The sequence below is a fragment of the Glycine max genome, chromosome 9 (assembly GCF_000004515.6).
Source record: "Glycine max cultivar Williams 82 chromosome 9, Glycine_max_v4.0, whole genome shotgun sequence".
NCBI classification, from domain to species: domain Eukaryota; kingdom Viridiplantae; phylum Streptophyta; class Magnoliopsida; order Fabales; family Fabaceae; genus Glycine; species Glycine max.
Genome location: NC_038245.2, coordinates 39,895,389 through 39,966,695, shown reverse-complemented (window position 1 = coordinate 39,966,695; position 71,307 = coordinate 39,895,389). Strand labels below are relative to the sequence as shown.

The 71,307-nt window shown below is 30.5% G+C and overlaps 8 protein-coding genes across 14 annotated transcripts in view; 6 read left to right on the top strand and 2 right to left on the bottom strand.

Annotated features, from left to right (window-relative positions):
• The first annotated feature begins 7,861 nt into the window (after positions 1–7,861).
• On the top strand, positions 7,862–13,773 carry LOC100804278 (uncharacterized protein At4g15970). The gene is made up of 5 exons (XM_006587369.4): positions 7,862–8,226; positions 11,028–11,396; positions 11,534–12,015; positions 12,662–12,755; positions 13,418–13,773. Exons 1-4 carry the CDS (start codon positions 8,008–8,010, stop codon positions 12,738–12,740), a joined length of 1,149 nt encoding a protein of 382 aa, XP_006587432.1. The 5' UTR covers positions 7,862–8,007; the 3' UTR covers positions 12,741–12,755; positions 13,418–13,773.
• Positions 13,774–15,150: 1,377 nt separating this feature from the next.
• LOC100305910 (uncharacterized) lies at positions 15,151–18,251 on the top strand. 2 transcript variants are annotated; one of them, XM_006586554.3, is made up of 5 exons: positions 15,151–15,290; positions 15,742–15,978; positions 17,003–17,108; positions 17,785–17,933; positions 18,021–18,251. In XM_006586554.3, exons 2-5 carry the CDS (start codon positions 15,838–15,840, stop codon positions 18,114–18,116), a joined length of 492 nt encoding a protein of 163 aa, XP_006586617.1. In that variant the 5' UTR covers positions 15,151–15,290; positions 15,742–15,837; the 3' UTR covers positions 18,117–18,251. The 2 variants fall into 2 exon arrangements, with proteins under 2 accessions (XP_006586617.1, NP_001238601.1); NM_001251672.2 differs by having other exon boundaries at positions 15,173–15,290; positions 15,780–15,978; positions 18,021–18,231.
• A 10,731-nt stretch (positions 18,252–28,982) lies between these two features.
• On the top strand, positions 28,983–33,049 carry LOC100786967 (organic cation/carnitine transporter 1). Of its 2 annotated transcripts, XM_041004973.1 has the most exons (4): positions 29,010–29,116; positions 29,214–29,268; positions 29,993–30,415; positions 31,702–33,049. In XM_041004973.1, exons 3-4 carry the CDS (start codon positions 30,004–30,006, stop codon positions 32,919–32,921), a joined length of 1,632 nt encoding a protein of 543 aa, XP_040860907.1. In that variant the 5' UTR covers positions 29,010–29,116; positions 29,214–29,268; positions 29,993–30,003; the 3' UTR covers positions 32,922–33,049. The 2 variants fall into 2 exon arrangements, with proteins under 2 accessions (XP_003534097.1, XP_040860907.1); XM_003534049.4 differs by lacking the exon at positions 29,214–29,268 and having other exon boundaries at positions 28,983–29,116.
• An 8,299-nt stretch (positions 33,050–41,348) lies between these two features.
• On the bottom strand, positions 41,349–48,225 carry LOC100803747 (serine/threonine-protein phosphatase 7 long form homolog). The gene is made up of 6 exons (XM_041005492.1): positions 47,938–48,225; positions 45,857–46,706; positions 45,688–45,772; positions 45,198–45,602; positions 44,883–45,116; positions 41,349–41,411 (listed from the first exon to the last, which is right to left on the bottom strand). The coding sequence occupies exons 2-6, from the start codon at positions 46,699–46,701 to the stop codon at positions 41,349–41,351; spliced, it is 1,632 nt and encodes a 543-aa protein (XP_040861426.1). The 5' UTR covers positions 46,702–46,706; positions 47,938–48,225.
• A 442-nt stretch (positions 48,226–48,667) lies between these two features.
• On the top strand, positions 48,668–53,359 carry LOC100785378 (kinase-interacting family protein-like). Of its 3 annotated transcripts, none has more exons than NM_001414716.1 (3): positions 48,668–48,887; positions 49,761–49,921; positions 52,045–53,202. In NM_001414716.1, exons 2-3 carry the CDS (start codon positions 49,786–49,788, stop codon positions 52,998–53,000), a joined length of 1,092 nt encoding a protein of 363 aa, NP_001401645.1. In that variant the 5' UTR covers positions 48,668–48,887; positions 49,761–49,785; the 3' UTR covers positions 53,001–53,202. The 3 variants fall into 3 exon arrangements, with proteins under 3 accessions (NP_001401645.1, XP_014617696.1, NP_001304617.2); XM_014762210.2 differs by lacking the exon at positions 48,668–48,887 and adding an exon at positions 49,064–49,081 and having other exon boundaries at positions 52,045–53,359; NM_001317688.2 differs by lacking the exons at positions 48,668–48,887; positions 49,761–49,921 and adding an exon at positions 51,673–51,733.
• A 960-nt stretch (positions 53,360–54,319) lies between these two features.
• On the top strand, positions 54,320–56,938 carry LOC100803212 (mavicyanin). Its single transcript, XM_003533245.4, has 2 exons — positions 54,320–54,605; positions 56,398–56,938. The coding sequence occupies exons 1-2, from the start codon at positions 54,422–54,424 to the stop codon at positions 56,598–56,600; spliced, it is 387 nt and encodes a 128-aa protein (XP_003533293.1). The 5' UTR covers positions 54,320–54,421; the 3' UTR covers positions 56,601–56,938.
• Positions 56,939–57,325: 387 nt separating this feature from the next.
• Positions 57,326–65,192, bottom strand: LOC100782533 (dehydrogenase/reductase SDR family member FEY). The gene is made up of 8 exons (XM_003534040.5): positions 64,806–65,192; positions 63,563–63,683; positions 63,163–63,280; positions 62,787–62,923; positions 61,079–61,180; positions 59,770–59,862; positions 58,335–58,407; positions 57,326–57,953 (listed from the first exon to the last, which is right to left on the bottom strand). The coding sequence occupies exons 1-8, from the start codon at positions 65,036–65,038 to the stop codon at positions 57,694–57,696; spliced, it is 1,137 nt and encodes a 378-aa protein (XP_003534088.1). The 5' UTR covers positions 65,039–65,192; the 3' UTR covers positions 57,326–57,693.
• Positions 65,193–70,644: 5,452 nt separating this feature from the next.
• Positions 70,645–71,307, top strand: part of LOC100785916 (eukaryotic peptide chain release factor subunit 1-3) — a 4,190-nt gene continuing 3,527 nt past the window's right edge. For 2 of the 3 annotated variants that reach the window (XM_006587367.3, XM_014762209.2), the window contains exon 1: positions 70,652–70,806. The gene's annotated coding sequence lies outside the window, so the exon portion shown is untranslated. Of the gene's footprint in view, positions 70,807–71,307 lie in introns of all 3 variants that reach the window. The other variant, XM_014762208.2, reaches the window with a different exon arrangement.

Here is a 71,307-nt window from a genome sequence, read left to right as displayed (position 1 = left end):
AAAGTTTTTTTCTAAGGTAACTAGTAACTTATAAAAATAACGTATGAAAAGCTTATGAAAAAAAAAATCCTCTGATTCATATTAGAACCAATCATATGAAGTGTTTTTTTTCTCCCAAATTCATTGTAACTCTCATATACTTATAACAACAATTAATGAAATGACAAGTGCAATACTTTCAAAATATATTACCTGTTTTTTTTTATATAATTATTGGTTGTTATAGTATTTTTTTTCAATAACTTCTATATAAAAAATAGTTATCCATTACTGATAATTTTTTTATGTTTCCTTTTTCACCAAAAAAATATAATTTAATTAAACAAACCTGTATACATTTATATGTTGCTAGTACTTTTTTTTTAGATATGTGCCTTTGTCATTTTATTAGTATTTTTCAAAACTATTAATATAGTAACTTTTTAATATATTATAACTTTTCGTTTTTCATTTTTATAGAACGTTATGCCACTATTAACTTTCGAATATACTTATAAATCTGTATGAAACATAATTTTTTATTAGAGCTTCTTATTTTAAGCAGTTTTAATATTATTACAATCTGTTTATAATGCTATTCTATTTTTTTTTTATAATATTAATATGTGATTGACGATACAGGATTGACATACGGCGTGTTTTACACTTATTAAATGTACTGTTAAAAAATAAATCATATTAAATATTAAAAGTTGACTAGAAAATTTTATTGCGTGGAATTTTTCATACATAAGAGTATAAATATTGCAAGACGTACGAGATAATAACTTCTTCTGCCTAATCTTTTACATGCATTATTACTTGGAAGTCAAATGAGCCATTGTCTACACACCCTATGATTTAGCTAGCTTGTGTTAAGAGTGGTTTGCTAATATTTCAACTTTTTTGCTTATTCACTATACTTAACTTTGGTTGCACCCAACACCATCCAAAAGACGATTTTATGTCCATCACAATTCACAAGCCTCACGAACTCGCAATATTAATGCAATTTAAGATAATTTCATTTAGCTCTATCAACTCCTTTACAGTAGAAGTGAAAATAGATCCGATTGCTTAATATGGGTTTATGATCTAGCCTATATTAGATCTAGGCCAAACCTTTTCCAAAAATAAGTCAGATTAAGAATTTTAAAAAAACCTATTTAGTTAAACATATCAAATCAGACTATAAGTCATTCAAAAAATCTTTTAAGCCTAATAGATTAATATATTTAATTTTTTTATAAATAATTATTCTTGTTATTATTATTATATTAAATTTTTTATAATTTATTAAAATATTATATCTATTTGTCTTTTTAAATATTAATCTACAAGTCAAGTTAGAATTTATAATTAAGTTTATTTAAAAATAAATTCATGTCATATTTAAATGTTTTATTTCAAAATATATTTTTAAATAAGATCATAAATATTATGTTAAACCTTAAAAATATGTTTATATTATATGAATAAATTAAATTTGATTTTTATAAAATCTCAAATACATATTTTTACTTTTATCTTAATGCTAAATTATTACAAACTAACTACTTAAAACAAACTTGTAAAGTAAGTCAGATTTTTATATAAGTCAGACTCTTAAAAAGATTTAATAAGTAAATAGATGAGACTCAAACCATATGCTTTTAATCCAAACCAAGCTTACATCTAACAAGTTTTTAACTTCCCAAACAACTTGCAAATTCCCACGTCCAGGATGTCGTCCTTAATTGCATCAAACAAATTAAGACTTAGATTTTTTTTCTTCGTAACTCATCTTCTTTTTTTAAAAGCAATCTTGATTGAGATACTGTGAATATTTCAAATATAGACATGCACTCAACCACACAAGACAACATGAGATCATGTTTGATTAATTTGAGGATGAGAATAAAATTGTAAAATTTTTAAAATAAGAACCAAATTGTCTGTTCTGAAATATATAGGAAAGCAAAATTACGAATTTAATAAAATAGGATAATCAAAATTATGTTTAAGTCTCGATTAGTATTTATAGAAAAAAAATAAAGAAAAAAAAATTACATAAGTTTCTCTTATAAGTTAAAAAATTAACTTACACAAGTTAAAATCAGTTTATTGTACAAGTTAAATGATTTTATATACCTTGTTGCTTTTAATTTTTTTTACCCAAACAAGGCTTTGGATTAAAAGTTGAAAACTCAAATTTAAGGGGTTTTTTGTTTTTTTTTTTTTCCTTTGCAGGATACTGATATAATGTGGCTTAGACTCAAATTTAAGCTTCAAACAATTTTACAAAGATGCAGATTTCCAAATAGATAGTGATTCTTTCAATGGTAATTCTTCAGACTTAAACTACTTTCCAAATGGAGGGTTTAAATATGTGCAATCAAATAACCGAACTATTTGGTTCTATAAGTTCTGGTTCAACTCTGGCAAAGCCTACCCGGGGTGGAATGAGCAGGATGTGTTCAACAACATCAAAATGCATCCATTAATTTCCAATATGAAGCTGAATATTAGGTTTCTTAGCACTAATAGTTATTTTGGAGGGTTTTGTGAGCGTGCGTAGGACTTCAACAAGGTCTCAACAATGCATGCCAATTGTTGTGTTGGTATAGAAAACAAATTCAATTATCTTAAAATTTTGCTTGAGGATTGGAAGAAGTACATGGCATTGTCTGAAAATGAGAAAAAACAGTCACATCCTTCTTGGAGTGTACCACAACTTTGCAGGTAATGTAAATGACTTTACAATAATTATTGTTTCATTTATTCAATAAATTCAACAATTTTATAGAGCCAAAATTATATAAATATTTTAAAATATATTATGATTAAGTAATATTTTCTTCTGAGTTGACTTTTATATATGGATCATGAATTTGAATTTGATCTATGAATCTATAAGTGGCAATTCTCGTACAAAAGTATATATAATGTCATGAATTATTCTTTATATCTGTTTTTATAATGTTCCACATTGTTGACATCATTCTGGACTTCCTTTGAACGTGCCAAACAAAGGAATCAGAATAATTAAAGGGAGGTTGACGGGCTTTAATTTGGTTGTAACTGTTTGATGCATGTATAAAGAGGTATGTTAAATTGCCTGCAATTATATGATTCTTTTGAAAAGCATTGAACATAAGCATTTTTTTTATTATTAGAAAATGTTGTGTTTTATTTTATTTTTAATTTTACTAATAATTATTAAAGTATCACTTTATTTTTACTTTATCTCTTGTTTTGTAAAATTGCATACAGAAAATGGTATAAACAATAATTGCTAGTACAAATAAACAATACTCTTTAGGTAACAAATTAAAAAGATGACATTTAATAAATTAGCACATACCATATACGTTTTTACTGTGTAAGATAGTGCTTCATAGTTATAGCACCTGGAAGGTTTGTTTTGCTCATGTCTGTACTCCTTGTACAGATCCTATATATATATATATATATATATATATATTTTCCTTCCAAAAAAAAATTATATTGTTTTCTCAAAACAGTCTTAGTTTTTACGTTCTTGTTGAATTGTTTGTTATAGGTAGCATAGTCTTCTTTGCTTTTTTTTTTTTTTTGTATTGTCTAAATTTGTATTTGATTTTACTATGAAAAGACGTGATAGCTTCATCTGTTAATTTACATTATATGTTTTTATCATGTTTTTTAAATTTTGCTAAAGGGGTATATTTTATGTTGATTTGATAGCGTTTTTCAATTGATTTTGAAGGTTGGAGTATGATTCACTCAAATTTCAGATGACAAAAAAATTACGTTGCCAAACTAATTCTTTGCAACATAAAAGAAATATGTAGAATAGAAGCGACACACACATTGAAATGCAGGGGACGGAGAAAAGTTTGTTCAAGTTCTCAGAACTCGGGATTTGAAGCTACTTTATCTCATTAGGATTTTAAGATTTTACCTTATTTTATCTTAGGATTTTATTAAGATTTGTTTAAAAGTTTACTAGGATTTCATTAAGATATTTTATTAGGATTTGCTCTCCGATCCATTACACGTATATATAAATAAGGAGTCATGTAATGGAGATAGCTAGACACACCCTTTGAGAATATAAATTTCTCTATTCATTCTTCAAGTTTCCTCTCCCTGTAAGTGTTCTTCTTTAATCCTTCTTCAATGTCGATGTCCATGGAGGGCTAAAGGCTTTAATCAATGTGATTAAGGTTTGACCTAAATTTTAAATTTTGTATGCATATTTCCTCTCTTCTTCATTTGTGAATTCATTTTTCATGGTTGTGGGTTGTTTTTTTATGATTGAAGTGAAATTAGATTAGAGTTGGTTAATATGAATCTATTTGAGATAGGTAATCGGTTGATAACATTGCTTAGGGATTACGATTGTGATTCTGTTTTATTAATTGTATGTTAGATGGTCATCTAAATTCGTATGGACACATATGCATGCAAGTTCTATGCTTTTTTTTTTAATCTAACATAATATCAAAGATTTATATCAAAGATTACCATATGAATTGGATTGGTGTTTTGCTTAATTGTAAATTTTACCATTAAATTTTTCTTATTTTACAGATTTTGTTATTCAAGTTTTATTTTTGTGAATTTTACCATCAACATTCATAAATTTGTAGAATTTATCACTTAAGTTTTTTTCTAGGAATTTTATCATTTAACTTTTAACATTTTGTAAATTTTATTATCCAATTTTTTTATTTTTGTATATTTTATCATCACCTTCATAACATAATAATATAAAAAGTCACTTTTTGATATTTTTGTACATCAATTGTGAGTATAACTAATATAAAAAGTCATTTTTTTATATTGGATATAACTACAATCAATATCAAAAGTTAAAATTATCTATTTTTATTAAATAGTTTTCAAAACTACTTAGTTTGATACATAGTTTTACAAAATTACCTAATTTGGTAAAAAAATTCGTCATGATGATAAAATACATAAAAATTAAAAATTTAGGTGATAAAATTTGTAAAAATAAAATTTAAATGATAAAATTTATAAAATAATAAAAGTTGAGTGATAAAATTTATCATTAAACCTCGATGTTTTTATTAATCTGAATTTCCTTTATTACTTTCTATTTTGCTTTCAATACATATATCCTTTTTTATTTTCTTAATAAGATTATAAGTGATTTCTGTCTTCAAGAAGTATGACCTAATTTATTCCTTATATAAGTTTAAGGAAAATATAATGTTTTGGTAGTGACTAACACAGCTATCACATAACCTTATAGTACTTGAAATTCAAATAAGCCGTTGTCAAAACCTTATTATTTAGCTTGTGTTAAGAGTGGTTTGCTAATAGTTACAAGTAGATAAGACCATGATAAGTTAATGGCTAACAACTTTTATCAAGATTTAAGCAAGGGAACCTCTAGGAGATTCTTTTTGTCGAGAAATTAAAAAAAAAACATTTAGTATGCATGACTCATATGTTATGGGCACGCAGATACTAAAGCATATAGTGAAGTAGAGCACAACAGAATGAAGGTTACGATGACGACATGGGTTGGGAGTGCAGGGTGCCCTTTCGATCTGATACAATGATGATTTGTTAATACTGTATCTTAGGTTTATGGTTTATTATTATATAATTAAACATATGTAATCCTTTTTTTTATCAGCAAACAGATGTAATCTTATTATTGATTAATAAGAAAAGAAAAATCATTTTACACATTTGTTTAATCTCATTATTGTTTGTGTGTGAGAGAATTATTTCTTTAGAGTTTTGGTTGACATTGCTAACAAAAGTGCATCACAGTGACGTGTATAATTGTATTAAAGAGCACATGCTTTATATTTTTTAAAAGAGTGCATGACCTACTCCCATGCCAGTGATTTTAATATATAGTAAATAGGTTATACTTATATATAGGTTGCACATCAAAAGTATGCAATCGCGGCCTAGTGATTGGCAAAATTCTTTGACGTGCTTCTTGCTTGAATAAACTTCACGTGGGAAAAAATATATTAATTTTATCTCTTTTTCTTCTGCAATAATCCACTGAACTTTGGTTGCACGAAACCCTCTCCAAAGGATGATCTCATGTCCATCACAAAACTCATAAAAAGGCATTCATGTAATTTAAAGAGAAATCGATCATTCAGCTCTGCCAGACCCTTGAGCTTTTTCTCTACTAGAGTCATTTTTAATTTTGTTTTTAACTTTTTTTAATATGTTTTTTTATGAGCATTTCCTTTTGTTAGTAATGAAAAAAATGTCATTCAAATTTGACATTTTGACACTCAAGATTTAATTCCTGAACATATACTTAAGGGTTGCAAATGACATTTTGACCAATCACTTGTTGATTATTAAGTTGTGATTGCCTATCCAGGATTAACATATATACGGTGTGTTTTACATTTTATATTTATTTATTATTATAAGATCAATTATTAAAAAAAATATTTTATCCATTACTATATATAACATAGAATTGCCTAATTCATAAGATTAAGAAAAATATTTAATTTAATTCATAGCAATAAATTTATCTTAAATTTATATATTTTTTAAAACCATTCTTGTAATTAATAGTTCTTTCTTTTTTATTGTTTGTTAATATATTTTTTCTTCTTTAAATTATAAGTATTTCTAATATAAAAATAATCAATACAAGAAATATTATAGATTAAATTTTATAAAAATAAATAAACATAATTTTAACTTTGATTCTTATAAATAAGAATGAAGGGAGTAAATCATACATCATATGTGAGATGTTAAAAGTTGACCGGAATTTTTTTTGCGTGAATTGTTCGTAAGTATAAATGCAAGACAAAGTAATAACTTTTTCCTGCCTAACCGTATGATTTAGTATCTTGTGTTAATTAAGAGTGGTTAGCTAATAACTATTTGTGGTTGGATATAACTGCTTTTATGAGGATTTAAACAAGGTAAACTTTGAGAGATTTTTTATGATCAGTGTCATTATTTAAGAATTTTTTTAAAAAAATATTTTTATATTGGAATAAAAAAAATACATTTTTATATGATTTTGACTAAAATATTTTATTTTTCAATTCTTTAACCAAAGACCCTTTATGATATTAGACACTTTGAGAGCAATGACGGATTTAGAAATTTTTTTCAGTACAAATAAAAAAATAATTTATTATAAACTTTCACAAATTACATGATCTCATAGTAAAATTTTCTTTTTATCTCATCCTTAAATTTTCTACATCCATTTAAAACATGTCTTATGGGGACACTTTTTTTAATTGAGATGTTCTTGTTTTCTACAAGCATTAAATTTTCTACTAGAGTCATCCCAATGCAAACAATGTTATTGTTGCCCTTTTTTTTTGGCGGAAAAAAATCAAGTATTCAACTTCACCAAGAACAGGCAAATTCTCACGTCCAGGATGTCCTTGCATTTAAACCAAACTCGAGTATTCGTTTTTTTAAGGCAATCTTAATTGAGATTCACATCTTACGTTAAATTCATACAAGAGTAATGTTATAAACACACTCTCAATTACACTCTAATAAAATTGAACTATGCTGTTAAAAAAATTAGAATAACTAAAAAAAATGTCTATAAAGTGTTTCTAACTTGGATGGAAAAAATAAGTGTGTTCAAATTTCCTTCTTTTATTGTATAGAAGATTAAACAAACAACCGACTTATTTTTTTGTTGTCGTAAATAACCGACTTATTTAATATAAAACGAGTAGCTCATTAATCACAAAGAAAGTTTTATATATGTCGAAGATTTCTTTTATTATTATGCAAGACACAACAATTAATGGTATGTGTGAAATAATATAAATTGTATTAGTTTACCTTCATAAAAAGGTTGATTTATAATATATACTTGAAAGATATATAAAAAGTAATAAATGATGAAGAGTTGGTTATTGTGAATGTAGTCAAACAATAACGTATCTTAAAAAGTAGTACTACTATAGTTGCTGTTTTGTTGAAGAAGAAAACAAAGTAGAAGCAACGTTCTTTAAGAATAGTCAAAGAGAGACCATTTTTTGCATCCCCAATTGAGCTCTTGAAACAATGAAGAAGAACACCTATACGGTGGAGAATTCCGGTGGCAGCGGCGACGGTGGCATCAAGGCATGGAGTTTCGGTAACCACCAGCTTTTGGTGAGAAGGGTGATGCAAGTAACCATGTCCATTGCAGGGCTTGCTGTGTTGTGGATGTTTCTCTCTAACTCTGCCTCTTCCATTGAATTTCATACCTTCTCACATTACTTCAGTGCTCAGTCAATAAAGGTGAGTCTCTCTCTCTCTCTCTCTCTCTCTCTCTCTCTCTCTATATATATATATATATATATATATATATATATATATATATATATATATATATATATATATATATATATATATTCATTCGTGAGTGTGTGCCAAGTTGCCTTTTGCAATTGGAATTATTGGTGGTGTAGATAGAGGAGAATGAAAGGAATGAATTTTGGAGTTTTGGCCTTAATTTGATGCTTATTTTTCTTGCAAACTAACTAAAAAGTTGAATTTTTTAATTTTGTGTTTTGATGTTTTTTGTTATGCTCTTGCTGTTAAAGCTTGCCTACTGGTTTGGGTTGATCAAGCTTTTTGGTTTTGTGGGTCAATTTGGATTATTCTCCATGCCATATACTTGAACTAAAGAACCATGCTTTTTTAATGCTTATGCAGTTACGTTGTTATGCTATTTTTTTTCCTATATATTTATTTAGGTAATTTTGTTTAAGAGACAGTTAAACGGATACTAAATGTAAGTCTCGTTTAACATGATTCATAATTTCATATATTGATTGTGAATATTAATTAGTCTCTTTAGCTATATATACTTAATCTTCTCGCACGTAATTGATTTATAATATTTGTTTGGTGAGTGGATCGCTCGCTGTTTCATTCTTTTTGTTTTTTCTTTTCACTTGTTATCGGTATTTTTTAAGTCACCTTGGTATATTATGATATTTCTTATTTTAGTCACGTTTTTTATTTCATCCATAGTATTTGAACCTACAATCTTTCTTAAAAGATTCTAGTCTAATTCCAAATACTATAGGATTATACTCGTTGCGCAAAGCAAGTTTATTTTTCTTAAATATTGATAATAGATTATCGAATTTTAACGTGTGCTTAATCTTTGTCATTTAATGATACACTTTTTTTAATTGTTATAAAACATTATATTGTTTTTATGAATTTAACCTAGTTTATTTTTCAAAAAATCTTTAAAATAAAAATGGATAAAAAGATATATTTTTATATATTTAATATGATTTCGGTTTATAGAAAACTGGAACGCATAAAAAACAATCTTTCTTTTGAAAGAATAGTTTTTTTTTTTTTTAAAGTAAGCAACCAAATAAAAAATGAAATGACATTTTTATAATTTTCAATAAAATACCTTTTGTCTTATTTATAAGAACAAAATTCCTTCATGAGAATTGTGAATTCTCATCCCCTTTCAAAGGAAATTTTTTAGTGGAAAACTTGTTTAAAAAGTCAAATCTTTATGATCAAGCCTTTGAGTTATCTTGTTTTGGTTTTGGAAAGCAGGTCACAATCAGATAATTAAGATAGTTTTAAAAGATTCTACGAATTAAGTAAACTCTCGTAGTCCGTAGTTAGTTGAAAAGACAGTTAAGCAAGTCCTATTACAGTCCTAAGGAAGTCATAAGCAAACTCTCGTGGTGAGTTAGTTGAAAAGTCAAGAATGAAATTGTTTATTTTTATCATATATATTATTTTTAGTGATAACAATTCTACCTAAATTTTCTGAGTACCCACAAGAAAATACTCACAATGGATAGGATAATATAAATACCCGTGTAACTGAAACGAGCCCAGAGCAAGTATTAGAGCAAATAGTATAGTATTATACTCGTTGCCATTGCTAATTCCCTATCCTTTGCCATTCTTAATACTATGCCTTAGCTTCCACCTTCCTTTACCACCAAATAATTTTTCAACTGTACATATAATATTAGAACAAGTTAATCTGGACGCCACCAAAAAAGAAAAGTTAGTCTGTACATGTGCAGAGTTATCGTGAACAATATCCACACCGTGGATAGCACTGTATACTGAAACAATACTATACACCAAAATATTGACTATATTGACCAAGTGGGCTCTAATACCATTATTGGGTATTTGAGTATCAACATGGAAAACCCTCAAAGAGAGGAAAACCGCATATTATTATAAGAATAAAAGAGATTTTCACTAACTGAAAGAGATTACAAGACCTCTCTTTAAAATACAATGAGAATATATATATATATATATATATATATATATATATATATATATATATATATATATATATATATATATATATATATTAACAATCTGATAACAAACACTAAAAAGACCTCATAGGAAAAACTATATTTTTTTCTTTGAATTTTTCTCTAGGAAAACGATGAAGCTATATAAGATAAATGGGATAGATCTTAAAGCCTTACTTGAGTTTTCTTATATAAGCTTTCAAGATACTCAAGAAAGAAATTCATCTCACGTGGGACTGCTAATCAATTCGGAATAACACATTGAAGAAAATCATTTATTAATTAACAAACATTCACAAACTTCAACCTTTGACATTGACCTTCTGGTTTCGTGATTTAAGATAGCGACAACAAATTTGTCTACTTGATCGATTATAAGTATATGTTTGATTCTCCATTGCATTTAAGCTTTTTGAATTATTAGCATTTATGTGAGAATAAATGTATCTTAGGTTTTTCTTATAGTGGAAAATGTACCTTAGTTAATTATGTTATTTAATTGGCTAAATCAAAATTTTACTTCCCTTTAATTTCTGATATTATTGATGCATAAGTGGGAAAGGAATAAAGGGATGCAGTTTCCCTTTGGAGATATTATTCTTTTGTGAATGCCATGATCAATAATGAAGGGATTGGATTATTTTATCTTTTTGGCAAGCATGTTAGACTAGTTGTTGAGCTTATCTTTTCACTTGTCTTATGAAAATTTGTTCTGTGAAATGTGAACTTAATTGGGTTACCAAGTGTTTGATGTAGTCTTGGCTTTATGCATCTCAGGCTGGTTATGAATCAAAGCTAGAGAGTGTTCTTAGAACCGCGTCTATGAAGGATAATAAGACAGTGATAATCACAACTTTAAACGATGCATGGGCAAAGCCAGGTTCCATATTTGACCTCTTTACCCTACGGGGACCGGTAGGGAATGAGACACAATGGCTTTTGAATCACTTGGTGGTAATAACTTGGGACCAAAAGACAAATGCTTATTGCCTTGCTATGCACAAGCATTGTTACCAAGTTGAAACTAAAGGTTCCAATTTCACCGGTGAAGTATTTTTCATGTCCCCAACATACCTACGCATGATGTGGAGAAGAACTGAATTCCTTACTTCTGTCCTTGAGATGGGATATAACTTTGTGTTCACGGTATACATGTAAAATTATACATGTATTTGTTTTGCAAACAAAAAAAAAAAAAACTTTTTAAGATCTTTACAATGCACACACTCAACCACACAATACAACGAGTTAAAGGGTTTTTTTTGTTTTGTTTTCCTTTGTAGGATACTGATATAATGTGGCTTAGAGATCCCTTCAAACAATTTTACGAAGATGCAGATTTCCAAATAGCTTGTGATGCTTTCAATGGCAATTCCTCTGACATAAACAACTATCCAAATGGAGGGTTTAAATATATTAAATCGAATAACAGAACTATTTGGCTTAACAAGTTCTGGTTCAACTCTAGCAAAGAGTACCCAGGGTTTGGTGAGCAGGCTGTGTTCAACAAGATTAAATTGAACCCTTTAATTTCCCAAATGAAGCTGAAGATTAGGTTCCTTAGCACTAGCTATTTTGGAGGGTTTTGTGAGCCTAGCAAGGACCTCAACAAGGTCTCAACAATGCATGCCAATTGTTGTGTTGGCATAGACAACAAAGTCAATGATCTTAAAATTTTGCTTGAGGATTGGAAGAAGTATATGGCATTGCCTGAAATTGAGAAGAAACAATCAAATCTTACTTGGAGCGTACCACAAAGTTGCAGGTAATATTCTTTAATTTACAGAACTGGAACTAGAAGATATTTTTTTCTGATTTTTTCAAGAACTTTCCTTACTTTGTAAAGGTTGAAATAGTGGTGAAATTTCGGATTTGGAATTTAGATATTCTTTTGTAATATAATATTTATAATATAATAATAGGTTATCTTATTTTTTTGGTTAAGATAAAATAGGTTATATAAATAGATAAATTAAAATTATTATTAAATGAAGATAAAAAATCATTTTTTTAATATTTTATATTTATAGGATTTTGAAATACTCATACAATAAGAGTCAATATTTGGAGTTTACTAATTGAATATTTGACTTTCTTGAAATCGTAATACAGGTTTTGATGCATGCACAAGGAAAGTTATGTGCAATAAAAAATGGAAGCACCATTTGGGGAGGGATTTTTACGTAAATGACTTTTGTTATTATTGATCCATTTATTCAATTAATACTATGATTACTTATAGATTAAAAATTATTTTCATATTTTAAAATATATTGTAATTATGTAATATTTTCTTCTGCGTAGTGTATAAATAATTTTCTTGCACATTATAAATATCATTTGATGGAGGAGTCAATTTATGTTGCTATCATTAATGGACATCGTTGTCTGTCTCTGTTAACACCATGCAGTACGTCCTTTGAACGAGCCAACGAAGAAAGGAAGAAGAACAAAGGGAGGTTGCAACGGGCTTTGGTTGAAACTGTTTGATGCATTTATAAAGAGGTATTTTCATGTGTGAGTGTGACAAAATTTTTGGATAATTTCTTTCACTCAAGTCTTAAAGTTTAAACAGAACATAAGAGTAAATTATTATGAAAGCGATACATTTGATGAGTTGCAATACTGTTAAACCGTCATCGTGAATCTCCCACTCTTTTCATGCAATAATTATTTTCATATATTTAATTAAAATGAGATGATGGAGCACTACAAATTTAAGTTTAGTATGTGAAAAAAATGACTAAAACTTGATTCATATATATAACTGAGCTATCCACTAGACGTTAGCTATTATCATCAAGCTTAGAGAGCTTGAGTTTAATTTATTTTAAATAATCGAGGTTAATATTAAATTTGAATTTGCTTATTTAATTAAATAAAAAAATTTGATCCAACATTTAACAAATTAAGCTCAAATAATTCATGAATAGTTTTGCTCATTTAGATTATATGGACAAATATAGTAACATGGTTGTTTTTTTATTAATTACTTTAAAATTTATAATTAAGATGATTTTTTATTAGTTGATAGTGTAAAAATCTCTACATTAACCATGTATGAAAATAAAACTCCATTTTTGTTTAAATACACATTTTTACAGTTTTTCTCTTGTAATTTTTCTTGAGTATTTAATAATGTTGATTTGGTTATATACGTTTATCAGCTGGTTTTGAAGGTGGGAGAATGATTGACTCAAATTTCGGATCAAAGCAAAAGATTTTCGTTGCAAGCCAATTCTTTTGCAATGGAATATGTGGAAGTGGTACACACATTGAAAATGTAGGAAACTGAAAAAACGTTTGTTCAAGTTTTTTTATGAGATGTAATATATATAGTATGTACAATTATTTATATAACAGTTTTTTTTAACAAAATTTGTATTATAACAGTTTGGATAACATTGATTTTTGTGTTTATATCTCTATTATTATAAAATGTAATAAATAAGGTGTAATAGAGAAATAAACACACAAAAATATTGTTACAAATTATTATATAAATAATTTTTTTATAGCCAAGTTAGTTTTGTGATCGAAACTTGTTTAAAAAAAAAAACTTGAACAACAGTTCATCGTTCATTTAAATTTACAAGCTAATTGGTGTTACATAATAATAACGTTTTTGTTGATTTGACTCTTAAAAGAAGTCATAGTGGCTTTCACATGTTACACTGACGTATCCCTATTAAATTGAGATAAAATGTTGATTTTATTTAACTCTGCCTTTTTTCAACTTACTGTAAAACAAAATACAATTATATGAGAAAGATAATAGGCATATTAACACGATCTAGTATAATTAGTAGATAGTTGAATTCATGTTAATAAAAATTTGATTTCCTACCGTTAGTCTTAACTTTTATGACGTCTAGTTCTTGAAATACCTTACTTTTAATAGAAAAAATATATAATATTTATGTATATATATATATATATATATATATATATATATATATATATTATTTTATGACTTCTAATTATTTTTATGAATGAGATTTTTAATTTATGATATGAAAATATTTATATATATATATATATATATATATATATATATATATATAATGTTATTGATGTACTATTTATATAATTAGTAAAAGATACCTTACTTCTAATAATAAAAACAAAAATAATAGGTATATAAATAAGATTGTTTTTATGAAGAAAATTTTAATTTATGATATAAAAGTATTTAATGTATGTACATAATTAGTAAATAATTTTATTTGTTGTATTTATTGAATACTATCATATAATTTATAAAATATAATATATATTTTAAAATACATGACTTTTCATATGAAATTATATATATATATATATATATATATATATATATATATATATATATATATATATATTACAGATTTATTATATTTTTAAATATAACATCGAATAAACATAGTATAATTAATAAATATAATATTTGTGAAATACAATGTATTTATTATATTTTATAAATTTAATAATATAATTACACCTATTGAACATGTGAATTGTGAACTTTCATATGCATCCATATTATTAAATAAAAATTAATTATGACGAAATTTATGTAAGATATAAATATATATAAAAATATACATACTAAAATATTCATTAAAATATTATCGAAAAAATATTCATCAAAAATAGTTTATGAAATATATTTTAAAATGAAAATAATTCAAATAGTAAGACTATATATTCTAATGTATTTCTTACAAACTATATCTATAATGCGAACAATTAATTTTTATGCGATATTTTTTAATTTTATTTTTACTTTATTCTCATTGTTATGTTTTGGCTAAATTTGTTCAGGTTCACATAGAATATAAATATATGAATTTATTTTATTTTAGATACTGAATAAAAAACGACGTCGTAGGGGCCCCAAAGGGTACATTTTTAGTGTTTTACTCGCACTTAACTGAGACCTTGCGCGTTTCACTTCTTTCTGGGTTCTTCACATTTCCTTTCATCCTTGTTCGTTAATTCAATTCACAACAGAAGCGCGAGCCCTAGACCTGAATCTCGCCGGTAACAACACACAATTTGGTACTGATCTTTTTTCCTGCTTGAATTTGACCACAAGCAGATGTTATGCTTTGTTCTTCTCTGTATTTTAATTTAAGGGGAGGATTTTTGTTACTGACTTATATCTTGTTTTCTTACGAATTGGCTTCGGCTTATCCTCTATAGTACTCATAATTGAAATGCTTCTTCTTGAATTTCGTAATTAGCTGGATCCATTTTATTTTATTTTTCTCTCAATGAAAGTTGTAATTTTGATTGTTCATGTTTGCAGTTAGTATGTTGTTAATTCTTCCATTTCTTTGATTGTTAATGTTTGGAATTTAGAAGTTAAGTTAGTAGTTATGGACTTGTGTTGTTATGAACTTTATTTGTTATTTCAAATTATGTTAGCTGTATAATTTTTTTTAATATATAATGGGTCAATCGGTTCAACTATTGATCCTTTGGTTCGACCACTGACCCATTGACTCAGTGCCTTGACTGGGTCGGTTTTCATAACATTGCCCGCAGGTAGTTGAATCTAGTACATTTTGTTACACGAAAATTTCTGTGGGGTTTCTCTGTTACAATGGAGGAGCTGAAATCTGCTATGGAGGAGCACATGGACCTTATGGCTGATCTTGTTCAGAAGCTCTCTTCGGATCTTCGTGCTGGCTTCCGCCCTGCTTACGATAACTTTATTGGTTTTTTCTATGCCATTGACTGGAAGGTAGCCCTCCAATTTTGATTATCTTTATCTCTGTTCTTTGTGGACTTGTTTTCAATTCAAGTTCTATGTTGCTGTTCTTTGTTGATGGGCTGTGAATTGTGGATTTGTGGGCTTTTAATTTATGATTGACAACATGATTATCATAATGCATTGAATCATAAGCACTTATAAACTCGTGTATGCTGGTTTAGTTACTACATCTGTTTATTATATTCTGCATTTTAAGAGGTTGTAGGGACCTTCACTGCAATATTGGGGTGTGAGTTTCCTTTTACAACTAGGAGGATTATCTTGTAGGTTCTGGTCTACCCAAGTCCAGAGCTAGACGGTTCCTTCCATCAAGCAGCGAGTCACCATTTATTAACACTTCCCATCAACCTATGTATGTGTTGGATTTGCAATCCATTGTTGGTGTTACACTAGATTCTTTATGTGAGAGTGCCATCAATTTTGTTATTTTTCAATTTGTCTGTGCACGTTAGATTGAATCAAACCAATTCATTTATTCATTGTTTATTTCCTACCAAAATCTGAATTAAAAGAAAGATCTACTGGATGGATGGAAGTCTTTTGAAAGCATGATAGGAAGATCCAAGGATTTTTCATATGAACACGAATTTCAAATCAAAAAGTGATTTCTCTGCTTTATTATGGTTGTTGTCATGCTCTCATGCTGGTATCACTGTCTAATTTACTAATTTTACATGATGGTAGTGTTTGAATAATTTGAATAATGCTATCAAAGCTTATAAACAATATGATGACTTGTTAATTTAATGGAAAAGGATCAATGGAAGAATATTCATGTTTGTTCTTGGCAGCAATATCATGAGATTTCCAATCTATACACTACTATTTAGTGTACGATGCATATAAGATGTGGATAGAAAATACTGTTTTTGAAACATGACATTCAGTGTTTTCTGTTCTCAGACTGTTCAGTCTTTATCATTTTTCTTTTCCTGAACTTTCTTACGATTGACACTGTTTTGATTTACTAATTTTTCTTTTCACTCTGTTTCAGGAACCTTGGCTAATGGCATTACTAGGATTCCATGTTGTGTTGCTGCTTGTAACTATCATCTCTAGGAAGAAGACTAACTTTCAAATGTTCTTGTTCCTTTTGACATGTATGTGGCATTCCATATTTATTTTATTGAATGAATTTTTTAATCGACTATATAGGCTTATTTAAAACTGCTCTATTGCTTTTGATGCTGCTAGCTTTATTCCTGTTTTGAATTTGTTACATTTTTTCAATCCTTCATGATAATAAAGTTAGTGCCTTGCCTTGGTTTTCTGGCCTGGGGTGAAATGCCAAGCAAAAATTTTGTGAAATTGAGAGGAATGCTATTCTATATTCTGTTTAGCTTTGGGCTTCATCTTTATAAAATGTTTTTCTTGTCATGTATTTATAATCGCAAACAATACCTAAAATTGTCAAAATCCAGTCATATTAGCACCTTGGAAGCACATATACTTTAGTGAAGAGCTCACATGATTGCAAATTTATCCATTTCATTAATGTCAAGGTTTCTTTTTTAATGAGAAATTTGATGATGGATCGTCTTAGCCACTGATTTGGTGGTGATATGAAGTACCTTTTTAATCCATTAAATTGAATATTCAAGCTCAATACATTCAAGGTCAATGTGCTGGAAAGTTAGTAGCAATATTTTAGGACCCTTGGTGGGTTATAACAAGGCTTGTTATTCAATCTCTCTAGTGGGAAAAAGCTTGGTTGTTGCTTTATCTCTATTAAACAATTCTTGAAGCTTGTCTTACCTACAAATTGTTTTGCTGCAGTGGCTGGTGTATATCTTGCTGAGAGGCTGAACAGATTTTTGGGAAAAAACTGGAAAAGTTTCTCTAGTCAGAACTACTTTGATCCGAGTGGACTATTTATGTCAGTTCTTTGGTCTGGACCTCTTCTTGTCATTTCTATGATAATCTTGGTTAGTATTTTCTTACACATAACCTTTTCAGTGCTAGTATTATTTTTACATCGAATATTGACTTGAAGTATCTTTCTCTATGTGCAGATCAATACACTCTTCTCCTTATGTTACTTGATTGTGAGGTGGAAAAGAGCTGAACTGAGACATCGTGCAAGGGCTGCTCGCAATAAGCAGGACTAGTTGTTTTGTGATGGGAATGTGGGATTTTGATGGATTAAACTCTGAAGGAGTTCATATCAATGGCAATGTAATCATATGGTTTTACAAATGAATTTTGTCTTCTTTTTTTTTAAAAAAAAAAAATCATATTCTGTACTTGTCATTCTAGTTATCTTTGTGTACACTATTAACGGGTTTTTTTCCTACTTTTAGCTCCTTTTATTAAAGGGGCTGAGAATTTAACAAAGTGCTAATTAGATTGTATGGTTGATCGGTGACAAAATGTGACTATATTAATGTTTCACATTATGGGGACCGAGATTTCCAGGCATGAGTTACAGTGAACTGATAGGCAAATTACTTAAATAGTTAATTGCTAAGCTAACAATTTTTTTTATTTAAATGAATAATTTGTGCTAGACCTCCAAACCGCCCTCCCTTGCGACCTCTGCCCCCTACACCTCCTCCTCCTCCGTCTCCCCATGCGAACCCCCCGTCGCCCCGCCTCCCACCCTCCGTCGCCCGGTCTTGAACCACCGTCATCACCAGCCACGCTGTTCACTATGGGGCTACCCATGTTTGTTGGTGTTATTTGATACTGTTGAATAATAATCGTTAATTAAACTATTAATGGTGAAATTTGTGATTGAAGAGAATATATGTGCAAACAAAGCCTAATATTAATTATATCTTTCAAAATATTAGAATTCATATAAAAGGTTTATAACTTTTCGTATTCAATGGTAGTATTTATGATGAAATGAAATATATATGCAGCAAAATCTAAAATCAATTATATCTTTCAAAATATTAGAGTTCGTAGAAAAGGTTATATCTTTTCATTGTTGTTGTTATTTGATAAAGTTCAATAATAAGAATTAATTTGAAAATCAACAGTAAAATTTTCGATAAAATAAAATAAAATATATATATACAATAAAATTTAAAATTAATTATATTTTTTGAAATATTAGAAGTCATATAAAAGGTTATATCAATTCATATATACACGCAAATCTGGGATTAAACTGTTTATCACATATTCAATTAAAGAGCATATATTAAAAGATATCCCTACTTAAAAAAAGAAAGGAAAAACAAAGCACACAAGTTAAAACTCTACAAAATTTGTTCAATATATCGACAAAGAAAGAACTGTGGAATTAAAGAAGCATCACGAGAATTATTACCATTTACCATGTCATGGCTAACAATTGTTGGCTAACACGCATTATGGTGGCATATCTATCTGTACCAAATTGACCTTTTGACTGTAAAATCCCACCCAAATACTGCATCGTTGTGTGGAATCGTGAATATTTTCAAAAGTGCATAAGTTAATTGAGGTTCTGTTTAGATATTTTTATAAATATTTATTGAAGAAAAGACGAGATAAAATAAAATAATTTTTCCATAGATAAATATAGTTATTTTTACAAGTAATTTTATGTATAATTTAAAATCAACTTTTTGAAAAATTTAAATGATTTTAGTTTATGTAAAAAATAATTTTAATTATTTAAATAATTCTAAATTATAATAATTTTTTTATATAAATATTTATAGAAAATATCATCAAAGATATTCTTAATTGAAAACACCCAATGCTAATGGGATAGCTGGATTGCCTAGGTTAGGACAACGAATAGGGCTGTCAATGATTATTAGAGTGGCGAAATTACCATCAATTAATATTTTGTGGGTAAGCTTTCCTTAGACAAAAAATGCAGCCTACTCACTTCTCGCATAAATTTTATCAAAAGTACTTGTGCTAATTATTGAAATTAGAAGTGTTACTCACTTTAATTGTACAGACTTATCACACTTTTTTTTAAGAAACTATTTGGTTTGAAAAAAATATTTTTATTCACTTTTAATTATGAAAAATTCATTTTATTTTACTTTATTTGTTTCTTATTTTTAAAATTTTATTTAAGAAACAGTGAAATTGTTTTATATTTTATATTTTTTTATAATCATGTTATTAATGTAGACCGCGGAATATCTATTTAATTTTATTAGTAACTAATTTCCTCAAAGAAACTTGTCTAGTCAATTTTAATGAATTTCTCTTTTTAATCATATTTTTCTATTATAAAACTCAAAACTTAAACCTTACTTGTTTGAGGGATCTGAGTCCTAATTATACTTGGACCAATAACATGATGACCTATTTGCATCCGGATTGTCAAAAACTAACAAACACATAAAGGGGATACTCACAGCGGGGATACGAAAATGGAATGGAAAAATGCACGAACAGATGTCACAGTGCAACAGGGAAGGGAACGAGCGTCAATGGTGTTGCAACGAAGGAGGAAACGAGGTGTGAGTGAGTGGTGCCGGGGAGGGATGGTGTATTTGATTTTTAAGCTAAAGGCAATTTTATCTTTTCATTACACTTGTTGGGTGTAGAAGAAACTTGTATGGATGCAGAAAAAATCACCCTAGTAGTCTAAACCCAACCAGGTTAGCTCAACCTGACCCAATTATGATAAGTGATTTATCAAATGGAGCCTAAAAACTGATATTTAATTCAGGCACCAGATAACAATCTAAATTTGTTCTTTCTCTTTTAATATATAACACTGTTATGACTAATTCACATTTTAAAGAAAATTAATTAATATAAATTAGTAATATTAAATTTATTAATAATTTATATTAATTTACCAAAATTATTCTTAAAATTTTTGGGCTCGTGATTTCTCTCTTTCACTTAATTGATTTCTCACCTAATTAATTAATACATAAAATTTATATTTTAATACATAAAATTTATTATAAAATAATCAAGGATATTTGAGTCAAAAAATAATTAATATAAAAAATAACTTGAAAATAATCTTATAGAAAAAGACAAACGAAATTGAAAAAGAAATCATATATTTAAGAAGAAAGGGAATAATAATATTGTATTATTCACTTATCTCACATATGATACCAATCATATAATGATAAGATAAAATATAAAATGTGATCAAATGACAAAATTACTCTTTCATTTAAGTTACATATAATTTTCTTAAATTAAAATGACTTTAGTTTAAATTTTAATTTTTACAAATTATAAAAATATATAATTTTAACTAAATTACACATTTTTTAAATTTATGTAACTACTTTTCTTTAAACTATATAAAATTTTAATTTATAATTATTATTTAAATATTTTTTTATTATATATACTTTGTTATTTTATATATGTATATTTGTTTGTAAAGCCACATATCATATAAGAATAACTTCTTTAGGTGAGCTCCTAAAAAAACTTCTTTAGGATAAGCAATGAGATAAGAAATCATATCTTATTAATATATAAAATAATTGATTACAACAAAATCGAATAAAATAACTATCCTAATCTAACCACCAAGATGCCCTAAATGACTGGGTTGATATTTAATTAACAGGAATTGTCCTCAATAAAGTAGTGAAATGAGCAAGAGTTTCTTTGTATTTGCCTCTCTGATCAGCAAATTTGGTGCCTTGTTTTGCCCAGAGTGTAGAGAGTGAGTGATCAATTGATGATTTGGTGGCCACTCATGCATGAAATGGTGGGATGCATACCCTAAAGTGCCAAAGAATTCCATTATTGGTCCATCTTTTTTATTTATTAAGCTGAAAAATTCAGAGGTGGTGTATGAGTAAGAAAACAAACTTAAAGGGTTTCAATTGTTTAATTCTAATGAGGTGGTCCTATCGGAGTTGAAACTTGTGACCATAAGCGGAAAAATGTGTTTATTGTCTTAATCACTGTGAAACTAATAGATATAGATTCAAATTAGGAACTATAATTTATTATAGCATCACAACTCCACTTTGTACAACAATATAAGTCATAATTTATTATATTTTATTTTTATCTCACTCTTGTATATTATTTATTTATTATAAGTCATAATGATAAAGAAAAATAGATAAAAAAAATCTAATATTATACATGTATCACATCTTAGATAAGAAGAATATGTCTCCTGTTGAATGCTAATTATTTAATTAATACTATTTAATTATGAATTTGGGATACAAGTTAGTATAAATATTATTTACAATATTTAGAAATTATTTTTCAATATAGAAGTTACCTTATACTTTATCTAGTTAAATTTTATGCACGTAAGTTTTTTTTAAGTAATATGAAATTATTTTATATGTTAAAAAGATAAAATTTATATAATATTTTTTAACTAAAAGATATCTCAGAATTTTTATACCCAACTAATTTTCTCCCACTAGATTGATCTATTTTAAGATAAAGAAATATTTTCAAACGCCATATATAAGTCAAAAATTAAACTTCATACTTTAATTAAGAGACCGTTTATCTTTTAAGTATAAATATTCTATTTATGTATTACTAATTAGTTATCATCAAATCAAAAGTTACAGGTAAAGATTAATTAAGTTATTTTTTTATCAAAAAATATTTTTCATTCCTGATTTTTTTATTATTGCTTTTGATCTCTAAAATTTTTTTTTACCGATCTTTGCTTTTCATAAAATTTTCATGCACGATTTTAGTTTTTGTATTTAACTTAAAACATTAAACAATAAACTAACATCTACCTTCACATTTATGCGACTTGTCACATGAATTATTATAATCTAATAAGTATTATTTTGCAAATCGAACCGTATCGGTTCAAACAATCCAAGAAGAAATCATGTGTTGGAACATTTCATAACTAGTGAGAATCATTGGAACGATTTGAATTAACTCAAAATTGATAAAAATTGATGCAAATTTCAACCGGTTTCTTTTAAAAAAATTAATCTAAAATATTTTTAAGATAAATAAAAATGCATTTAAATATTTCACATTAAATATTATTTTTTTTGTGAACTATTATTAATTTTTATCTTATAAAACATAATTTAGTCATTTATATTAACTTATTAACTTATCATTTTTTAATCCTAATTTTTTATAATTTCAAATTATTTGATTGCTTAATATATTATATAATATTATAAGAAATAAAATCGGTTCAACTATTCAACCGCGATTCAACTATTCAACTATGTTTAAAAAGATTTTATTTTTTTTGACAAAATTTTTAAAAACATGGCTAGTAAGATAATTAAATGGCATGATATTTTCTTAAGAAAAAAAGTTATGTCAGTTTCATAGCCAGCCAAGAAGGTAAATTATGAAATAGACCTTCATTTTAATTATCACGATTTCAAAAAAAAATCGTTAATCGCTTTAGTCTTTCTTATTGACTTAAGTTGTTAATTAAACTTAATAGTTAATTAATTATTATTTTCACATAATTTATTTTATTATTTAACAATCATAAAAAAATCCACAAAATTTATTATGCTTTGATAACTCAAGATATGTGAGATCTCTTATCGAAAGATTAGCAATCCAACCTCTTTGACAATCCTTAGCGTGTAACCTTTTTTTTTTTCTTTCTAGGTTTTTACTATTTTATTTTCTCCAACTAACAAAAAAAAGCCTATCTTAATCAAATCAAATTGATTTCAACTCTTAAGGATGCTTGAGAAGTCTAATTAACTACCTCTCATTGTTTCTTTCAAGATAATCTTATGATAATTATTTTCATTGTCAAAATTTATTTTAGTGTAATAAACAAAAGGTTTAATTATGTTCTTAGTTTTAAAATTTAGGGTAAAACTTCTTTTGGTCCCTCAAATTGAAAAAAAAAATATTTTAGTCCTCAAATTTCAAAACATATATTTTCAATCCTTAAAACCAAATGACATTTTACATAAGTGGTGACTTGGCGCTGAGTAGTGAATATCTGTCGAATGTTCATTCATATCATCATGTCACAACTTTTCACCACTTTCGTTAACATTGTTAGACTCTAAGGAATAAAAACTTATTTTTTTAAATATGAGAAACAATTTTTTTTTGGTCAATTTGGGAGACAAATAAATTTACTCTAAATTTTAGGAGTAAAAATATAATTAAACCTAAATAATATATATATATATATATATAATTATGTTATTTATTATTACATTTAGAAAAAGAATGAAAAGACAAACAATAATGCAATTATTCTTAATATGAAAAGTTATTTTAGTTTTATTCATAACAAAATTAGAAAAAATAACAGGCAACCTCATTGAACCTAACTAGGCTAGCTCAACATGAGCTCGATTATGACATATGTTTCATCAAACTGAGTTAAAAAAGCTCACATTTAATTTGAGTTCAAAATTTAGAGCACGCAAGTCCTACAATTTCAATCCTGACTAAATAATAAGTGTCAAATAATAATATAAATCATGTAAAAGTAATAATTTATTAATTATTAAGTTGATGTGAGAGACTAAAAACACAAATAATTTTTTATAAGAACTAAGATGGATCAAACTTTATGAGTGAATAAATATATAAGTCATGATAAAAAGAGAGTCCAATTTCATAATTTACCTTTTTGGTCATTGTCAAATCGCCAAATTTTTTTTTTTAAATAATACTATGTCGATTCTAATAAACTAAGTCATCTATGTGATGAGTCACGGGAATGCCAATCACTCAACGTCCAAATCAATTGCAGAATCTAAAAATGTGAAAAAAAATTATGAGAAACTAAATCAGTCAATGTTTTTTTAGGAGCTAAAAGAGAAAATCAACCAAAATGAGGAAAAAAGACTTAATTATACTTTTGAAATTATAATTCATTACAAAAATTTAATTTATACTTTATTTAGCTAAACTTTTATGTTTATATAATTTTTTATAAAATGGAAATATTTTTATACTTTTGAACATAATATGTTTTTTTTAAAATAAAAATAAAAACACATTAAAAATATTATTTTTAGCCATTTAAATAAAATTTATTCAAACTAGTTGTGAAATGTATAAGTCAAGTCAAATTTTAGATTCTTGTTAAAAATAATTTTCTTTCAGATTTTATTTATGTTTTGCTCGAATTTTAAATTAAGCAAGAATATTTTTTTATTAAACCAGAGAATTAAAAAAAATAAAAATTTTAGACCGTGCCTTGTATAGCATCTAGATTCTAGAGTTTGTACAACAGTGGAATCTACATTCTAGATTTTGTAAAATAACTAAAAATTAAAGTGTGGTCTCAATAGTTAATACTTCTTAGTTAGTACTTATGTATGATTGTAGAGCTACGATTTATTTTATTTTTTCTTATATAAAAGTATACTTTTTCATTGAACACATCTGCTATTAATTCTTACATATTAAATTCCATGTCTTGTTTGAAATGCAAGGACATGGGAATGTGCAAGTTCTTAGCAGTTGAAAACTCATGTGGCTAGCAACAATTCCATTGGCATTTGGGATAGGACGACTCTAGTAGATAGACAAAAAGCTCAAGGGGTTGGCAGAGTTAACTGATTTATCTTAATTATTACTTGAATAAGGTTTGTGATGTACATGAGATCATCCTTTGGAGAGTGTTGGGTGCAGCCAAAGTTAAGTGTATTGAATGCAGCAAAAAAGGTTGAAATATTTTTCACCCACATGAAGTTTAGTCAAGTCAAAGTGGAGGTAAAGGAATTTTGCTAATCACTAGGCTGCCAACTTTTGGTGTAATTTTTTTTATCCATGGTGAGAATCAAAGAAAGTGTAAGAGGTTTACTCTTTAAAACAATTCAGATACCAGTGACCGATTTAGAAATTTTATAAAGGCGGTTGGAAAAAAAATATTTTTTAATTATTTAAATGTCTAACTTTTAATAAATAATAATTTTTAAAATAAATTACTATTTTTACACATAAAATTAAAACTAATTTTTATATTAAATGATAATAATAACAAACACAACTAATTTTATACTAATTAATCTTAACTATTATTATAATAGCAACATACAAAATTAATTTTATATAATTTTATACTGATTAATTTTAAAAAATATATATATAAAAAGTTTTAAGGGAGGAGTGGTGTAATCTATTTACTAGGTATATACTACGTAAATAATTTCATTTAACTATTTGTTTTATTTTTATTCTCAATATTTAGTGAAATCTTACTCAACAGTTATTGACTTATAGCTTATAAACTTTTAGATAAGTTAACTTATAAGCTTTTAACTAATTTACAAACTAGTTCAAAGCTTCTTATTTATATCATTTATTAATTTTTAATGAAAAAAATAAGAACAATAAGAATTAAAAAGTAATTAGAAAACTTAAAATTGTATTTTTTTTATAATATATATATATATATATATATATATATATATATATATATATATATATATATTATGTCATTTTATATTTATTAATCAATTTGATAACTAATTTTATTAAACATTTCAAATTCAGTAAGTTAGTTTGGTAATTTTAGCTAAAGAAAATATGTGGAATGCAGTAATTTGTTGACCAAATTGATGTGTTGTATTTTAACTATACTTTTTTCATCATTTTGATTAATATTTTTCCTAATTCCTAGGAAATTAAACATTTTTCATTTAAAATTATTTCAAGATATTAATTGAAAAAAAGGAGCATATAACTAATTTTAAAAAAATAAGAAATAAAAAAAATAAAATTAATAATTTTGTGACATTATTATTAACCGTGACACCTAGTAAAGGTTTATTTAAGTCCTAAACGGGCAATGCTTGAATAAGATTAAGAAAAACTTTAGGTTAATACTAATGTCACAAAGTTATTAATTTTCTTTCAATTTCATCATTACTATTTGAAGATTGTAGCTAAAGTTTTAAGTTTTTCTTAACCTTAGGTTGATACAAATGTCAAAAAAGTGAAATTATTAATTTTCACACCTACTGTAGTAAGAAAGTACAAATTAAGAAGAGTGACAGTAACACATATTCTATTATTAGCTAAAGAAAAATCATTACTATTTCTTAAAAAAACTAACTTATAACTTTTAAGTTTGCACCTTTTTTCCTTTCAATTTCATCATTACTACTTTAAGATGTTTCTTATTTTTATCCTCTCTTTTTTAATCATTTTTATGTTATCATCTCTTACTATTTTAATAGAACTTTCTTACCAAAAAAATCTAAAAAATTACTGAAAAATATAAAAAATTCTGAAAAACCTAAAATTATAATTATCTAAAAATAAAATTTTCTCTGTAAAGTAAAAATAAATTTTATATACAAAATTGTGTAAATATAATCTTTTGTATAATTTTATATTTATCAAATACTTTAACAACTGATTTATTAAATATTTTAATTCAATAAATTAAATTATAAATTTTAAGCTAACTTATAAATCTTTTTCAACTAGTTTCGTGAAAGGTGTCTTAAATTTATGTGTAATGAGAAATTGTTACACTACCCGTATGAAGTTTAAATGCATATTGTGTTCCTAATTTTCACGAGTCTCTAAAATAAGAATAATTTCCTTCATTTGAATGACAACAAAAGAGAGTAAAATAAAGGCCCTTTTGGCAGCGAGGGGAAAGTAAAGAGTTTGAATAAATCTATATCTATAATAAAGAATGCAAAAATGTGTGAAACACGCGAAGAGAAAATTTTAGTTCTAGCTAATCTCTAATTTTTGTCAGCATTGCATTAAATTTAATCTGGAAGTATTTCGAATTTTCAATAGGAAAAAATAATCTTTAATAAGTTAGGGTAGTATAATATTTTCGAATGTTTCCATGCATTTTTCTTAACATTAAATTTTTTTTCATGTAAAGAGTTGGCGTTTTTTAACTGCTGAATGCCTTTGAGGCTCAAAACTCTACCAAATCTTTCCTTTTTATACCAACTCATCGTTAAGAATATCAAAATGAGTAAGGAACAAGATAAATTGCTTGATAGAGAATAATTGCATAAATCCATAAACCACATTAAATACAAATTAGGTCACTTAATTAATTAAATAAGAGTGATTATTTTAAAAAAATATTTAAGTCAAACTTTAAATCATTTAAAATATATAATAAGTAGTTGTCAGTGATAAGTTTAAATTCGATCATTAACTTACTTAAAGGTAACTTTTTTACTTATTTTAATGTGTTATTGAGATTAAAAAAAATTAAATAATAGGATTTAAGAAAACATAAAATATAAATTGTCCACCCCCTTTTCTCGTCTCTCACTTTCTCTCTATTGTTCCAAACATACCATAAGTATCAATTTTTAAATTATTTATTACAAAAGTCGAGAGTTTTTTATATATGATAATTTATTATTAAATAACAATAATTTTTTTCACTCTCAATATATTTTAATTGAGTTAAATTCAATTTAAAAATAAAGAAAGATATATTTTATTACTCATAGTAATCTTATTCTATTCAAACAATTTTTTTTAATAAAATATGCATAAGAATCCATTTGATTTTCTAAAATTTATAATAGTGACCAAAATAAATATTTTTGTTCTATGTTTGATTTAAAAGTTTATTGGACAACATAGATTAACCATGACAACATAGATTAACCATGTGAGCACAGGATAAAAACTCAATTTCTTGTTACTCATTGAACCATGAGATAACTTTTTATCTCATATACAAAATATTCAAAAAATACATATACTCTTATCTCTCTTATTTCTTGTCCATTAGCTTCTTGCTACAATAATTACATTATGTTATGTACTTCAAATTTAAATTATTTATTAACATGCCAAATATTTCAAATTCACATATCTATTAACTACAACAACGTATTTTAAATTCATGTTATTATTAGTTATAACATTTTATCATGCTATGTGTTTCAAATTTACATTATTCATAGGCTACAACAATCTTATCATGTGATGTGTTATTTTTGACATTCAAAATGGAAGTAGAATTTGATCCTAGAAAAAAAGAATGAATTTAATCTAAACACACTAATAGTATCGTGCCAAAAAAAAAAAAGAATAGAGCGATGGAATATCCCTTGGGACAAGTAACAAGTTACCCGAACAATTTAAATATGTAGGTACTGAGGTGGGTTTATTTCATGGCCGAGATGTCAGCCATTTTTTCAGTATATTGAGAAAAGCATGCCAAGTCTCTAGCTCTGTTGAACTAACAACTTTCATATAACAACCTTGCAGCAGTCATTTGATTCAAAAGGTGTGTGATCAGGGTCTCAAACACCAACATTTCTATCTTGAAAACCCTATTATTATGTCTTTGTTCAACACTTAAATTAAGTAAACTTATTTCTCAGGTTCATAATTTATTTATTTAGTCTATGATTTGCTAACCAGTGACCATAACCATAGGTATGTTGAACTATACATCTCTCTCTCCTTTTGATTATTTCTCTATATACAAGTTTCTAAGATATTAATTTCCACAGGCATGAAAGTATAGTAGTCTCTTCAATCTTCATGGTGTCAAGTTATCTTCATTCTTCCACCAAACACCACAATTGTGAAATACTGGGCCCCAGATCCATCGATTACCATTATCAATAATTGATCAAATCTTCCATTACTTTGTTCCACATTAGCCCATCAATTAATTCTATATACTAGGTGCTGTTTTGTTATGATACGTGTGTCATCAAAATTTAATCAAATATACCATCGGATATTCTCTCCACTACCACTCCCATTCATGATTCACCCCAAACACAGTATGCACCTCAGATTGTTTCACTGGAAACATAGTTTCCAAACCAACATTTCATTTATTATATACACAAGAGGAGTTCTGTTCTGATTTCATTTTTTTTATGACCAATATTAATCGTTAGTTGTTAATTTTTTGTTAGTAGAAGGATTTTTTCCTTCTTCCTTCACCATCAAGACAACTTTATAACCCCTGTTATGATGTCACGTCACCTCAATTTTTTAAATGTAATCTTAGATATGCGCTAGAGTAAGCTTAGCAACAATATATATATATATATATAGAGAGAGAGAGAGAGAGGAGTGGATAGACCAACAACATTGGAGCAAGCAAGGTAGAAACCAATCATTTTTCCTTTTTCTTTGGTTGTAGGAATCATCATAATGGAAGAGGAGCAAAAACTAGTTAAGGAGGGCACAAATTTGGAGGGAAGTGAAAGTGAGACCAAACTTGAGCTCACTGTGGATGAAGTGGTGGAAGAGTATGTGGGGTCCTTAGGGTTCTCTCAGATGGTGCATGTGCTCTTGGTGTCATTGGCATGGATATTTGATGCTCAGAGTACTTTGGCCACAATCTTTAGTGATGCTCAACCTCCTGTTTGGAGATGCAAAACTGGATTGTGCCAAGGTAACAACAACAACAATAGCACTGGTTCTGTCTGTGGGTTGGTTCCTGGGACTTGGGAATGGGTTGGTGGCAACACAAGTTCCATCATAGCTGAGTGGAATCTTGTATGTGATAGAAGGTTTCTGGCTGCTGTTCCTGCTTCTGTCTACTTCCTTGGCTCTCTCATAGGTACATATTGTTGCTTATTTTTTTGTTCTTGTAAGGAATAATAACAGAGTAAATATTATATGCACACTCTAACATTATTATTAGCTCAAATTTGTAGAGACCCAAAAATTATGTATTTTACTTCTTTGACAAGTCTCACTCATAATTTTGTGATTGCATTATATTTTCTAGTCATGATAAATTGAGTGTTGGATTTACGTTTCTGACAATTTTTCTTTATTATACTTCATCTACTAATCAATCATGGGTACCTTGCACCTCTGACTAGGAGGTTTGTTTCTTGTATCAATCTGTTTTGACAGTATTAGTGTATACAAAGGGTTGCTTTCGATCACCCTTTTTAGAAATCTTTTTAATTTGTTCCAACTACAGCCATAAATCAATATAAAACAGAGAGTATACCCAACTGTATTGAAGAAATAGTTGTAAACCATTAATGTATGTGATACTGTGCAAAATAAATTTCATATGATTATGGCCTAGCAAATATTTATAAATAAATTTAATGGATCATAAAAGTTATGAGCTGTTGTATTTGTAATAATGGATGGTTTATATAATAAAGCTCTAATAAATTTCAGTCCACAAAAAATGTTGTTTGCTAAAAGATTTATGAATATTAATGGCACTTAGTAAATTTCCATGCCAAATTTTCTAGCCCATGTTGTGTTTGACTAGGAGATCAATTATCTAATAATTTTTCTTTTTCTTTCTTTTCTTTATGAAAGAGGTGGAACTCATTAACTTATTAATATCTTACTTCTTACTAATTTTTTCCTGACCAGTGTGATTTTTTTAGTTTTCTTCTGAAACGTGAGCACTTAACTGTTTTTCATGTTTGTAATTTTTCTATTAAAAATTAGCATTTCAGTTGAATTTTATTTTTATTTTCAAGTCCCGTACAAAGAATATATTTTTTTTTATAAATTCAATTTAGTCTTTTATATTTATTTGACAGTTAATTATTTTCACAAAATAATATTTATTAGCCCGAACCCCACACGGGCTAATTAACATAGCCAGTTTTTAACCATTACTATAATATTTTAAATTTTTTATATTGACATATATGATAAACTTATTAACTTTTATAATAATTATCTTAAGAAAAGCATACTTTATCATGATCTTATATTGATTCACAGTGTATCATGATCTCAGATTGAATATAACAATTCTTACACTGTCATGTAGATTTTATACTCAAAATTTTGTAAATTGCAACATTAGTAACAACATCATTAACACACACTTACATGCACTTTGTTGCATGAATTTTGGTGCAGGTTCTGGTGTCTATGGCCACCTATCTGATTCATTGCTGGGCAGAAAAAAAACAGTGCAACTTTCCTGCATCTTAACCTCCATAACAGCCTTTGCCACATCTCTCTCCCCAAACATTTGGATCTATGCTTTCTTCCGTTTTGCCAATGGTTTTGCCAGGTCAGGAATTGGCATAAGCTGCCTTGTCCTAACCACAGAATCAGTAGGTTGCAAGTGGCGTGGCCAAGTTGGCCAATACGGTTTCTTTTTCTTCACAATAGGGTTCCTCACACTCCCTCTTGTGGCCTATCCGACAAGAACATGTTGGAGAAACTTGTACAAACTCTTGTCACTTCTTCCACTAGCATATTCTGTCCTATTACTCCCTTTGGTCTCAGAATCCCCACGTTGGCTTCTAATAAGAGGAAGATCCAAAGAGGCCCTTCAAGTTTTGGACAAGTTTGCTAGACTCAATGGAAAGAAAAAACTCCCCGATAACCTCTCTTTGGTTAACCCTTGTGGATCACAAAATGGTGAAAGTGATGAAACAAGTCCTAATAACAACAAAGAGAACCTTTGGACCACAAAATGGGCAGCTATTAGAATGGTCACTGTTATGTTATCTGGCTTTGGAGTTGGCTTTGTTTACTATGGAGTTCAACTCAATGTTGAAAACTTGAACTTCAACCTCTATGTCTCAGTGGCAATCAATGCACTTATGGAGATTCCTGCTGTGGTGATTGGTACCTTTCTATTGGGATTTACTAATAGGCGTTTGTTGTTATCTATGTCCTCTTATATAGCTGCAGTGTCCTCTATACTATGCACATTTTTATCACACAAAGGAAGTACATCAAAAGTGCATAATAACAATAGTGGTAACTGGGGTCAATTGATTATTGAAGCAATTGGATTCATGGGTGCTTCCACAGCATTTGACATTTTGTACATATATTGTGTGGAGCTTTTTCCTACTAATGTTAGGAACTTTGCTGTGTCAATGCTTCGCCAGGCCCTAATGTTGGGGGCTTCTGTTGCACCTTTGCTTGTTGTGTTGGGCCGTTTGAGCCCATCTATCTCTTTTCTTGTGTTTGGTGTCTTGGCAATTTCAAGTGGTGTTTTGAGCATTTGCCTACCTGAGACTAGAAATGCTCCTCTCTATGAGACCCTGAAGCAGCAAGAGGAGGAGGAGAAACACAATTGGGTGTCTCATAATGATTGTGCCCTTGAGATGGGAAAATAACTCATTTTAATTTATATGCACTATTGATCTAAAGTGTATTTTTATGTAGACATCTAGTGAGATTTAACCATTTTGCCATGTCATTTTATTCGTTAATATGATGTAGCAATAAGGGAATTTTTATTGAATGTTTGTGTGAAAATATTTTACATTGAAAATGCGTGTAAATTAAACTATAATAAAAGTAGGACAGGGGGAATCAAAATTATCATGTTGGAATGACCACATGTTGTGTTCTAATGTAATAGGTTGATGATTATCATAACAATAGCATCTGATTAGTAACGTATCCTTACTTATTGTGCTGTCAAAGAGTCATCCATGTGCCATATCAAGTGCAGTGTCATGACTCATGAGATGTGTTTGAGTATTGTTATTTATACACCACTTAAACATTGATCACTGTTGTTAAAAAAAAATAGAAAGATCCTTACGTTTATATATTAACTGTTATTTGTATCTATAATAAGCTGCACAGATAGCACACCAATTTCAAACCCAGTTTCTTTTGTGATTCACACCAAATCTTATATAAATCTCTTCATCAAAACTATAAATATTCACTGAAGTTTTATTTAAGACGTAATATCATAAACACAATACTTGAGTCTAAATTAAGACCAAATAAAGATAAAAGGTTAAAATGCATTAAAATTCAAAATTTAGAGATTTTTAATATTTCTATTTTTTTCTATATTAAGAACTAGAAAAAATCAACCTAATCATTATTTTCTTTGTTTAACAATCTCGAATTTAACTCACGAGTCCCGTGAGTATGTCTCAATTCATGTTCCATCAATAAAAACATGTCATGTTATTTAAAATATTCAAGTAGACTTCTATGTTTTTCTCACATTGGACAGAAATATTATTGGCAAAGATGGTTCAGTTCTGGTGGTGGTTGTGTATAACTTGGAACCATAATAGGGTACCCTGCTGTGTAGAAAATTGAGAAATTATGAGCGTAAGAAATAAAAATAGCATATGTAGCGCTGCGTTGATTCTTGATTTTTCTTGCCATGCCATTCAAGTGCCAATAATTTCTACACACTCTTAATTTCAAGTATTCACAAGGAAATTTGGAAATTGGAAAGGAATCTCATACGGTGCATTGATGCTATTGCCTGGAATCCTTTCATGGAGAGAACATAAATAGCTAAACGCTTAAAGCCTTAAACAAGGTTATAAATTGGATTAGAATTTTTTATACCACACCCCTCCCACAACTAAAATTTTTGCTTCTCCACTAACGTGCTACTGATACGTCTTCTGTTTTGATCTTAATTGAGAATATTGAAACATTAGCATGCTTTGAATTGGTGTAATCAGAAATAGAAAACAATTTTACAGCATTGGAACATTTAGATGCTCTGTTTTATTCTTAATTGGGAATGGAAGTGAATTTTGCGAGATTTGATGATGATGGAAGAAAAGGGATAATAGCGTTGAAACTGAACATCCTTGAAGGTTGCAACGATGATCTAAGATGAAAAAAAAAAAAGGATAACACAAAAGAGATTTCTGTTGGTTAAGGACAATGTGGGAAAAACCGAGAAATCTAGGTTGAATGTCAAATGACATGACATGACATGTTTTTATTGGTGGGACATGAATTGAGACATACGGGAGTGGTGATTTAAATCCAACAATCTCAAAAAAGTCACATGTGAATATATAAAATTGAGTTATTTTTTCATAATATTTCATGATGATATATTAAAGCTATATAAATCTACATGTGGTAGATATACCATATATCATATTTATTTTGTTGATGATTTATTTTTGTTTAGAGAGACTTTGATATCTCAATACAATCTTAAAGTGTCTTAATAATTTTGTCGATAAATATCAGTTTCATTTGTCACATATTTTATCAAAATAAGAGAATCTTGAAAACCTTAAAATATTTTAAGAATAATAAGTTATTTGGAATATCTTGTTTGAGTCATCCTCTCATCTAGAAAAAAATAAAAAAAGATAGAGTTTATCGACTCTCATATTTTTAAGAGTATAATTGACACAAAAGCAAAGTTAATTTTTGCAAAAGTCATAAAACATATACACAAGTTTGGAAATTAACTTCTATTTGTTGCACAAACATAATAATGATAATAAAAAAGATAAGATATGTGTTGAGTGTGTTTAGTAGTTTATAAATTTAAAACTTATTTTGATATGTTTTAGCTTATTTTTATAAGATACTCGTACTGGCTTATGAAAAAAAAAACTTATAAGCTTTGCTATTCTTAGCCGGTCCCAAGCCCGGATAAAAGGAGAGGGTTGTGTTAGGCTTTCGACAGCCAACGTTAAACTTTGTCGAATCTCTATGACATGGATCAATTACGTAATAATGTGAATGCTAGGTCGTTGCCCGGAAGCAACGCGCTGTATGGCTCGAGTACAGTGTCAAAAGAGCAAGAGCCGCTGCATCGCCGCCCGGATGTAGTGAAAAGTAAGCAAGGGTTCCCACATTTTCGTGAACGGGTGTGGGTAAAGAAGCTAGTTCATGACAGGAGGATTCGCTTTGGTACATGGAATATAGGCACACTTACTGGAAAATCTATGGAAATAGTGGATGTTATGGTGAGGAGGAAGATCAATTTTATGTGCCTACAAGAAACTAAGTGGACAGGTGAAAAAGCGAAAGAATTAGACAACTCGGGATTTAAGCTGTGGTATACGGGAAAAATCAGATCAAGAAATGGGGTAGGGATTATTGTGGACAAGGAGTGGAAGAAGGATGTCGTGGATGTAAGAAGAGTAGGAGATCGTATCATAGTCTTAAAATTGGTAGTGGGACAGGACACCTTTAATGTTATTAGTGGGTACGCACCTCAGGTTGGGTTAGCAGAACACTTTAAGGTAAAATTTTGGGAGGATCTAGAAGGGGTACTTCAGGATATACCCCAAGGAGAGAAAGTTTTCCTAGGAGGGGATCTCAATGGACATGTAGGTAGCGGGGCTAGAGGTTTTGAGGGGGTGCATGGGGGTTTTGGCCTAGGGGAGATGAATGGGGAGGGTAAATCCATCTTGGAGTTTTCGGAGGCTTTGGATCTTTCTATAGCCAATACATGGTTTAAGAAAAGAGAGGAACATCTTATCACTTACAAAAGTGGAGGGACATGTTCTCAGATAGATTTCTTCCTTATCAGGAAGTCTGATAGGAAGTATTGCTTGAACTGTAAAGTTATTCCAGGAGAGAGCTTGACTACCCAACATAGAGTTTTGGTTATGGATGTAAGAATTAGAGATAGGGCAAAGAGAAGAAGTCCTCTGGTAGCACCAAGGATCAAATGGTGGCACTTGAAGGGTGAGAAACAAGGAATCTTCCAACAAAAGATATGGGAGGGTTGGTGTGGACAATCACAAGGAAGTGCAAATGATATGTGGAACAAGATGTCCCAAGAGATTATTAAAGTGGCTAAAGAGATGTTGGGTGAATCTAGAGGTTTTGGACCTAGGGGTAAAGAATCGTGGTGGTGGAATGAAAATGTTCAGAGCAAAGTTAGAGTAAAAAAGGAGTGTTTCAAGGAGTGGTCTAGGTGTAGAAATTCTGAAACTTGGGATAAGTATAAGATAGCTAGAAATGAAACCAAGAAGGCGGTGAGTGAGGCAAGAGCCCAAGCTTTTGACGGACTATACCAAGCTCTAGGAACCAGGGACGGAGAAAGATCTATATATAGGCTTGCTAAGGGTAGAGAGAGGAAGACTAGAGATTTGGATCAAGTAAAGTGTGTTAAGGATGAAGAAGGCAAAGTCTTAGTGCATGAAAAAGATATCAAGGAAAGGTGGAAGGCGTATTTCCACAACTTATTTAATGATGGATATGGATATGACTCTAGCAGTCTAGACACAAGAGAAGAGGACCGGAACTATAAGTACTATCGTCGGATTCAGAAACAGGAAGTAAAGGAAGCGTTGAAAAGAATGAGTAATGGTAAGGCGGTGGGGCCAGACAACATACCTATTGAAGTGTGGAAAACTCTTGGAGATAGAGGTCTTGAGTGGCTCACCAAACTCTTTAACGAAATTATGAGGTCAAAACGCATGCCGGAGGAATGGAGGAGAAGCACGTTAGTGCCAATCTATAAGAACAAGGGGGATATACAAAATTGTGCAAATTATAGGGGAATCAAGCTCATGAGTCATACCATGAAATTATGGGAAAGAGTGATCGAACGGAGATTAAGAAAGGAGACTCAAGTTACTGAGAATCAATTTGGTTTCATGCCGGGAAGGTCGACCATGGAAGCGATTTATTTATTACGGCGGGTGATGGAGCAATATCGCATGGCCCAACAAGACTTGCACTTAATTTTTATTGACTTGGAGAAAGCGTATGATAGAGTGCCTAGAGAGATTTTGTGGAAAGCTCTAGAGAAGAAAGGGGTTAGGGTTGCATATATTCGAGCTATCCAAGATATGTATGATAGGGTATCGACTAGTGTTAGGACACAGGGTGGAGAGTCAGACGATTTTCCCATCACAATTGGTTTACATCAAGGGTCAACCCTTAGCCCCTACCTTTTTACCTTAATTCTGGATGTCCTCACGGAACAAATCCAAGAGATAGCGCCGAGATGCATGCTTTTTGCAGATGACATAGTCCTCCTTGGAGAGTCGAGGGAGGAATTGAATGAGAGGTTGGAAACTTGGAGACGAGCTCTAGAAACACATGGCTTTCGCCTAAGCAGAAGCAAATCGGAGTATATGGAATGTAAGTTCAACAAAAGAATGAGGGTTTCTAACTCAGAGGTGAAAATAGGAGACCATATTACCCCTCAAGTCACACGGTTTAAATATCTTGGGTCTGTAATACAGGATGATGGGGAAATTGAAGGGGATGTGAATCATCGCATTCAAGCAGGATGGATGAAATGGAGAAAAGCATCGGGGGTGTTATGTGATGCAAAGGTACCGATCAAGCTAAAGGGAAAGTTTTATCGGACTGCGGTAAGACCGGCGATTTTGTACGGAACAGAATGTTGGGCGGTCAAGAGCCAACATGAGAATAGAGTCGGTGTAGCGGAGATGAGGATGTTGCGGTGGATGTGTGGTAAGACTCGACAGGATAAAATTAGAAACGAAGCTATTAGAGAGAGGGTTGGAGTAGCGCCTATTGTAGAGAAGATGGTGGAAAATAGACTTAGGTGGTTTGGGCATGTAGAGAGAAGACCGGTAGACTCTGTAGTGAGGAGAGTAGACCAGATGGAGAGAAGACAAACAATTCGAGGCAGAGGAAGACCCAAAAAGACTATAAGAGAGGTTATAAAAAAGGATCTCGAAATTAATGGTTTGGATAGAAGTATGGTACTTGATAGAACATTATGGCGGAAGTTGATCCATGTAGCCGACCCCACCTAGTGGGATAAGGCGTTGTTGTTGTTGTTGTTGTTGTACTGTTTAATTTTTGTTTCATCATTTTTTTCACTAATTTATTTGATTTTTTTATAGCTAAAATAACTAAATATATCATTTTATAATATTTAAAATTTATCAACTAGCTTGTTAGTTAATATTAGAGAGTTTCACACATTTTGTAACTCTTCTAGTGAAACAGTTTTATTGTCAATACCTTTGTGTCTTAACCTGCAACATCTATCCACAAGTCTCAAGCTTCATTTGGTGACTTAATTTTGACAATGTTTATAAAAGTTCCAAAATTCAACATCTCTTGTATTGTGAGAAGTAAAATTATTCTTTGATGTATTTGAACTTGATAGATGATAGTTTACATTTATTTGGTCATTTTCAAACTTAAAATTTTGATGTTATTTATAAAAATCCCAAAAGTCAATAGGCTCTTTTATTGTGAGCATTCAAATTATCATTTAGCATTTGAATTTAATGAGTCAATTTTTACTGTTATGACATTTATTTTAAATTATTTAATTAGATTTTGAAGCGGTTATTTTTCGCCTTTTAATCCTTTATTTGTAACAAATCAGATCAAGAAACACAAATCAACAAACCCAAACCCAGCCAAATCCAAAATCAAATATAAGAGCGACAACAATGGAGCATCCTTCGCTTGCTTTTCAAATGTAAAACTTTCAAATGCAAAAATTAAAGACACACATTCATCTTTTAAAATAAAAGGAAAATATACAGTATAACAGTACTTTTTTTCCCTTTTGAAGATTAAGAAATCTAGTTATTGTATTATGGACTATTATAAGAGCAAAATTAGAAAAACTTGGTGTTATGGAGTAATCTATGAATATAGGTTGTCATTGTGAAGTCCTTTTGGATCTGGATCTTGGGAGCTGCATTTTGGGGCGATTGGTGATGGAGATGAATTGGGTGGAGACATTGGGGAGAGGTTTAGTGTGACGATGAGGTTTGAAGAATTCAATACCAATTTTGATTTGGATCTGAGATGGATTTATGATGTGAATATGCTGCCATTTTTTTTCTTATTGATTATGCCTATAGAAGATACCCACCTGAAGCCATTTCAGTCGGTTTAAACCGCCAGAATTGATTAATATTACATTTTAAATACTGAAACAAACATTCTTCGGCGGTTTTAAACCACCATAAAAGTAACTGCTGCAAAATGTAATTAAATAATATTAATACAAATGCTACGTCGTTACTTAATAATGGAATTTGACAATAAGAATTAAAAGTCTTAATACACAGGAAGATTAAAGACTAAGATTGATCAGTTTTTTCTAAAAGTAAATTTTTTTAAAAAAAATTAGGAATTAAAAACATAATTAACTCCTATCATTTATTATAGATTTTTCGTTCCTATCTTTTGTTTTGACATTTGTTATATACCGCAAAGTCTTCCTTGTTACAGATTTAGATAGTCCTTGTTTTGATTCACTTGGGTCAGACTTTTGATGTCCCCCAAGGTTTTCTGTTTTGTTTTATTTGTCTATTTAATGAATCAGACATTACTATTATGATATTTAATTGTAGTGATCTCAACCTAATTGAGTTCACAACAACATTTTATCTTAGCATTGCCTTTGTTTTATAAAAAAAAAATTATTTGGTTAATTACTTTCAAATTTGAAATTTTGAGGTTTATAAAAGTCCCAAAAATCAATAGGTTCTTTTATTGTGAGCATGATCATTTATTGTATTCAAATTTAATGCACGACAGTGTAGGATTACCTGTTATTTTCAAACTTGAGATTTCAATGTTGTTTATAAAGGTCTCCAAAGTTAATACGCTTTTTTACTTTGAGCAATATCATTTATTATATTCTAGTTTTATGAATATTAGTTTACTATTATCATATTACTTTTAAATTTGAAATTTGCATGTTGTTTATAATAGTACCAAAATTCAATATGCTCTTTAATTGTGAGCATTATTATGATTTATTTTATTTGAATTTAAATTTGATTGTGAGTGGTTACTTGGTTACTTTTAAAACATTATAATAAACTTAAGTGATTAAATTTGAAACCGAGTGATTACATTTATTGTTAATAAAAATAACTTAAAATTTTAGTGTTATTTATAATAGTCCCAAAAGTTAATACACTCTTTTGTGGGCAAAATATATTTGTATTCTAATTAACTTTATAGATGATAGTTTACAATTGGAAGTTTTTAAACTTGAAAAGATTGGCGAGCTTGAAAATACTTGTTAAAAGAATAACTGGGCATAGTACTTAGAAAGACAATTGAAAAAATTTCTTTGATTTGCTTGAAGGAAATTACATGTAAGCTTAATTGATTCATCTAATGAATGTTTAGTTTTATATAATCGAGACTTGTAAGAAAAAATATTGGTATTTCAAAACTACACGACATTATTATCTTTTTAACTTAACAAATATCAAAACACACAGCGGTCCTTTATCGAAATGCGACCATACTCAGCCAACAACAAATTCCAGTGAAATATTCTCCATCCTAATAATTATCAAGAAACAAATACCCAAACATGAACGTAATCAGGCAAATTTCCCAGACTAGGGTTCATTTAGAAAATATTTCCCAGACTAGGGCTCTTTTTAAAAAAATACCAGAGGGGTGCTGTTTTTTACGTAGCAACACTGAAATTATTCATGCAAATCGCTAGCATGAACAGCGCCACACTCAGGCACGCGACACGTGGCTGTGTCGCCTCTGCCACTGGCGACAGCACTGATGTCGCCACCTGCAATGGCGTTTTGGCCATGCAGGGTGGAGTCGCTGGTCAAACCAGCGCTTCCCCACGCGTATCAGGTACAGCTTTTGCAGGTGAACCAGCTTTTGCAGTGCAGCTGAAAACGCCAGGTCCTTAGGCGATTTAGGGTGAAAACGCCAGCTGCCTTGGCGATTTAGGGTCTTCAAATATTTCGTTCTGTGCTTATTCTTGCAACTGCTTCATTTCATTTTTCTTGCAAACTACTTCATTTTCCTTTTCTTGCAACGGCCAGAGGTTTCATTTTAAAGCTATTATCCGTGTTTTGTGCTTATTCTTGCAACTGCTTCATTTGATTTTTCTTGCAAACTGCTTCATTTTCCTTTTCTTGCAACTGCCAAGGTTTCATTTTAAAGCTATTATCCGTGCCTTTGAGCTTGTTTCTTTTTTGTTTTGGTGGATTTAGCTGTTCAAAAAACTGTGTGGTATGAAATTTTTTTTAAGTTATTTTGTTAGGTTGTAACTTAATTTTTGTATATAGTATTTATTTATTTTAAAATTAAATTAACGTTTATATTTGATATGCTTGTTTAAATGTGTGTTTAAATGTCAAAAATAAAAGAAAAATTGTGTAACAATATTAATTTGAAGATAATATTTTGAGTGAAAATAAAAATATTTTGAATATGAAATTTGTAATAATTTTTTAATTAGATTAGGTGGGTGTTGATAATTTGTATAGAACTCGCGTTTAATTGCTTCTATCTTTTCCTTCCGTGAACAATTTTCGTGAAATAAATTTATTTACATCTTTGTTAATAAATTTATTTGGTTATAACTTTTTTTTCCAAAATAATCATAGATGTTGATTAAACGTGTACATGAATTATTTGATCCATAACTAAATTCTTGCATCGTCCCATCGGATATGTCATATAAATGTGTTCTAGATTCAAAATTTGTTAGTGTGTTAAAAATTGATGAATGTTTGAACTTTGAATAAAAAAAATTTGTAGATTATATTTATTTAAAGTAAATATTTTGAGTATGATTTTTTTTTAAGATGAAGTTGTAGTATTTTTTAATTAGATTAAGTTGGTTTTTGGTGTGTTAAAAATTTATAAGCGTTCAACTTGAAAGTGTTAAATATTTTATTATATTTTTAGCAATTTTGTAATTAGCTTTTTCCATGTTAAAGCTATTAATGTTAAGATTAATTATTTATAATACTAACTTCGTTCATGAATTATTTAATTTTGTGTTAAAAATGACTATCTTGAAATTGTTCATTTTTTTAAGTGTGTCTCATGAAAGTAATTTGAAGTTAATTAAAAAATTTTAAAAGAGAAATTGAATGTAAAGTTCCAATAAAGAGATATTTTGGGATTACACTTTAAAAGAGAAATGTAGTGTTTTCGTGTTAAAAATGACTATCTTGTAATTTATTTGACGTGTTAAAATATTTTTTTTGTAGGTACAGGATGAATTCGGTTATAACAGTGTTGTATTTCAATGGAAGGGTATATGAAGATAATGATGGTGTAATATTTGAAGGAAGTAAAAAAGCGATTCAGATTAAACGTGGAATTAGTTTCAATGCCTTGAAGAAAAAAATTGGAGATAAGGTAAAGTTACAAAATAATGAAATTATTTCAGCTATCAGCTGTAGATTTTTAGTGTCAGGAAAATATATTGCCTTGCAAATTTGTGATGACGAAGACGTTGAAACGATGTTAGAAAGTTTTAAACAACAAGACCAAATGTCAGTTTTGGAATTGTACATAGAAAAGGATGTTGCTGGTGGTTCAATGTTTCATTCTGCAAATTCGCTTACATCATGTGGAAATTATTTATCTAATGATGAGACACAACCGGCAACAAATATGAGCAATTTACATATTGACGAAGACGATGATGATGATGATGATTATCTTGTGTCTAACTCATACGTTGAAGAGTCTGTAGACGAAGATGACAGTGTTGACGGTATATCTGAAACAGACGATGAAGTCACCGACATTCCTCAACCAGTAAGAATTGTTCACCCAGCAGAAGGTATAATTTGCTGTATAAAAAAATTTGACAATACATTTATTATTTGATGACAATTGTATTTAATGGTAAATAAGTATGATTTGATTTTTATTTTGAACTCTTAGGTGCACAACGAATTGAAAATCCATTTTGGAATGATGCTTTTCATTATAACAATATCAACTGGAGTTATCCTGATGAGGAGGACATTTGCGGTTTGGAAATGCCGTCGACCTTTAATGTTGGCCAAGAATTATATGTTGGCATGGAATTTGATAGTAAAGATGCGGTCAAAAATGCAGTCAAACAATATGTTATGAAGGTGCATCAAAGTTTCAAAGTTGTTGAAAGCAAATCGAACAAGTATGTGGTTTGTTGCTTGAATAAGAATGCAGAGTGTCCTTGCCCTTTCTATATGAGGGCAATTTTATCTAAAAAAACAGATACGTGGAAAGTCACACAATGGGGTGGACCACACACATGTCTGAATATGACCATGACACAAGATCACGAGAAACTTGATTCAGATTTAATTGCCACTTGTGTAGTAGGTACGTATTTTATGTTCATATTATGTTCATTTATTGTTAATTGTCATTTAAATTTTGTAATGTTATTCACAGGCATGATCAGAGAAGACCCATCAATAAAAATTTCTTTGATTCAAGAGAGGATTAACAGTGAATTTGCGTACAAGGTGTCGTACAAAAAAGCGTGGTTGGCGAAACAGAAAGCCATTGCAATTGAATATGGCGATTGGGATGAGTCATATGCGAAACTTTCGTCGTGGCTAAGACACATGCAAAATCATTCTCCTGGATCATATTTTCAAGTACTACATGATGATTTTATCGTTGGGAATACGGTTAGTCGCGAACACCGTCAGTTTCATAGAGTTTTTTGGACTTTTGGGCAATGTAAAGAAGCTTTCAAGTACTGTAAGCCAATCATACAAGTTGACGGCACACATTTGTACGGCAAATACCGTGGGACCCTCTTAATGGCCACATCACAAGATGGAAATGGTGGTGTCCTTCCTCTAGCATTCGCGGTGGTTGAAGGTGAGACGTTGACAGCGTGGTCATGGTTTTTGGCACACTTGCGTGAACACGTCACAGATCAAAATGGTATTTGTCTGATATCTGATCGACACGCGAGTATAAAGTCCGCTGTCGCTAACGAAGCCCTTGGTTGGCAACCTCCCCACGGTTATCATGTCTACTGCGTGCGACACATAGCAAGCAACTTCAATCGGAAATTCAATAATGCCAAACAAAAAGAAATGTTGAAAAAATTGGGTAAGATTTCCTATTTGTTGGTGACGTTTATTTAAGTTTCCTATATACTTAAAATTGTTATTCATAACTATTTTTATGCAGCCTACACTCCTTGCAAGCACATTTTTGATCAGAATTTACAAAAATTTCGTGAACTGAGTCCAGCCATAGCCACATGGGTTGATCGAATTTCAAAGGAAAAATGGACGATGGCTTATGATAGAGAAGGACGTCGATATGGCCACATGACAACCAACCTTTCAGAATGTATCAATAAGGTTTTGAAGGATTGTCGAAACATTCCCATAACAGCATTGGTCAAATCAACGTACAGTAGGTGTCGAAAGTACTTTGTTGAGCGTGGCCGCCAAGCGCAAAGACAGTTAAATGAAGGCCAAGTATATTGTTCAAAGCTTGTTACAGAACTAAGGAAAAATCAAGAACAAGCTTGTACGCACATCGTTCGCGTGTATGATATCCACTCCACACGATTTGAAGTAGAGGAGAGCTTCAACCCTATAACGCAACGTGGCGGACAAAAGTGGGCAGTAAACAGGCTCCCTTCGTCTGCCTAACCCCCGAGTTTCAACACTTGACTGAAGAATGTGAAACTCTGGTGCTGGGAATTCACGCTCTGATGCTGGACCATGTGACACTGGCTCAGTGACTCTCTCTTGCTCTTCTGATATAATCGCCAACTTATCCACGTAAGGCACGAGATCATCAACTGTCCATGTGTTCCTCCCTTGTGGTGACACCATATACTGTAAAGTCTCCACAACTTCACCCTACAATTATTAGCGTCAACAAATTAATGCTCACGCTTAAGAAAATTATTAGAAGTTAAACATTGAAAAACAAATAAATACCAATGCAGCTGTGTTTGCATTGTTTGGGTCGACAAACATCTTTGTTTTACGCCTATACCACACCATATAGTCCGAGTTAAAACCTAGTAGGCCCTGCTGTCGAGGATAAACGTCGACCCTAAACTGCGCTGCATTGTTCCACTGACTAATGATTGGGGCCAACAGGTGGAACCAATTCTCATCTTGTTTGCCTTTGAGCGTTATGCCATGGAGATTCTGCGGTTGCGAAGGACACCCGGGAATAGGTTGTTGCAATCCATATTGTCGTAAAACCCTATCGGGTTGGTGCCACTCAACAACATGAAAACAAATCAGTGGCACCACCGCGAACCAGACTACACTTCCAACCACACAAATTTGAGGCAGCGCTGCCATCACAGTTGGTGTGTATGGCTCCCAGACAAACTGCATATAACAACAAACTTGTCAATTTTCAGTCAAACATAACATATTAAAATATAATTTAACCATTACATTACAATCTTCTTACCTCATGTCGTTTCATCAGATCCAATTTGCGACGGAAAACTCTAAGATCATCATTGCCGATATGCTGATTTCCACGTCGCAGCCACCTACAATAAAAATGAAATCATCATTATCAACATGTTCCATCATTAAATATTTTCAATTCAAATGTAATTTTTTTAACGACAAACCTGTGTCCAAGTGGTTTATTTTCTATGACGGGAGGTGTCCTCTTTGGAGCTAAAGTGGTGCATCGTTCCCATGCCCACATTTGGATTAAGATGCACATACCTCCGATTGATTTAACTTTGTAATCGGTGGCGCTGCACATCTCTCTATATAAATACGCAAGCACGGCAGGTCCCCACGCATACGTGCTGCACTGTTCAAAGTCACGTAAAAATTGTAGGTACCTTAAGGAAACTCTGCTACTACTTTTGTTAACAAAGAGGACACCTCCTATGAATCGAAGAATCCACGCACGGGTAAACCTTTGTAATTGTTCAACGTTACCCTCATCAATATTTATGTGAGAAAAATGGTGAGCCAGCCAACTTAATTTGACCACACTGCCTTCAATTTCGCCTTCCTGTGGTCTGACTCCTAATAATTCTTCACACAAATTGGCCCAATCAAGATTTGTCGAACCAATTAATGGTGCCCCGTCAGTACGCAGACCTAATAAAATTGACACATCTTGGAGAGTAATGGTAGCCTCTCCGCATCTCAGGTGAAACGTGTGGGTTTCGGGCCTCCATCTTTCAATGAACGCACTAATTAAGGCCGCATTTATCTTTAGGTATCCCATCTTCATGATCCAATAAAACCCACATTGCCGAAGTAGAGGAACAATTTCCTCTGGTATTTGTTCTTCACCTTGATATGTCGGCACTGCTCGTCTAATATGTAATTTTCTATCTGGTTCCCCATTCCAAACATGTTCTGAAACATGCTTGGGTTGCATCCACAAGACGTCACCATCAACTGGACCAGACCTAGTTTGTATGCTCGATGAGCATGACGACGAAGATGCCATTGATCCTACAAAATAAAATATAAAACAATTCATTAACAATAAAATTTATACATTAATTATACATACACAAATTAAGTATATTTACAAAAAAACTTAATTAAAATAAGGGAAATTTAAATGTATTATACAATCACGGAAATTTAAATGTATTATACAATCACGAAAATTTAAATGTATTATACAAAATAAATTAAATTACATCCAAAGACAATTTTACATAATTAATAAATTATATTTTTTTAATTTCAATAACAAAATATATTATACAAATAACCTAATTCATATATATTCTATAAATAAATTAAATTACATACAAATATAAATTTCAATATATAATATAATATTTATATTTTCGACTAAAAATTAAAATAATATATATACAAAATTAATAATTAAATTTTCGACTATTAACTAACGTAATATAAAAAACTAAAAATTAATAACTAAAACTAACGTAATATAAAAAATTAAATTCTAACCTAATTTAAAATTAATAATTTATACTACATAAAATTATTCTTAATCTATGAATAATTTACCATATACAAAATTAATGACTTTAAATAATTACGAGTAATATAATTTAATATACAAAATCAATAATTTTAAATACGTAAAACTATTATAATTTAAACATAACATATTTTGTCTAATAATTACTAAAACTAACGTAATATAAAATATTTCATTCTAACCTAATTTAAAATTAATAATTTCCCGTACATACAATTTTTCTTAATCTATGATATTAAATATTTAAATTAAATGTAATCTACCATATACAACATTTAAACTAAAGCTAATCTATAATTATTTCTAATCTATTTTAAGGAAAATTTCAACTAAACTTAATCTACCATATCAAAATTAAAAATATTCCTAATCTACCATATAAAATTAATAACTTAGAGTATGTAAAAGTATTCCTAATTTATCATATAAACCTAAATCTAATCTACCATATAACATTAACAATTCAAACTATAATCTTATACTACCTAAAACTATTTATTTATCAAAATATAATCTAGCATATATAACATTAACAATACAAAGAGCCCTATACAAAATTATTATCTTATACTACCTAAAATTATTCATTTATCAAAATATAAACATGTACATAAATAAAAGATATCAAATATATTGACTTATACTACCTAAAATTATTCATTTATCAAAATATAAACATGTACATAAATAAAACATATAAAATATATTGAATATATAACTTACAAGCTTTTATGAAATGGAAGAAGACAAACTGATCAGCACCACTCTCAACACACAAGCAACCACCAGCTACCTCTCTCTCAACAGCAACCACCAGCTACCTCTCTCTCAACAGCAACCACCTTCTTTTTCACCTTCAACACACAAATTTTACAAGCAACCGTGAACTGGAGCCTCCCTTTCAACCACCTTCTTTTAAATCCCACTGAAGCTGAAAACGCCAACATCACTGGCGCCTCCCTCTCACCCAAATCGCCACCCGAGGTGGCGCCTTCCAGCTACGACCGCAGAGCTGCAGGTGCTACAGCTACGTTTGCAGAAGTGCAGGTGCTGAAGTCGCTGGTCAAACCAGCGCTTCCATGCACCTCTGGATGCGCCAATAGGACCTGCGATATGCAGTCCTTTGTCGCCAGTCACAGTGGCGACATGCCACGTGGCTCTTCCCTGTTGAAGGCGCCATCTCCACTGGCGCCATGCACTGCTGCTACGTAAAAAACAACACCCCTCTGGTATTTTTTTAAAAAGAGCCCTAGTCTGGGAAATATTTTCTAAATGAACCCTAGTCTGGGAAATTTGCCACGTAATCACAGAATTAAAACAAAACCATGTGAATCTGTTTTAATTATCCCAAATGATATCACTATCTTAAATTAGCATATCACTTATCATAAGTTTTAGAGAAAAAATATTTTAATATACAATATTTTTTGGTCTAAGATAGTTACCGTGTAAAACTGTCCCTCCCGGATTTTGAGTGAATGCTTTTGACAATTTGTTGTTGCTGTTGGACTGTGACACTGAACACTCCTATTCCTACGGTCCTACCCTTTTCACCAACCCCTTTTCTTTATCACTCACAAAAACATACATATTTTTCTTTCATATCACGTTGTTCTTCACCTCTGTTTCACTTCACTAGCTGCTAATCAAGCCCTCTCTTCCTACATTTCTCAGTGAGTTCCTTCTTCCGTTCTTCTTCTCCTTTTGTTTGTTTATCAATCAATTCTGCAACTGTTATTGGATTCTTCTTTTTATTTTTTTTTTATAAATCCAAATTTTATGGTCATTTTCGCTCTGAAAATAGCGGATGACTCTGTAACTGTGGACATGGGGGACTATGAATATGATGATGATTCCTGAGTGCCATGTAATTGCTGCTTGCTGCATTGTTTAACAATGTATCTGGTCTTTAATGGGTGTGTTTTGTTTTTCAAATGAAACGGACTGATGTTGAAAAGTTTCCTACTTTCTCTCACTCTTCCTCTGGTTTTTTCTGCCAAAGAAACAGAGCATGCAAAGGAAAAGAAAATTTTCCTGGTTCTCTTGTTATTCTTCTTCTGTTGTTGATTCTGAAACTTCACATTGGTGTTCTTTGTTGCCATGCGGTTCACATGATCTTCATTGATTCCCGGTTTAGCCACAGAATTTGAAAGGAATGAAAAGGAATTTTCCCTTTTTGAATTTCTGAATTCTCAGGTTTAAAAAGCTTTGGGATTTGGGCTTATTGCTATATTCTGAATGTTCACAACTTCACATTGCATCATTCTTTAAACATTTTGGCTTCGTTCAATGTGAGGTTATGCAATTCTTTATTAGTTTTATCTGCAATGTCAATGGAGATCTGCGCTTGTTAATGTGATTGTGTTGTGTTACCTTCTTTTTCCTTCTTAACTTCTACATTCTTTATTTTTGTTTTGCTCTTTTCTTTGTTCTATACTTTTTTTCATCCTTCTTAAATGCAAAGGATCCTCTACTTCTGGCAACAGTCCTTTTTCAAAGATTGAGTTGTTGTTCTCTATCTCATCTATTATTATATATATGTATAGGGGGGGACTTGAAGCAAGCACATTAATGGAGAGGGACCCAAACATGGGCAAGGAAAAAGTGGTTTCAAATTCCACATTGCTTCCCTCGTCCACAAAAGGGTTCAAGGACAAGGGCATCCCCAACAATAGCATGCCCTCCTGGCTTCTCACCAACATTTCTGGTATACATTAATTTCGCCCTACCCTATCCCTTAACTAAACTTGCTTTAACTAAACAACATCTCTTTGTTTTTGTTTGTATTGTGTGATAGGTTTAATACCTGTTTATTTCATAAATTGAATCGATTCATATAGAATATATTTTAAATCGATGAATGTGATTAGGTGAATGATCAAATATATCTTAACTATAAATTTTATATTAAAATTGTGAAGTTCAAATGTGCAACAAATGTTTTTAGATTACTAGTGCGATATGCAATATGGTGTATAAAATTATATTAAGATGTTAACCAAAAAATTGTTAAGTGGTGTTTGTGATGGGTTTGATTATTTTTGTTTTTGAGTGAGGGTTTAATTTTTGAATTGTTTGATGATAGCATATGATGTTAATATATAATATGCAATATGTAATATCAAATAAATGTAAGGGAAAATCTTTGATGGGCATGAAGCAGAAAGAGAAAGTTGAGATAGTCCTAATAAATGAACGAAGGAAGGAGAAGAAATAGGATCACATGTTTTCGGTGTATTACAAGTTACAACAAGTTATGTTGAAACGGTGCCAACCTTTTTCAAGCAATCATCAATGGAATGGAAGGAAGGAAGGAAGAAGTGTGAGATGAAGGAGAAGAATTCACCCATACAGACAGGTCCTTGTCAACTGTCAAACGTCCAAGTCTTCATTGGGAACAACATTGCCGTACATCATTATTTGCCTCGTTACATTATCATCCAACATCACTTAGCCCACGCGCCTTGTCTCACGCGCCTAGTAAAAAGATTCAATTTTAAATTAAAGAACTCAAAGAAATTACTGTACTTATTAGTAGTATTAGTATGATCATATATTTATGCACATTAATTTACACTTATTACTAAGCAAATAAACTATAGTACTGTATATTATATTACTATGGCCATGTATACATGCAGTAGTTGTGGGGAAGAAAAACATAGATAAAGTTGAAAATATGTGACATGATCTTTTCATAGGTGGCTGTTGACAGGTCTATCCTTTTGGTGTGTATCTGTTTTCAAATTTCCAATTTGATTTGAACCAGACTTCTCCACCCATTGTCTTTGTTCTGGCGAGATTGATCCATTGTCCCTTTCTCATACCCTTTTGTTCTTTTGTTTGGCCTTTGCGGAGCTTTTTTGGTGTTTCAAATTTTGAAACTAGCATGGGTCTAGTGGTCACACACAGTAATAATCCATTGGTTCCTGGCCACGTCACTTGCCTTGTTGAAGTGTACATTTTGGTGTCATTTGTAAAATTGTAACGGTGACCTTTCCATTTAGGCCTCGTAGCCTCTGCTCATATTCCCCTTAACTTTATTGGATTTACCCTTAAAAAATAAAAATTTGGAAGTTGGAGAACATTAGCTTTTCTGTCCACTGTGCACATGCTCAGGTACAGTACATGATTTTGACCTTTGCATTCAAAATTAGAGGGTAGTAGATGTAAGTTGTAACTCTAGACTACACTATATTGGCAATGTGCCATGCCCTTGTTGTGCCTAAGTCACGTTGCAAATTCAAATTCTATTTTCAAATTATTCAGTCCTACAACACTATTTAATTTCCTTGTAACGTTCTCTCTTGCGTACCAGAATTATTTATGGGTTTTGTCAGTGTTCCCGTTTATGGTGTCACGGTTTGGTAACATGTCACTTTCTTAATAGCTCAATTACTCATCAACCAAGTTTTGATCTGGTCTATATTAACCTCCTTTGTGGTTGTACATCCCAATGTGACATCTTGGTACAAGTTCAAACTTTATGGTTCTGAAGCTATGGAATTGTGTAAACCTGGTAAGGAAGTAAAAAAAACATTGTTTTTTCACTTCTTTGTGTTCTTTTTCGTTTTAAATTACTAATACCACAAATGCATCTAGTCTTTTACATGAACTGAATGACTTTGTGTGAACTTTGTAGTCAACCTCACTTAAGTTTTTTTTTTAATCTATAAATATTAATTATTAGTTATTTTGTTAGTAGGAGACATGGAACCCAACCTTTCTCACCTTTCCTTTTTGTAGCCAACCTCACTTTGAGAAAAAAGGCTTTCATTATTTTGTTAATGTAGTACTAATGCAAGTGTGAAACTTTGTGTTTGATGGCAGACTTGGAGGAGAGGATGAAAGTGTTGGCAATGAGTACAACAGAAGATGAAGAAATGGGAGACACATTTGCTGATAGAGCAGAAACTTACTACCAAAAGAGGCCTCAGCTACTGTCCCTTCTGCAGGACTTGTACAATGGCTACATAACCTTATCTGACCGTTACATCCAAACACTGGCCAAACACAAGCACCATAGTAGACACTCTTCTCAAGTTTCAACTGTAGATGAAGGCTTCTCTGACCAAGAAGAAGAAGCTAGTGGTGTGAGCCACAGTGATTCAGACATTGAAAGCTCAATCTCCTACCAACACCCCCAACACATGATGATGCCAATAGGCCTCCCAAAAAGCTCCATGCTTGATGTTGATGCTATTGTTGCTGAGCTTTTGATAAGGAATATTGAGTATGACATGTTGATGCATGAAGTTGGTGTCATGGAGAGGAGGTACTGTGAGTCCTCAAGGAAAAGTGAGCTTCAAAAGAGCCTTCTTGAGGTGTTGGAGTCTGAGAGGATTGTTCTTTTGAATGAGAATGCTAGCTTGGGCTATAGGGTCAACACTTTGGTGGAAGAAAACAAGGAGCTTGCATCTGAGTCAGTGTTCATCAAGAGAAAAGCCGGTGAGCTTGCTAAGTGTGTGCTGAAGATGAGGGAGGATCATAGAGTGTACTTGCTGCACAGGAAAATTGAGGATCTTCAGGCTCAGATACATGCCTTGGAGAAGAGGAACAAGGAGTACTATGATAAGCTTCTGAGAAGAGATGGTCATGAAGATGGTAAAAAAGGTGTGGCTTTGGAGGTTTGTGTTCAGATGGACAAGCAAAAGAGGTTCAAGTGGAAAGATGGCAACACTTCTGGGATGAAGAAATTTCATGGGAAGAAGTCCCCCCCAAGTTTGTGGAAAAAGCTGAAGAACATGGATTTGTTGTTGTGTGGTACTAATCCAACTTGTGCTTGATGATGGATGATTCATGGCTGGTAGTGTTTTTTTGAGTCCATAGAAGTTTTATTTAAAGTTAAATATGTATACTTTTTGGCGATTTTAAAGGGTAGTAGCAGTAGGTTATTACTAGGTTAATTACTCATAAGCCATGGTGTACATTCCAACATGAGGCCTTTAACATAGAAATGCATGAAGTCACCCCTCTAGCTAAATCATTGACAACTAATTGTAGATCAGTTCAACATCATCTTGTAAAAGCTAGAGTGGATTTGTACTTTTGCCTCCGTTATTTTAGTTGATCTTTTCTACCACATTGTTATGCTGTTATAAGTTATCTTAACAATGGTGTGTAATGAGTGAAATGATTCAATTAGTAACTTGATGCCCTTTTGTATTACTAGTTTTCCACCTTAAAAGAATTGCTTCTATAATCCACTTTTGTCTATCAAAGTTGTTTTTTTTTAAAAAAAAATGGAAGTTTGGTATATGACATATTGACATCGAATCCAAATTCCAGAGATTAGGCTGATTAGCTGGATGCAACATGTGTTGATTGGATTTGGATTGCGTTGATGAATTGAGTTTTAGCAAGTCTTTTAATATGGTAGGGTCGATTGCGTGTTTTGAAATTTTAAGTGGCTATACCTTGTTTTGAGGCTTGTTCTTCCAACCAAATGCCAATTTCTACCGTACCCTACTGGAATAAGATGTTATCATTCTCTATCAAACATTTTTCTTCTTTTATTCAAATTTCAATGTGATCAACCCAAATCAAATTTCCTTGCTAAGAAAACTAGAAAAGTATATTTTTCACATACCCCACAAACACCTCTAATAACAATAAACTTATCACTCGTTACTTGAGGTGAATAATGAAAAATTAAGTCAGTCGCAAAATCAGTATACTAGAGTAAAGTGGACAGACAAAGTAAAGAACATAATGTGGATGTAAAGATGCTTATCTTGATAAATTAATGAAAAAGTTTGGGCCGCTTTATAGCATCAGAAGAATGCTCACATAAAAAACACATACTTTCTCGTAAGAAGTGGATACTGGATAGGTCTCATACAATGCTTATGAAACTATAAATTAAGATATCTTGCACAAAAAAAAATGATAGTATTATATATACTATTTTTTATTTATCTTTTTTTTTGTCACATCCATCATTTTTCTAAGGCATCTCTCTTCTTTTCCATCACCCTTTATTGTACAAAAAATTGTTGAAACTTTATGTAAAAAATTAATTTCTCCAATAAATTATGCTAATTATCGAGTCGTTAACACGATAGACATGACTACCTAATTTTGTGACATCAGAAATGTTGTGAGGCTCCTATGTTTTGTCAATTTTGCTCTTGGAAACATTTCTTATTCTATTGCTGCTAGCCATATTGCAGTCTCTTTAGATTGAAAGTAAGAAAAGGAGAGGAAAATGGGTCTTCAAGCTTATCAATGTTCCTGTTTAATCATGTTCTACCTTTGCCTCACGAACCCCTTCATTTTTCTCTATGCAAAGGGAGAAACCTACATTGTTGGTGACAGTTATGGTTGGGATGACGTCTTGGATTTCAGCAACTGGCGTGATGGAAAAGAGTTTCATGTTGGTGATGTTCTAGGTAAGGTTAGAGTTTCACATTCATAGTAAGAAATATCAGCATTAATATTCTTTTTTATTGGTAAAATTAATGTGAGACTTAGAAAATAAAAAGTTGAACTCACATGATTTCATGAATTTTAGTTAATGTAGAGTATACTGAAAAGATTTTATTGTTAACAATCTCTGATTGATAGAAACAATATGTTTGGTTATGCATCCAAAAACACCAGGAGACTTGTTTATGTCTTTGAAAGTAGTGTCAAACATGCTTCTGGGTGTTAAACACAATTCATCATTTTATTGAATAACAAGTCACTTCAGATTTTTTAGTGCATATTTAAAGGAATCCAAAGTGAAAAAAGTACTACAAACTTTATCGTGATTTTTAGTAAAAAAAAATTGTTACATACTTTGTCAAACCTTTAAGGCTTTCAAAACATTTTACGAATAATAAGTTATTTGACATATCTCACAAGTTTAGGCCATCGTTTCATCCAATAGGAATAAACTTTCACGAAGATTAATTTTGATTTATTTATAAAAGTTCCAAAAGTCAACACCCTCTTTTATTATGACCAATCAAATTATTATCATTTATTGTATTCAAATTTAATACAAGAGTTTAAGGTTATCTAATTACTTTGAAACTTAAAATTATGAGGTTAGCTACAAAAGTCTTAAAAGTCAATATGCTCGTGAACATTCAAATTATTATTTATTGAATTCAAACTTACATATTTTTTTATTGATAAGAATTGAACATCAAAAACTACAGTACTTACATATCTTCCCCAATCAACTGAGATAAACTCTCATAGTAACTTAGTTAATTTAGTTATCTGATCATTTTTCAAACTTAAATTTTTTTATATTATTTATAAAAGTCCCAAAAGTCAATATGCTCTTTTATTATGAGCATTATTTTGAACTTTATAAATAATAATTTACTATTACCAGGTTACTTTTAAAACTGAAAATTTTGACGTTGTTTATAAGAGTTTCAAAAGTCAATACATTCTTGTATCATGAGTATGGTCATTTATTTTATTCAAATTTGATAAATAATGGTGTATCGTTACTTGACTACTTTTAAACTTGAAATTTTGACGTTTATGAAAGTCCCCAAAGTCAACACATGTTTTTATTGGGAGGATTACTATTTATTGTATTTGAACTTGATAAATGAGAGTTTACGATTACCTGACAACTTTCAAATGTCTCAAAAGTCAATATGCTCTTACTTTCAAAACCGAAATTTTGACATTTATAAAAATGTCAAAAGTCAATATGTAGTTTTTAACGGTGAACATTATGATTTATTGTATTTGAATTTAACATATGATTGCGTATGATTTTCTTTTTTTTACACGGTGTACGGTTATGATTACTTTGAAACTTGAAATTTTGATGTTGTTTATAAAGTCCCAAGAGTTAACACTTTTTTTATCGCAAGGTTTATCATTTTATTCATTTAATGTATTCAAATCACTATTCTTATTTTTAGAAAAACCCTTTATAGTAATTTTAAAAAACTCATAATTTTATTTCATATCTTTGAATGAAATCTAACTATCTACCTATTTTTGTTAATTACATGTTTAAAATTATCTAGCATAAATCACTTCACACAAAGTAAAATCAAATTTGAAGAATCAATATAAAATTATTTTTTGTAAAACGGAATGCAAACATTTATCCCAAAATGGTGCATGTCTTCATATTTCATTACATATCCGTTGAAAGTTTTCACTAGCAACATGATCTATTATATTGAACAAACTATATAAACATGTCGATACTTTTGTTATTAGTGTTCAACTACGAAAGAAGCCTGCATAGTGTGTTGCAAGTTGATTCCACTGCTTATGAGAATTGCATAAAGGACTCGTATACACAGAGGTTCACTAGTGGCAATGACTCGGTGGTTTTAAAGGAAGGCAGAGCATGGTTCATATGTGGAGTAGATGATCACTGTGAAAATGGGCAGAAGCTTCACATTACTGCAACTTCTTAGCTACTTGCACAAACATCTTATAAGTTTTTTTTTATTTATAAAAGGTAAAATATTAGAATAAGATCATGTTCAATTTAGAATACCAAATTCAGAATTTCATTTTCAAATATTGGGAAAATTATTGATTTCCTAGTATCTGATATTTGTTCTTGACAATATTCTTTATCTTACATCCTTACTATAATTGACACAATTTATTCAGCATGCAAAGTTCACTCACTGAAGATTTCAAAAAAAGAAAGCAAACAGCTAGTTGGATCAAATTGTATTGGATTGAGAATTTTTTTTAAACTCGTACCAACCTAATTTGACTATAGTCAGACCTTTAAGTAGGACAATCAAATTAACTGTCTTTTAAGAATATAGTCTAATAAAACATCATTTTATATTTAAAAATTGAAAGAGGAAAATGGTAGTTATATTTCAACTAACCACGCACACTTTTCCCCAACTTTACCCAGCTGTTATAAATTAAAGTGGTAGTTAAGTCATCAGATCAAACCAAGCCCATGATCATCAAATAGTTCTTCCTTTAATCCTAGCATCATGGCACAAACACCGGATCTGGGATATAATCAAACCACTGCTTAATTTATTTATAATTTGGTAAAACTTAATTTACAATCATGGAATGGAGATGTTTTATGTCCCACTTAATCATTTTCCTTTTATGGAGCACAAATCAAGTTGAAAGCAAACAAGGTGACAACTCGAGAATGTAAGAATTGCATTATAACATGGTAACATTCCAAAATTGAAAGCAACACTATTGTTGGAACCCACTTATTTAGGAGGGTCACCAATGGCATGGGTCAAAAGTCAAAACAACTATCACAACATAGTGCTGACTAATTTAGTTCTTACTCCTATGGTGACATTTAAGGTCAAAACACCTGTTTATAGCTGGCTAAATTCTCCCATTAGGAGGAGCAAGTGGCATTTGAGTGCACAAATATGATCAAAATGGATGTACATATCATGTTAAAAAAATATAAAAGGGTTCTTCTCCTACATATTCAGAATCAAAATGCTCATTGCTAGCTATAAATAATGGACGTGCCCTTACAGATTTAGGGAGATATTGTATATTAGATTACTGTTCTTGTCTATAATGGCTTTTAACTTCTTCCCCATCTAAAAGCCTCTCCACAGCATCTGAGGGAAGGCCAATCATCTCTAATGTCTTCTCCCACACTTCATACGATGTTTGAACGTTGTGCGCTTCTTCCGATGGATTTGCTGGACGACAATCTTGAGAAATAAAGGCACAAACAGGCCACTCATCTGCTTTCAACATATCACAATACTCCGGAACTTGAGGATCAGTGGCAGCAAAGAGAGCACTCCTTGCACCTGTAATGCAGCACAAGTGATATGTATTCACAGTCAGTCCTGAACATGTTTTACTTTTGCAAAACATTCCATCAACTAGGATGGTTGGCCAGTTGATTATAACATTGGATCATGCTTTAGTACTGGATTGCCAAAACAAAAGTCCATGTTTTACCAGAGGATAAGAAATAATTTCAAGAATACCTAAATGTTAGACCTGAAAATGAAGCACAAAAAATAGAAAGAGAGCATATGATTTCCTCACATTTCTCAGAACAGGTTCCAAATCCAATCACTTCTCAAATATTACACAGGCAACAGTTATGGTAATTGATAATGTCTTAAAAGCTCAACATTGTTAAGTACTCATAGCTTTAGTTAGAAAATATTGAATAAACAGACCTTCTTGAGCACTAAAGATGAAGTAAGGGATCAAATGATACGCAGCTTGAACAAGTTTCGGAAGATCTCTTGCCTGAAATAAGATTAAGTTGAAAGTATAAGCAAAACAGAAAGATTATGAAATAATGCAGCAAAACCAAGGAATCAATGACTGGATGCATGCCATTATGCAACAAAGAAATTACCAAGTCTCACTCTACAGTAGTGGTAAAATGGGCCAGGCTAGGCTGAACCGCCCAATAAAATATATGGTTTAGAATTTAAACTTTGAGCCCAAATTAACCTCAGGGCCGTTTTGTTACACCTCTACTCCAGAGATTTGCACTAAGCTATTTTAATCCACAAATCATAATTGCGGAATTGCCGCACCAGCAAAAAATTATGACCATAAAATATAGCTCTGAAATTATCCAAACAGGATGAAATTATTTTTGGTTAGTTCCTAAAGGGCCAAGAATGTGTTTGACAAGTCATTTTAGCAAGCCTATAACTGATTTGACTAACTTATAGGCTTCTTTGACCAAAACTAACATACCTCGGAACCATGAAGCTACTCGCTATACGAAGATATGGAGGAAGGTCATTGTGCACAGCCTTACTCTTGCATATGCAAAGAGGCTGTTTCTGGATTCAAAAGAATCAAACCCATGACGAACCGGTCATCAAGGTGCGACGCCAGGGCTCGCCCTCTTACATCATTTTACATTCATTAGCTAGTTTAACAATTAATTATATCAAACACTTTTAATAAAATAAACTAACTTTCAATTAAAATTTAGCATTAGCTTATTACTAATTTTTCCGAACATAACCTAATTGTAAAAGGGTGTACTTTAACAGTGGAAAGGGGAAATAGGATATATGTGCATTCCAAATTTCCAATCAAATGGGTAGAGTGGAGAGAGCACAGAATTCTAATTGTAACCATATATGTCCATGCAGCAGGTTGTAAATGGGGAACTTTAAAGGGAAGGAAGGGAAAGAAATGGAGGGATATAATGTCAAGGGAAAGATTTGGAGTGGGAGGTGGCAGGACCTTCAAACTCAGTAACTTCTGTAGTCATTTTCCTAGTACTCTTTGAACTTTTTTTCTGGTTATGCTGCATTACTTAAGAGTGTAAAAAAGTTCCCCAACTAATACAATCCTCCCCCCTCCATCTATATTGTTTTCTCAACAAGATTGACACACAAATACTGGCAAAGGGCATGAGCAAATTACAGGGCAAATCTTCTCAACCAAAAGATAATTTGTGAAGGTTTTTTTGTTTCCCTATTGCAAAAGAACAATTAGATCCTACTTGGTTATTACTTACTCGGCAGAAGTCATGTTCAGTTTGACAAAGATTTATAAAATCAAAATAGATATTGAACATTTAATTAAGATTGCAATTGTACATGTTCCATAACAGATGCTCAATTTTTTCAAAAGACTTACCACATTGGTCTGGACAATTCCAGGTGATACACACAATACACTGATGCCAGATTCCGCAGGGAGTCGTTTATTAAGAATACTACTAAACATAATCTGCAACAGAAAATGCCAAGTCCTGTTTCATTCAAAACTTCAAGATGGAAGGTAGACCAAGCAAATCATCTTCGTGTGATTTTGAATCATTGACCAGGAACAATAAAATTTAGAAGTCAACATATTAACAGACTTTAAGAACCAACACAAAATGAAGAATTCAGGGAAAAAATGGATTTAGGCTATTAAAAACTAAACAACAAACAAGATGCAATTATACCAAGGTAACAAATCAACCAAAATGCTGAAAAATTATCTTTTAGTATGCAATTTAGCTGCATGTGGTTTGGCTAGTGAAGATAAGCAATTATTTTGTGAATAAAAGGAAAATACCTAAGTCCTCAATTCTAAATGCATGTGTTTTCTCAGTGCTGCAATATGTGTGTGAGAGAGATTAACACAATAGTGCACATAATTATATTTTGAATTGATATAATGTAAAATACTATCAGTTAATTAGTTAGTAATATTATCGTATAATTTAATGTAAAAATAAATGGTTCATGATAGAAAGAGTATAAAGAAATAGTTGAAAATATATTAATAAAAATAAAAATACATAAAAAAGCAAGATAACTATAAAGATATCAACACTCAACATGTAGAGGTCAGCAGTGTAATGACATTCATAATTCACTTTTCTTAATCATCAGATTGCCACAACATCTGCTGCCAATGCACCATTCCATACAATCATGCAGCATACAGAGTATCTAATCTAAGTGGATCAGGTAATTTCTTTTCTTTAGGGGGCGAGGGTAGTTCCTCCTAAGTGACAACTGACAACAATGCAATATATACGTCTAGTCCCTTGATATATTAGTTTGTGTTATGCATGTCAATGTCACAAAATTTCTTATTAAAAAATATCAATGTTAAAAATTCCTTCTCAATCCATATCCGTTTTGTCTCCAGTATCCTAAAATTAGTGTACATTATATACTATGCCTTTTTAAACACTATTTGTGTGTGCATGTGTCTAAAATTATTTAATGGCATAGTTATTTTGTTTTAATTCTTTGAAATTTAATATGCAAGAATCAAGATCCTATCAGTTAAATTGTGTGCAACTAATAAAGCTAAGTGTATATGATAAAGCAGAAAAAATAAATAACTACATAAAATTGCACCAGTAATTTTGTTAGATGAAAAACTTATTTGTAAACTGCAAGCCAACATATTGCCAAAAAACATTTAAATGAAGTGTACTATGTACCTCTGCTAACTTGCTGCTTGAGTACCCTACCAAACTAGAAAATTTCCTTTTTCCAGATGTGACATTCATATCTTCGGTGTCTACAAAGCCAACATGATGCATCTACAGAAAAGGGGAAAATAAAAGGTTTCCACTCTTAAGATTTTCTTATGGTCAGAGTGTGAAAGATTAAAACATAAAAAATTTAATAGTAGTAGTTTATCACTATAAAATATATTATTTATTTTATAGGATAAACTACTTTACCATGAGAACAACAGAAAAGCAATCAACATTCAACAGTTTAAAAATCGTAGAAAAGTTAAACAGAAAAATAATAATATTATAGAGAACATTAAATACCTGCCAAACATCAATCTACAGCCTTTGTTTCTGCACTAATTTCTTATTTGACATACTCCCTTTTTATTAAGCATTCAACTTTTAAATCCTTGGAATACACTGATTAATGGAGCATCTGATTTTTCTTTTCTTTTTCTTAAAGATTTTTTTATATATAAAAAAAGATTGTATAAACCTAGTATAACCAAAAACAAGTAAAACAAACTCCTTGCAGCTTTCTTAACAAAAAAAAAAACACGCACACACACAAAGAGAAAGAGAGAGCCATTAATTAGAAAAATGCTTGTTTCTTACATGGTCAAAGGAACTCCACAATTCAATGTAAATTTCACTGTGCTTATCTGAATGAAGTAAATTAAGATGAATCACAAAATCTTGTCAAAGATGTAAATCCCACTTGGATCCATTGTTCAATATTTTCAGAAAATTATAAATGCTTATTTTTTTCAGTAACTTTTTTTTTATGCCCTATCAACAATTTTATCACCTAGCTTCATGCTCTGATCTCTTTTCATTTGTTCAAAGTAAATGACTCATTTTATATACGAATGTCAAGAACATATGTATTTATATATATATATATATATATATATAAAATGGGAAATCACAGAAACATCATTGTATTTTTGCAACTAAACAAAGCTTATAGTTATGCATTACATAGCACAAAACGTTTTAGCAAGAGTACAACAATGGTGTTTGTCTCTTGCTAATTATAGTGTCAAACAAAAGTTGATAATATACCACAAAGAAGAATTTTAACTTATGACATTATAACATTAATTACTGAAAAAGTAAGAGAAAACAAAGTAACTCGAAGCATTAAAGGACAGTACATATTGTTACAACTGTCATTTTTTTTTACCGTAAAACAAAATTTACCAGCAAACAGTGAGGGAAAACAAGCCTACCAGGACTCGGGATGACAAGAAATGCACCTAAACAGAAGAAAGAAAATGTCTTCCAAACTAACTTAACCTTTCATAACATGTAATTTGCTATTAAATTTGAATTCTATAAAGCATTAATCCTCATCATTGCTCATGAATCAGAAAATTACAAACTGAATAGCCTTAGATAGCAATGTATAACAACAGTCAAATGTTCCAAATTCTTTATGACAAAAACCAAAAGATTATTGACTATATTTTAATAAGACTCAGGCATAAAAAACCAACAAGTAATAAATGTTGAATCAATCAAACATGCATCAAGCTAAAAAAAAAAGTTTTCATAAATATTAGTATAGTACATAAATCAAAGGCATAATATGAAAAATACATGAGAATAAACTTTGACTTTGATGTGTCAGGTCACATCCCATGGGCTACGACATGTGATAGAGTTGAAATAGAAAGGAACTTACTATGGAATTCACATTAACAATGCGACTAGGAGAACCCCTAATAAGGGATGGCAAAAGAAGTATCGAAAGCAAGGCAGGAGCAAGATGATTCACTTGCAAGTGCTGTTCATAACCATCTTTGGAAAACTTTTGTGGCTCTGAGTAAGAACAAAAACAGAGTGGGTTAGTAACATTTGTCACCAATGAGAACTAATCCAGGAGTTATTATTGTTATTTGTTAATTCTGATAATTTTGTCACAATAAAAGATGAGAGAAAAAGATAAGTCTATTTCAACAGATCATCCCAAAAATTACTGGAAAGTACTCAACCCATTAAAGGGTATAGACAGAAAGGCCAAAATTCAGCAAAAAAATTGTTTGATCAGAAATACCAACCTCCAATAGAAAAAATCCCAGCATTATTGATGAGAACATGCAAGGGTGCTGAGCGTGCATTCCATGCTTCAGCAAACCTTGTGACAGAATCCAATGAGAGAAGATCAACTTGCATCACCTTGATAAGCCAAAATGAAATGTCAATGACCAGAAGAAATCCCAAAACATAATTTTGAATTAAGCTTATTTAGCATTTAAAACAACTATTCAACTAAAATACCTCCTTTGAGCATCATGCAAATAACTTTCTACATAACAAAATAAGTTAATCCAAACACATATTCCAATGCAAAAAAAGTTCCATGGATCATAATCATCATATATGATTTAACATAGCATGCTCGAAAAGTGCCAGTTTAATGTTCCTCGGACAATAACGAGTCATGGCCATACAAGTTACCTCAACATTGAGAGGAATACTCAATCCTTCAGAATCAACCTGCCACTTCTGGATCAACTCCTGAGCTGCCTTAGTGTTCCTCACAGCCATAACAACATGGGCCCCTGACTGAGCCAATTGCCTGCATGATGTGAAGAACAACCAAAAAACTGCATCAGCTCCCCTTTTTTTTCAAAACATAAACGTTTGCACTTCATAGTGTCTAATCTAGAATTTAAACCAAAAATATAGCCAAACCCACATGACTTTACCAAAGAGGCAGTTTGGATAAACTTCTTAACAAGTACTAATAGAAAAAAAAAATGAATTAAAATAAATCAAACTTCTCACGTAAATTAAAATCAATAAAGTTTTGTCTATAACTTCTCTAAAAACACGCAAGAGTTTCTTTTCCCCTATTTGGTAAGAGCATCTCCAACGACACATTTAAAGTGAAGGTTCTTAACTCACTTTTAGAGGATACTATCAGATTTAAGAACTTTAACAACTTCCTACTCCGATGGTGCAATCATTTAAGAACTTAAAATGAGTCTCACATACTACTATGTCGGGAAACGACTTTTTAATCATATGGGGCAATCATTTAAGAACTTTCTATACTGAAATGTCAGCCTCCTTGTCGTTAGTTTTCTAGCAGTATAAACCTGCCACAAAATGGAAGCATAAAGACTAAAACATAAAAAGAAAAAATGCTCATATAGGACTAAAATGAAGAGTTTTTAGGTATCGGGACTAAAACAAAAAGTTGGCGCAGGGGACCAAAGGATTAATTAAACTTCATTTAATCATAGGATCAGATAGCTGCCTTGTATAAGAACCCGTTCTTACAATTGGAATTCATGTCAGCCTCCTCCAATGATGATTTTTACGTAACAACTGGTTCTCAGACTTAAGAACCTTATAACAACCAGCATTGGAGATGCTCTTAAAGATTCAATTGAAAACCTCCTATAAAACTATAAGCTAGTCCAAAGTGGGCCTACCTAGCCTTGCAAATGAGGGCAACACAACATACACAGTAACCAAAATGGTCATGGCCTACTTCATTTATTACCCATTTACAAAACCAACAGAAAGGTCCCTCCTTTATCAATAATCACAGACACCCACTTCCCAAAACCGCTCCTTTATCAATAATCACGCAACAAACACCCACCCCAAGTTCCAAAGCTCAAATGTTTATGCTCAAAAAACAAAAACCCCATCATCATAAAATTGAAGGGAAGAGAGTAATAAAGGGAACCTAGCAATTTCGAGGCCAATGCCGCTGGTGGAGCCGGTGACAATGCAAGTGAGGTCGTTTACAGGAGGGAGAGGCATAGGGTTGTGCAAGTGGCTCGCCATGATGCGCTGAAAGAGCATTTCGTAGACCAAATAGAACCAACCTCTTAACCATTCTATCCAACCTAAACGCTCCTTCTTGTTCTTCTTAGTGTTCGGTGCTTCCTCGCTTGAAGACGACGTCGTCGTTGCCATCTCTCTCTTTCTCACTCTAACTCTCTATGTTAGCGTACAGAATCTGAGATCTGTCTTTAGCAGGAGGCGATGGTGTACTTTTTTTTTTCTTCGATTCGTGTATAATTGGTGAGTGAGACTGTGAGAGACGAGTTCTGTTGAGTTGGCTCGGGTGAGTTCACTCGCCCGAGTTCCAAAGTAGAGCCTTTTTGTTCACGAAAATAGTAATTATTTTTTTACAGCAATAAAAGTTTTTTTTACAGAAAAAAAGTAGTGTTTATTAAAATTGTAGATGTTGAAAAATTGTGCGAAATACTCGTAAAATACAGAAATATGAATGTACTTTACTTAAAAAATAATAATATGCAATGCATATGATTTTATTTTCACCAGAGAGAATCCACTTTCGAGAAATATATATATTTTTATTTGGAATTAAAGATCCCAAAAAAATAAATCAAAATAACTATAGGAGAAATAATTTCCTTAGCTTAAGCTAAAAGTAACTTTTTATGCAACTACTTGTAGTTGCTCTAAAGTAACAAGGACATCTGCACAAATATTATCGTTACAAAAAATATGAGAGAGTTGCATAAGCCTTCTAATGTGATCAAGCTCCACTCATATTTTTTTAAGTTTGTCTTTCTACTAAAAATTATAAGTTTTAGTCTATACATGCATATAAAAGTTAAGGGAGTTGCTTGGGGCACCCAATATTTTTGTTAGGGCACCCAGCAACTTACCAAAATATCGAAAATACCCTTGATTACAAATAGCAGTTACATTTTTTTATTTCTGGAGCATAATTTTTTTTTCATAAATTTTTTGTAACTTAGTGTAAGCTGCTTCTGTTAAGGACAGTTTGAAAGCGTATTTAGTCTTTGGTGGTGTACGTGAATTTTTTGGAAGTATACGATGATTTTTGGTCGATTTTCGTTGTCGAAAAATGAGACGAGTGCCAGAAAAAGTTGGCATAAGTACGGATTGCTAATCTGTATGATTCATACGGATTGCTGATTCGTATAGTTCATATGGATTGTCAATCCGTACGTATGTCAACTTATTTTTTATACCGACCTTTTTTTATATGGATTACAAATTTTTTTTAATAAAAATAACAAAAATTTTGCAATGATAAAACAAATGAATTCGCATAATATTTTAATGATTAATTTTAATTCAGTTATTGTTTAAATTTAGTTATTAATTTTAATTTACTAATTGGTTAAATTTAGCAATGATAAAATTTAATTTAGTCATTAATTAAAAATAATTTATTTCAAAAACATGACCAATTTTTTTCAAAAATAATGGGATAATATTAGACATTACAAAAAACTATTATATATAAGTTACAACAAATTTAGAATCAACACATGATAAAACAAATATTATAAGACAACTATTATATAAATAAATTGTTCAGAAGTAATTAAAATGTTCATAATAATAAAATGTTCATAGTAATTAAAATGTTCAAAATCCTAAAATGTTTATAAACATAGCCAATAAAGCACACGATTAAGGGTGTGATCAATGAATTCAAAAACGATTTCCATGTCAGCTTTCAAGAACAAGGTTTCGTAGAAATGTTTCTATCCAGCTTCAATTTTAAGTGTCTTCCTCCAATGATTGAACACAAGCCGGCATTCAACAATGTTCTACAAGTGCAAATGAGTTCAGTATTTGTCTTTAAGAAAATAATACATGTTGCTTGGAACGTCCTGATATTAAGAATAGTGTTATGTCAGCAATTTATGTAATGAAATTTAAAACTTGAAAAATAAATAAATGAAATTAGGAAGTTGTTTATCAAACTACTACAAGAAACTTTTTGCTCAGTGAGATAAACCTTGAAGGTCACAAAACTTGACACTTGATGATAAAAAGAGTGTTATCTTGGAAATGATCTAGGCAGACAACTGATATTGAATATAGTAAGAAAAAATACACTCCTTACCATAATGATGCAAGGATACTAGATGATCTCCGGTTAGCTGGTAAAAATCGCATAGTACTGTCCACCCTGCTACAATGGCTTGTTGGTCCAAATTTTGGTTGTACACAACGTTATGATAATTTTCGTCTTTGTCAACCAAATGCCATACACTGTTCAGTACGTCCTTCCACTTGACAGCATATACCTTACCAACTTCACTGAAAATCTACATGTCATATCACAAAATAAGATTGGTTAGTTACACGAAATAATAGAAAAATCAAATGTTAATTAAATCAAAATGAACATGACCTGGTCCCTGGCGCTAACAGTCTGAAAAAAAGCCTTTGGTGGAGCCACGACATCTTGCATCATGTTTGCCAATTCCTTTCATTTCCCATGCTCTTCAATTGTTAATTTTTACATGATTAACATTCAAGCAATTAACAAACATTCAAGCAAAAAACAAAATTAACATTCAAGTAACTATATGTTAATTCTTACTGGGCACATTCGCAAGAAGGTGTTCGAGTTCCTCATTCACGCTGGTCCAACGTGATGACGACGCACGAGAGCATGACATTTTGAAATATATTTGACAAAAGAATATTTTATTATTTTTGTTTTACTTTTCCTGTTTCTAATCTAATGTTTGTGTTAAAAAAACTAATATAATCTAATGTAAATTGTAATCTAATCCTACTAACATTTTCCTATTTCTAATTTAATGTTTGTGTTAAAAAACTAATCTAATCTAATCTAAATTGTAATGTAATCCTACAAACATTTATGAGATAAACTGAATAATAAATAAATCATTCATAAAATTAATATAAATATCCTTCATTTTTTCCTATTTTTTTTCTAATAAAAAAGTATTTTAAAAATTAAAAAACCTTTAAAAAAAAGTCATACGGATTACCAATCCGTATGAAGAAAATGTTTTTTAAAAAATAAGGCCATACGGATTGGCAATCCGTATGGCGTAAAAACATTTTTTTTTAAAAAAAAGTCATACAAATTGTCAATCCGTATGGCTATTTTACTTAAAATAAAATATTTTTAAAAAGAAAAATCATACGAATTGCCAATCCATATGGCTGTTTTCCTTAAAATAAAACATTTTTTTTAAAAAAATACAGATTGACAATCCATATGGCTTAAAACAGTTTAAAAAAAACCATACGAATTGACAATTTGTATGATTTAAAACGGTTAAAAAAAACCATATGAATTGTCAACTCGTATGGCTATTTCAGTAAAAGAAAAACATTTAAAAAAAAACCATACGGATTGACAATCCGTATGAGTATTTCAATAAAAGAAAAAACCAGTTTAAAAAAAATCATACGGATGGGCAATCCGTATGGCATTCTCACAAAATAAGCACGGAGCAGATAAAGAGGAAGCATGACAGGTCGGAAGATACACACAACAATACACATAACACAAAACAAGCAGCAATAATGCAAACCAAAAACATCTTTGAAATACACAATACCCAACAAGAAAAAATAAGAATCACAAAAGGAAGAAAATTCACTAACCTCGACAGGAGAACAAGACGAGGAAGTGAAGAGGAGACAACAAAGAAGAGCAACCAACCGTGGAGAGGCCGTCGAAGAGGAGAAAATGAGGCAGATTTTGGAAGAAAAAGAAGTGGAGGAAAAATAAGAAGAAGTCTTCTTGAGGGAGGAAGTATCGGAAATGTACAGTGACTCGTATGTGCTACTTTTATATTAAAGGGTGAAGGACATTTTCACCCTTTCATCGACATTGCTGGGTGCCCCAACAAAAATGTTGTGTGCTCCAAACAACTGTCAAAACTTAACCCAAACAACATTATTATAGTACTATTGATTACCAATTATTCATTTGCTTCATCTGACACAATTTAAAGTATTAAGTCTTGTTATAAAAATTATGAGCTTTAGTCTTTCTATACATACAAAAGTTAAGTTTTGGTGCCATACATACGTATTTTTGTAATAAAAAACAATAAGGAAATTCTCAAATTCCTTCCAAATATATAGATCACGACTAGAGCTGTCAAAATGGGCCAGCCCAGCCCACGCGGGTTGGCCCGCAACGGATTAAGCTAAAAGTGGGCTAGCCCAGCTCGGCCCACTTTTGTGTGGGCTAACAAAATGTCAACCCAGCCCGGCCCATCACAGATTGGTGGGTTATGCGGGTTGACCCACTTTTCTGCCTTTTTTTTTGTAAAAAAAAATAAAATTATTCCAAACAACTTAAAATAAAATCCAATATAAAAACCAAACTAAATCAAATCCAAACATTCAATATTAAAGTGATTGAAGTCTTCAAAATAAATATTCAACATTAAGATAATTGAAATTTAAATATCATCAAAAATAAACTTCTAAACTATTGAAATTAAACATTAGAGTCATGGACTCTGAAATCCAGAGCAACTTCCTCTTCTTTTTCAGCATCACCATTAATTTCATCTATAAAGACAAAAAATAAAATAAACAATATCATTAATAAGTCTAATAAATAAAACAACACACATTATTGTTATGATTATTTTAAGAACAATTATTGTTATGCTTTTACCCATTACTTCATATTGATTATGTGAGTGAAAAATTATATAAATGTGAAATTTACTCACATTATTGTTATGATTATTTTAAGAACAATTATTGTGATGATATGCTATAAAACTATACTTATATCTTTGATGATTTCAAAATTAAGTTAATTATTTTATATTTTACTCTTTTTACTTATTTAAATATTAATAAATATAAAATATACAGGTTATAAGAAAATATATGATAAGTTATTTTAATAAATCATAATATTTAATATATTGTATTTTATGATGATAACCCCATGAAAAGATTGATCATCGTTATGTTTAATTTTAAAAGATATTCATAATACTTACAAATTTCATTTATAATGAATTAATTATAATAAATTATAAAATAATAAAAAATTTATTTTATAAATATTTTATAATGCAAAAGTTTAATGAATTTAAATTTAAATAATTATAAATTTATATTTACTATTTTCTTTTTAATTTATACACATAAGGAGCAAATCATGGAAATTTTCAATAGGCTTAAATATGTTTGAAGATAATACCTGCTTAATTAAAAATATAATTAATTTTTTTACTCAATTTTAATGTAATTATATTTAATATGATACTAAATATTTAGAAAAAGATAAATTTATTGATATATATATATATATATATATATTAAATAATATTAAATACCAATAAAATATTAAAAAATTATATTTTTAAGAAATTAAGAAAGGTGCAGGCTTTGCATAGTTGCCTTGCTGACCATTAACAAATTAACAATTGCTAATTCAATTGAGCTTTGCTATTGTTCTATTACAGCTTGGATGGTTAGTTACAAAATAAAAATTTAATTTTTTAATAATTATAAATTTATAATAATAAAATAAAATAATATATTATTTAAATTTGATGGGTTGACGGACTGACCCACCAACCCACGGATTGAACCCACCTAACCCACGGGCTAAATAGACGTTGCATCGATATTTTTTTACAAAAATTAATCTCGATCCACCTCTAGTCCACAATGGACCGGGCTGGCCCAAAGACCGGAACCCATTTTGACGGCTCCAAACACACATGAGAAAAAAATGATGCAAGGACTGAGATGTAATTCCACATTCTCACCGCTATCAAAAAAAGCAAACAGAACATGGCAACCCACGCAGTTTGCTCGCCGCGCTTTAGAATCCCCACGCACTCTCCCTGAAGAAAGAACAAACAAATCAAGCATTCCATAGTTCTTAGATAGGGCACGCTTCTCTCCCTTGCGCCGCCTCACAAAAGGTTCGTTTGTTCGCCAAATTGAATCATCGCGCAATTTTCCATCATTCAATACCCGATCCGTTCATTTATTTATATATTTTTTGTTTCCTTTTGCTTTTTTTTTTATTGTTTCGGTCGCTTGTGGGTTTTCGCGCTTTTGGTATTCGTGTTATTATAGTCTTCATCGTTTTTGTGATTATTATTATTATATGGTGATGGACTCAGATTACTAATTGGATGTGCTCTGTTTTGTGATGCTTTAGAGGCACGCACGTGTGTATATATATTAATATTCATACGAGCTGTTGCGCATCTGCTTTTGTGGTTTGTTCAATTTTAATATAATCGTTTTTTGTTTGGGTGTTATGGTGTGAATTTTTTATTTGCAACTTGACATGAGGGAGGAGAAGGTGACCATGGAGCAGAGTGAGAAAAAAAGTTATTATTATAATAATAATATTTTTATTATATTATGATGATTTAAATATGTCTGCATCTCAGAATCGTGTGTGTTTTATATTA

What these genes read in the sequence shown, in the direction of transcription:
- LOC100785378 (XM_014762210.2), top strand. An exon ending in GCTTCTCACCAACATTTCTG is followed by an intron (nt 49,922 to 52,044) that starts GTATACATTAAT and finishes GTTTGATGGCAG; the next exon opens with ACTTGGAGGAGAGGATGAAA.
- LOC100782533 (XM_003534040.5), bottom strand. Translation starts at nt 65,038, where the DNA reads ATGGCAACGACGACGTCGTCTTCAAGCGAGGAAGCACCGAACACTAAG. An exon ending in GAATTGTCCAGACCAATGTG is followed by an intron (nt 58,408 to 59,769) that starts GTAAGTCTTTTG and finishes ATCTTATTTCAG; the next exon opens with GCAAGAGATCTTCCGAAACT. An exon ending in CATCTTTAGTGCTCAAGAAG is followed by an intron (nt 57,954 to 58,334) that starts GTCTGTTTATTC and finishes GCTGCATTACAG; the next exon opens with GTGCAAGGAGTGCTCTCTTT.
- LOC100804278 (XM_006587369.4), top strand. Translation starts at nt 8,008, where the DNA reads ATGAAGAAGAACACCTATACGGTGGAGAATTCCGGTGGCAGCGGCGAC. An exon ending in TCAGTGCTCAGTCAATAAAG is followed by an intron (nt 8,227 to 11,027) that starts GTGAGTCTCTCT and finishes TATGCATCTCAG; the next exon opens with GCTGGTTATGAATCAAAGCT. An exon ending in AGCGTACCACAAAGTTGCAG is followed by an intron (nt 12,016 to 12,661) that starts GTAATATTCTTT and finishes AACACCATGCAG; the next exon opens with TACGTCCTTTGAACGAGCCA.
- LOC100305910 (XM_006586554.3), top strand. Translation starts at nt 15,838, where the DNA reads ATGGAGGAGCTGAAATCTGCTATGGAGGAGCACATGGACCTTATGGCT. An exon ending in TCTATGCCATTGACTGGAAG is followed by an intron (nt 15,979 to 17,002) that starts GTAGCCCTCCAA and finishes ACTCTGTTTCAG; the next exon opens with GAACCTTGGCTAATGGCATT. An exon ending in TCATTTCTATGATAATCTTG is followed by an intron (nt 17,934 to 18,020) that starts GTTAGTATTTTC and finishes CTCTATGTGCAG; the next exon opens with ATCAATACACTCTTCTCCTT.
- LOC100786967 (XM_003534049.4), top strand. Translation starts at nt 30,004, where the DNA reads ATGGAAGAGGAGCAAAAACTAGTTAAGGAGGGCACAAATTTGGAGGGA. An exon ending in CTTCCTTGGCTCTCTCATAG is followed by an intron (nt 30,416 to 31,701) that starts GTACATATTGTT and finishes ATTTTGGTGCAG; the next exon opens with GTTCTGGTGTCTATGGCCAC.
- LOC100803212 (XM_003533245.4), top strand. Translation starts at nt 54,422, where the DNA reads ATGGGTCTTCAAGCTTATCAATGTTCCTGTTTAATCATGTTCTACCTT. An exon ending in TCATGTTGGTGATGTTCTAG is followed by an intron (nt 54,606 to 56,397) that starts GTAAGGTTAGAG and finishes TTTTGTTATTAG; the next exon opens with TGTTCAACTACGAAAGAAGC.
- LOC100803747 (XM_041005492.1), bottom strand. Translation starts at nt 46,701, where the DNA reads ATGGCATCTTCGTCGTCATGCTCATCGAGCATACAAACTAGGTCTGGT. An exon ending in AATAAACCACTTGGACACAG is followed by an intron (nt 45,773 to 45,856) that starts GTTTGTCGTTAA and finishes TTTTTATTGTAG; the next exon opens with GTGGCTGCGACGTGGAAATC. An exon ending in ATCTGATGAAACGACATGAG is followed by an intron (nt 45,603 to 45,687) that starts GTAAGAAGATTG and finishes TGTTATATGCAG; the next exon opens with TTTGTCTGGGAGCCATACAC.